Source organism: Lissotriton helveticus, chromosome 4_1 (assembly GCF_964261635.1).
Source record: "Lissotriton helveticus chromosome 4_1, aLisHel1.1, whole genome shotgun sequence".
NCBI lineage: Eukaryota > Metazoa > Chordata > Amphibia > Caudata > Salamandridae > Lissotriton > Lissotriton helveticus.
In genome coordinates this window covers 388,265,794-388,337,882 of record NC_136063.1, presented here as the reverse complement: position 1 = coordinate 388,337,882, position 72,089 = coordinate 388,265,794, and the positions used below count along the sequence as shown (strand labels likewise).

At 43.8% G+C, this 72,089-nt stretch overlaps 1 pseudogene; it reads right to left on the bottom strand.

The window, feature by feature from the left end:
- Positions 1 to 61,068: 61,068 nt before the first annotated feature.
- On the bottom strand, positions 61,069 to 63,074 carry LOC144828002 (uncharacterized; annotated as a pseudogene).
- Positions 63,075 to 72,089: the final 9,015 nt, after the last annotated feature.

Below are 72,089 nucleotides of genomic sequence, written 5' to 3'. Positions count from 1 at the left end.
ACGCCGCTGTTCCGTCACTTTTGTGTAAAAGATGCACCATGTTGCAAGATAGGCCTCAGTTCATTTCCAGCAAGATACCGTCAGTTTAAAATGTATATAATTAGGACTGTGTATGGGGCATGGAGAAGCTGAGGCTTCAGTAAGTGTCAAAGTTGTTGCATGCAGTGCATACTCTTTCATGTGCTGGACTACATCTACACAATGAGATACCTAACCAAAGGAAACACAAGTGATGTGATTGTGAAATGAGCAAATGAAATTGCACGTTTTTCAAATACATTACCTGTGTTTCCTAACATTACGAATCACATTGTGCAGATGAAGTTTAGGCCTGTTCAGGGAAACAGAGGAGGTCTGAACTTTATTGGTTGGCCTGGACATGTATTATCTCCTCTGTACTCTTCAACAAGCCTAAATTTCATCTGCAACCCTGAGTAGGCCTCACCTGAAACAAACGTCTGGATAGGACACACCTTATTGCCATCCTGAAACAATGATTTAAAATGTTAGGAACAGTTTTATGATGATTGTGCACCTCTTTTGCGCTGCCATTGCGTCACTTTTGTGAGACAACAGCAGTGCAAAAGATGCACCATGTTCCAAGATAGGCCTCACTTCATCTGCATCAAGATACTGTTAGTTTAAAATGTATATCTTTAGGACTGTGTAGGGGGCCTGGAGAAGCAGAAGCTTCTGTAAGTGTCAAAGTTGTTGAAAAACTGTTTGTCCTTCAATCTTTTCCCTTGTCTTTTCTAATTTTTAAATACATGTTTTAATATTTTTCAAATGTTTGTTCTCTCTTTCACAGATTGAAAGTATAAAAATAACAAGTGACTAAGTTAACGACAATTATAAGGTAAATGTTTTCTACTCTTTTCGTTACATTTCTATCACATTTAACTTCTATTAGTTTCACTACTTCATTTCTTTAACCCTCACTTTCCTGCCTTTGCTACTTCCCTCATTCCTTTCTCTATTACTTACTTACTCTACTACTTCCACTCCTTTTCTCAGTCTTTCTCTTCTCATAGTTCCTCACTCTTGTTCACTCACTCCGTCTTTATTACTCTTAGTGTCTCTGACTGATCACTCTTTCACTACTTGTTCATTATGCTTTCTCTGTGTAGTTGAAGCACACTAAGGGGCATATTATGAACACAGCCAATAAAATTATTGCTGTTTTTATCAGCAGAAAACTGCTGCAAAAGCGGTTTTAGCGGCAGTTTTCTGCAGCAAAAGCGGCTTTAGCGACACATTTCTGCCGATAAAAGCTGCAAAACTTTTATTGCCTATGTTGATAATATGCCCCTATGTTATTTACATTTCTTTGCTGTTTCAATTATTCTTTTTCTGTTACTTCTTCTTTTCTGCTTTCTGTTTTTTCTCTCTGTTATTCCACATGTTTTAATCTTATTTTGAACATTCACTCACATTCTCTAAGAAACTCTTCTTTGTTATTCTTCTACTCTCCTTTTTTTCTTTCACTTCCTTATCTATTTTGTTTTTCACAATTATATCCTCTTACATCTTTTCTTCGGTAAATAAATCTATTAAACAGTATCTCTGGTTTAGTCCCTATAGCTGTCTTTCTTTTAACATTACTCTCTGTTTACTTCCCTTATACTTACTCTTCTTTTTTTAAAAAAAAAAAAATTTTGGTTCGCTCCCGGTTCGCGTACCGGCGAGCGAACCGGGAAGCGAACCAAAAGAAATAGAGGTTGCCAGAGTGCTAAACATTCTAGCAATTTTTTTATAAAGGGGAGGTAGTTCTGAAAAGAACTTTTTTTTAAATGTTTTTGTTGTTTTATATATATTTTTTTTTTCTGAACATTTTTTGGTTTTTTTGTATTTTTTGAACAATTTTATGTTTTTTTGTTGTTTTTTTTGGGGGGAAACAACGAAAAACAGGCATTGGAAAGGGCTCAACAGGAGCAAAAAAATTTTTTATTTTTTGGGGCGTTTTGAGCACTTGTGGTTTTCAAATGCTCTGTTTATCAAATTAATACTCATATTGCCACATGAGAGTAAGGTACCGCAATATAAACACACTATCTTCATGTGGACAAAGTTGTCTTGAATGTTTGGCACTGTTTCCCATGCCTCTGGCCACAGGAGTTGGTGGGTTGTCCTGGAGGTCACGCATCTCTGCCCTGCTGTAATTTAGTGGATGCCACCTCTGCATGTGACGGTGTATAGTATAGTTGCCATAACTGTACTTCTTATTTGTGCCTCTAGATAAGTCCTCTTTGCATATGAGGCACGTCACATAGCGAGCATTAACTTTTTTTTGTCCTTCAGGAAAAGAAAAAAACTGCCAAATGAAACTATTTTTATGGTGAGATATCCGGGGCTCCTCACGTAAAAACTGTGTTGGCTGTATTTCCTCTTCCTCTTCTTCATCCTCTTCCTCCTCTGTGTTGGGAAGGAACTGTGGAGGTGGTCCTCTCTTCCTATGAGGAGGTGGTGGTGGTGGTGGGGGTGCACCAGCTGCAGCTACTAGTGAAGCCATTTTCCACTCAGCAAAATAGGTCTTCCTTTCACAAAGTTGAAAGTCAGAGTGAGAAAAAAGGTGGGGGCTTTCATCATTTTGGAAAAAAATAGTTCTAAACCAATGAAAAGTGTTATTTTTAGGTCACATGACCTAGCCTTACATCATTAGGAAATCAAAAGTGAAATGAACCAATGAAAAGTTTTATTAACAAGTCACATGACCTGTTACGCTTATGTTACGCGCTGCGGGACGCGCCCCGGATCGCTTCCGGGGAGCTGCGCTTCGCGCCTCGGTTCGCGCTCCGGAGCACTTCCGGGTGCGCTAACGCGGCGCGTAATAAGACGCATTACGCGGCAACGCGATACGTCGCGCTTTCGCAACGCGCCCCAGATCGCTTCCGGGGAGCTGCGCTTCGCGTCTCGGTTCGCGTACCGGAGCACTTCGGGTGCGCTAACGCGGCGCGTCATAAGACACATTACGCGACAACGTGATACGTCGCGCTTCCGCGACGCGTCACGATGTTGATTTCTAACGCGGCAGTTGCGCAAACGGAACGTTTACTGGTTCGCGGACCGGGGCGCGGCACCAAATTGAGCTAACGGGAAGCTTCCCGGTGAGCGAACCGGTAGCGAACAAAAAAAAAATAATAATAAAAAAAATTATTAATAAACATATAAAATATATTTTTTGATTTAAAGAAGAATACATTTTACAGCTATAGATATTAGCTTTTAAAAAACCAATGAAATTCACTGAAAAAACCATAGGTTATAGACCATATATAGTTAGGAATTAGCATTTACAAAACCTTGAAAATTCACTGAAAAAACCATAGGTTATAGACCATATATAGTTAGGAATTAGCATTTAAAAAACCTTTTTTTACTCACACAAAACCATTGAAATTCCATATATAGTTAGTTGCACTAACTATATATCGCGCACCCGGAATACACTGCTGATCATGTCACATATTACATCATTCATGACACGGTCAGTGACATCACTAATGACATCACTGATGACATCTCAAATGACATCACTGATGACATCACTGATGACATCTCAAATGACATCACTGATGACATCACTGATGACATCTCAAATGACATCACTGATGACATCACTGATGACATCTCATTTGACATTACTGATCACATCACTGATGACATCATTCATGTGATAATACGATGAACCTCTTCAGACTCTAATATAACCTTAGATACACTCAGTGTAAACAGACACTCACAGACTGTCACTCATCCATGGAGTTACTCACACACTTAGTCAGTCATGCAAAGAATCAATCACACCTCCATTTCCTCAACTATACAGTTATACACACCTTACTTATTCAAACATATACTAACACATATTTACTCTCTTTTACAATGCCTGATACAAGTTCACAATGATCAATACAGCCACTCACACATTCACTGGCTCTTATGCACAGTTATTTATATATGTCAACTGTCACATGTACTGTGTTTTACATATGTACTTACTTTGACATGTAGCACTGAGATATCCATTCACTCACCAATGCACTCAGTCAATCACCCATACAGGTGTTTCCACATGCACTTTTGAACCCATACATCTAGTGAATCAACTGCTCACACATCTATGCACAGAGTCATACACCTCCCAGCCACCCACACACACACACTCAGTCTCCCATACAAATACTTGGGCAACCAATCAATAACCCATATACTTACTCATATAGCTACTGATCAACACATGCAGCAGTGACACACATTTATTCACTCACTCATACAGTCAATCATGCACCTACTAAATCCTTCATCCAGACACTTATACATCCACTCATTCTTCAATATGTAAGACATATTTTAACTTTACAGAAACATACAGTCACTGGATGTTGTCATCAGTGATGTCATCAGTGATGTCATTTGAGATGTCATCAGTGATGTCATTAGTGATGTCACTGACCATGTCATGAATGATGTAATATGTGACATGATCAGCAGTGGATTGCGGGTGCGCGATATATAGTTAGTGCAACTAACTATATATGGAATTTCAATGGTTTTGTGTGAGTAAAAAAAGGTTTTTTAAATGCTAATTCCTAACTATATATGGTCTATAACTTATGGTTTTTCAGTGAATATATATATATATATACACACACACACACACACACATACATATACATATAATTTGTGGCAGTCACCACTAGGTAGTCATAGGTAGGTCTGTTTTTCCATAGAAAGAGCGCTTTTGGTTTGCTAATAACTTTGGCCCCACCCTGTTTGATGAACCTTCACAAAACTGGACAAGCAGAAGCAAGAAGAGATCGAACAAGCGTTAATGGAAAGCGTTAGTGGTTAACCTCACGAAGAGGCCTCTCACAAACACGGAAACTAAACGTTTGAGCTTTGGATTGACATTTTGCCCGAGCAGTCATCTTGAATGCACCCAAACTCGGATAGACCTTTTCAACTTCATACGCAAACTCAAATTGCATAAGTACTTTAAACTAAGACCTCATACCAAGGAACCTGAGGCTATGCCATTGAGGTTAACAGCAACTGACACATTAACTGTTAAGGATTTACCTGGTATGGAACTTCTATAAAATCTGAGACTAAAACGAGAAGAGCATACAGTTGCAAGTATGAACATGGCAGCGAGAGCAACAATGCAGGATATTGAGCAAGAAAGGGAGGAGAGTCCCTTTAAACCGACTTCTGTGTTCAACCCCCAAATGCCCTTGGATGCCATTGATGTTTTCTCTGAGGCACTGATTAATGATATTCTTAAATTCAGATTAAGGAAAAATAACCATGTGCAAAGGGAGAACATCACCCCTGTGGGGAGAATGGCATTACAGAATTTAATGAAGGACACCACAGTCATTATAAAACCTTCAGACAAAGGTGGAAATGTGGTCCTGCAAACAAGGGAACAGTACCGAAATGAGGCACTCCGCCAATTATCGGATGATAAGTACTATGAAAAATCTAGCAGTGATGTATATAAACACAGTGTCAAGCTGTGTGAGGGACTTATACAGAAGTGGTACGACAGATCCATGTTGGGGACGGAGGAGCATGTATTCCTTCAGAGCAACATTCCAATGGCCCCATTTTTTACCACCTCCCCAAACTACATAAGGGCTGCCAACTTCCACCAGGCAGACCTATTGTGTCTTCAGTTAATGATCTTACAGAACATTTGTCTATGTTTATTGACAACTATCTGTTTCCGTTTGTAGCTCAATTTGAATTGTACATTAAGGACACTAAAGATTTTCTGAATAAGATTGCCGAAACTACTTGGGATCCTACCTATTTGCTGATGGTGCTGGATATTACGAGTTTATATTCTTGTATCAAACATGAGCATGGTTTGAGGGCTATCCGGCACTATCTAGAGCAACGGCAGTTAAGCTATGAAGAACACAATCTCATGCTACTTGAATTTGTTGAATTCTGTCTCACAAATAATATTTTTTTGTTTGAGGACCAATTCTTCAGGCAAGTGTCTGGAATGGCCATGGGCACCTGCTTTGCCCCCAGTTATGCGAACTTGTTCTTTGGCTGGTGGGAGGAGCAGGTGCCCAGGCTGTATGAGGGACAGAGCAGCGGAAGAGTAGTGCAGTGGCATCGATATATCGATGACCTGTTCATTGTGTGGCAAGGGACAGTGGACACGGCTCATCGATATTTCGATGTACTCAATGAGAATGATTACAATTTACACTTCTCGGGTACCATTAGTCCAGTGGTCTATTTGGACCTGAGGGTGTTTGTGGATGATGCTAAACTACACACAGCACTCTTTCGTAAACCAACTGCTGGTAATTCCACTCTGTTTGCCAGCAGTAATCATCCACCCAAGCTGATCTAAAGCATACCATATGGCGAACTTCTTAGATTATGGAGAAATAGTTCTAGAGAGCAGGACTTCGAGGTGGCTGCCACGGAGTGCATTACCAGATTTAGTGTGAGAGGCTATGATCTGGGTTCTTTGGATAGGACTCTGTGTAAAGTCAGAAAGATCCCAAGGGATAAACTCCTTATGGATAAACCGAAGGAGAATGATACTAACAAGAAAGACAAATTCCGTATGATCACTCCTTACTCACAGAAGCGAATTACTTAAAAAAGATGCTTAAAAAGAACTGGCACATTCTCAAGACTATGTTCACAACAACAGTGAAGGGAAATATCCCTCAACGTGAAACATTGAGGGTCCTCGAGACGCTGCTATTTGAAAGAGACTGGTCTTTCCAAACCCCACATGCCTTCATCCTACATCTGGCAGAAATAGCCCTTACAAAAAATTTCTTCGAATTCGAAGGGGGGATCTACCTTCAAACCCATGGCACTTCCATGGGGAGTGTTTTTGCCCCTAGCCTTGCTGGACTTTATGTGGGGGCCTTTGAAGACACTACAGTGTTGGATATCAATGGACCCTGGTTTAACAACCTGAAGCTATGGAGACGTTACATTGATGACGTCCTAGTGATCTGGAGGGGTGATAGAACATCAGCGGACCTTTTTCTGGAGTGGCTCAATGCCCAGAATCCGTTCCTCCATTTCACCTCCACTGTCACCAAAACCAGCCTGCCCTTTCTGGACCTAACCATTGAACCTTGTGATGGCTTTCTGAAAACAAAAGTCCACCATAAGCCTACGGACAAGAATGCGCTTCTAGCCTTTGAGAGCTTCCACCCACGCTCCCTACGGGAGAATCTACCCGTGGGACAATTCTTCCGGATTAGACGGAATTGCTCTGATAGGGACGACTTCGTGGAGGAAGCAAAACATCTGTCCTCAAAATTACAACAGAGGGGGTACCCCACCAGAGTCATAAAGAAAGCTAAGAAGAGAGCACTTAACGCTAATCGGGAAACCCTTTTGTCGATTAACAAGAGGCCCGAGACAAAGAAACCTGTGTTTGTTTCTACATTCAATACGGCATCCCAACATATTAGAAAGTTGGTTTTAAAAAACTGGAAGATCCTGAACACAGGGGGATGAAGATCGAGACACCCCTTTTTTCCTTCAGACGGAGCCAAAACCTGCGGGACATCCTGATACACACTAGACCTAAGGACCCAGGAGGAGTGAGAGAGAACCTTACAGCAACAGGTCTACCTAGAGTGACTGGTCATACTCGCTGTGGCTCATGCAGTGTCTGTCATTTGACAAGCAATTCCACCACTATTGACCTAGGTCTTCCCACTCCCTGGGAACAGAGATCACACACTAATTGTAATTCCCAGGGAGTGATTTATCTCCTGACCGGCCCCTGCCAAAAATTGTATGTAGGGATGACCAGTAGAAAAGTGCGAGTAAGGATCACGGAACACCGCAGCACCATCAGATGCGGCAAAACTAACACTAAACAGACGTCACATTTCGTTGAACAAGGACACAGCATCGAAGACATCAGATGGACTGTGATTGAGAAGATAAAACCCTGTAGACACCATCTAGAAGACCAGAGAGTACTATTACAACGAGAACAACGTTGGGTCTACCGCTTGAAAAGCCATATAGTGGGGTTAAATGATGAGATCCCGTGGCAAACACTAGGGAGACAACTATGACAACCATCGTTTCCAGAATGATGTTTCTATTGTAGTTGGTCCATGAAGCTTCCCCACACTTGTATACACCCCCATATAATCACAATCATTTATTTATCCTTTATTGGGGGCACAGGACGACACAATATAAGACCATTTCTACAGTTGTATCATCCAGTATAATTAAGGGGTCCCGGTGTCCTCCTACCATGAAGGAGTCAGTGAGGTTTACTCCTGAGTACTCTGTGAGTTTGTATCCCCTGACGTATCGGGCTTGCTACACTCGACTACTCAAACACTCCAAGCTGTTATATCACAAAATACACAACATTAGCAAGCATGGATGGGCAGTGAGCACAATATGATCTCTTATTACTATTGTTTCTCAGGGTACTGCTAAGGTCCGATAAGATTGTGATGGTGGATAGATGTTATCTTCCTTTCCTTCTTTGAGTACGTCTTTTTCCTCTTTGTGCCAATTGCGGGACGTACACACGATATAATATTTGCCAATGCAGTTATGCTTTCTACTTCTGATTTGCTGACATACCTCTTACCTGTGGGTGATGTGTACGTGAGCCTCTTTGGGGCCGTATTTACGTTGAGTGTGCCCATTCACTCCTCATGGGGGTCTGCCAATGCCTGTGGGCGTGTGTTCTCTCGAAACCTATGGGGTTGGAGTGCTCTCCCCTTGCTTGTGCTGACTCTGCGTGTTTGCCGGGGATCGGCCGCCCTCAAGTTCTGTGTCAAGGGGCCAAGAAGGGAGACATACCGGAATTCATTCCCGAGAAGACGGGGCAGTTCCGCAAGTAATACGCACTTTACACACATATATGTTGCCTGGTCGAGACCGTCATTATGAACTGTGTGTATAGCGTGAGTGAAAACGGGCCATAGGGAACTACAACTCCCGGAGGCCGACACGGCCCAACATGCTGACGTCGCGACGTCGCATCGGTGACGACGTCATCTTGTAGCGACCTGGCGCATTAGATAAACGGAGCCAGGAACGTCGCGTCCTTCTACTACGCGGTGGTTCGGAGCCCGAGTATGTTTTGGCGGTAATTGCCGTACTGAACGGTAAGAGCAGCGGGTGGGATACTTTAAGCAACGGCACTTTACTATACTTCGTAAAACCGCCACAAATGAGCAATTAATTAATTATTGCGAGTTATCTGACTCTCACTGTCCTTTTACTTCATGTAGATTGTGTTCATGGGCAAAAAACTCCGCGGGCGGCCATCAGTTCGAGTTTCTGACTTGTTTAAACTCGGCGAGTTCACCTAGAGAATCGAACCATCGTATATGGGAACTCTAAACTCTTTGTTCAATTTACTTTTTTATTAAGTCTCATGACTTGCTCCAATTGTAGGGAGCATTTGGATAGGTTGGTTGTGGAAGTAGGGAGTATCGGTGCTGGGTGATGGTGGTGTGAATATGTCACGATGTCGTGCGAAGTATTATACCTCGTAAATTATTACCGACGTATATACTGTGAGTGGCTGATTATGACCACTTCCCTTGTATGAAAGATCCAATGAGTATGAGAGGAACCCTGCTTTGAATTGCTATACAGCAAAGACTAGCCTGAGCATATTACTAATACTCAGGACTAAAGAGAGATTTCTCTAGATTTAATCTTGTGTTGTGGGGGATTAGCACTCACTCTCACCTATTTTCTTCTCTCTCTATTCTTCCCTAGTGAATGTTTTCCCATGATTCATATGGGGACACTTGCTCCACTAATTTAGAAACAGACCCAGCAGAGTACGGATCCTAGTGACCTACACCTAGCTGGGCTACCCAAGGATCTTATTAAGACAAGGGTAACCGGTGGATCCTACTGCGACAGTCCTGAAGAAGACCAGGGTGACCTTTCGGGGCACAAATCTATGGTCGAAACATGTTGACTCGAGCAGTGGTAGGAGGGAAGCCTTGAGAAACCTCATTTTCTCAATAAGGCATTTTCCCATCCTTTCTTTTCTTTTAATCCTGATAAGGGTACCATAATTGGTTCTAATAAAGTAATTCTTTCTTTTGGCACACCTAATCAGTTTTAACACACGTCCTTACTGCACTTATTTGTGTTGCACTTTTGATCCACGAGGTGTTCCTCTATACACGGTATCACTTATGTATGTTACTCATTGTACGTATTTACGTATTGTTTTGTACGTCTTGTAACGTGGAAATTTATTATTTTTTCCCCTCCCTAATGCTCCGCCCTGGATGTGGCTACACCAGGGCGTTTGTAGCAGGCCCTATGATGAAGCATGTCAGATACTTCTGTATGTGAGTGAGGGCAGTTTTTTCCAAATTGGGAATTTCCCTTCACTTATTTTGAAGAACTCTGTATACCCACTGTTGTTGTGAACATAGTCCTTTTAGGGGGTCTGGGGTATTGGAGTATGAATAATTTGGCCCTCTCCCCTTTTGTGTGTTTAATACATTCTCAAGACTGACAGGGTTATTAGGGATGACATACCAACACATCACTTATAACCTTCAAGAAGGCCAGGTCCTTACAGGATATGCGGGTGAGGAGTCATTTTGAAAAACTCGCACCTAGAGTAAGTACCTTGAAAGAGATGAAAGGTTTCTTCCCTTGCAGCAGGTGCAAGGCGTGCGCCGGCAGCAAGAGAGTTCTTACGTACACTCTACCAGGCACAGGGAAATCCAAAGAAATCTCTAAATTCATCACATGCAGCACACCGTATGCAGTGTACTGTTTAGAGTGCCCCTGTGGGCTACGCTATACAGGCAGCACTATTCATCAGCAAAAAAACTGAGTCTTGGAACATCTTAGAGCAATAGACAAATTTGAGGCTGCCTATCCAGTTGCACACCATTTCGCTGAATGTCATCAAAGTGACAGGAGCAAATTGCAGTATTTTGGTTTGGATTACATTCCAACCACTATCAGAGGTGGTGACAGGCAAAGTAAGCTACACCGTTTAGAATCAAGGTACATCATTGATTTACTAACTAAATTTCCGAAGGGCCTGAACAGTGGAGAGGAGTTGATTGTACATTTGGGAAAATAGAGGAGCAGTCTTTCCTTTTCATTTCCATTTCAGGTGAGCTTTTGTCTTCTAGTGAAGTTAACATGAATTTAATGATTATGAATTGAATAACTGTCTTAAGATGAACATGATTAATTGCAAAAATGCTGTTGTAAATAATATACATATCTGGTTTTCGCAGACAATACATGTAAGAAGTCTCAAAGCAAGAGACACTAGCCGATCCACGGCGAGAGCGTGTTTCCCCTTTTTTACCCCTTGGTTATAAAAAGTTTTTGCCGATACACGGCTATATCACGTTATATGTAGCACCATGATATATACGCTATGATTTATTTGTGTGCTTCGTGAATATGCATTGATGAATTCCAATAAGGAGCTCATTTTAGCTATGGGGTATTGGTCCCTTCTTTATTTCTATGTATGTCAACAAATCTTTATCAACATGCCGTCTTCGAGGTGTCATGAACACCGAAGAAGGCTAGACGCCGAAACGCGTTTGTTCAGAGGCTGAAATAAATAAGTTCACAAACGCCCCCGTGACTGTGGTAATTCTTTTGTAAAGTATGGAGAATTGGAGCGACTACATATATATATATATACATATACATACATATATATATATATATATATATATACATATATATATATGTATATATATATATATATATATATAAAAATATATATTTATGATCTACTCCTGGACGTACCTGCAGTCACACGTTTGTATGGGATGTTTTCTCTAACCTACGGATCCCTTCACTGTAACTTTGCTTTCTGGGACGTGTAGTCCGGTGATATGGTGATGACTGCACGTTGGGCAACCCACTCCGGCTGGAGTGGGAGGAACTGGGAAACATCCAATCAAGACTGAGCCGGACATTCATAGCAGTCTAGGGGGAGGAGTCGTGCTCATTTCAGCATCTATGGGCATTGAGAAAGGCCTCGCGGCCAAAATGCATTTGCCTGATGAATCGAGAATAAAGGCTGCTCCCTGGTACCCCCCCATTGTGGTCTTCTATTCTTTTCAACAAAAGAAGTGTGCCGATACCAATTCACCGTGTTGTGCCAGTGACACGGTTTAGAAGTCCCTCGCAGCGCAAGTCACACCGGAATCATTGGCAGCGGCAGCTCCAGCTGGTGCGTGATTTCTTCTGTGGTAGCAGATTTTCCGGTGTGCACCCGGTGACCCCAGAAGGAAGAGAAGCGATGTAGAGGCAATTCCGCCTCTCTGTGGATCGATTGCACTGTCATTCGGACCCTCGCAGAAACTAAACCTGGGTGTTTAAGGTAGCTGCGGCTTGGGGACTCGAGGGAGCACAACCAACTCATTAAGACATTGGAATGGAGGCACGATCTACTCCTGGACTTACCTGCCAGTCACACGTTTGTATGGGATGTTTTCTCTAACCTACGGATCCCTTCACTGGAACTTTGCTTTCTGGGACGTGTAGTCCGGTGATATGGTGATGACTGCACGTTGGGCAACCCACTCCGGCTGGAGTGGGAGGAATTGGGAAACATCCAATCAAGACTGAGCCGGACATTCATAGCAGTCTAGGGGGAGGAGTCGTGCTCATTTCAGCATCTGTGGGCATTGAGAAAGGCCTCACGGCCGAAATGCATTTGCCTGATGAATCGAGAATAAAGGCTGCTCCCTGGTACCCCCCCATTGTGGTCTTCTATTCTTTTCAACAAAAGAAGTGTGCCGATATATATATATATATATATATATATATATATATATATATATATATATATATATATATATATATATATATATATATATATATCTCACATTTGCAGGTTATCCCTAGCGAAGAGACCACAAGAAGAGTATTATTAGCTTTCAGTAGATTTAATGCCATTTTGCAAGCAAGCCATCAAACAGCGTGTCACCATCAGCAAAGTTCAAACGCCAGACGCGTTTCGGGAACAAAAGTATCCCTTCCTCAGTGGCGTGTGGTTGGCTGAGGGCAGAGTGCACTTTTGAATTAAAAGTCCAGCCCATGTGGGCGTGTCCGTTTGCACGGTCTTGTGGATCTTGTAGTGCATAGTTCGTTTACCCTTGTGGGCGCGCTCCTCTTGTCCTCCAAAAATTAACACCCTTGTGCTCCCCAAGTGGGTTGAGGCGCACCCTGTCGATAGCCTGCCTCGCTTTGTAAATGACATCTTCAGGCGATCGGGCCTCGTCCTGCAAGACGCCCGATCATCTTCTTTCCTCTCACTGCCTGCACCGATGTTGTGCAGGCTCAGGATCCGCGAGTAGCGGAGGGTCACCTTCACGGCCGGGAAACGACCGTAAAACATCTCACATTTGCAGGTTATCCCAAGCGAAGAGACCACAAGAAGAGTATTATTAGCTTTCAGTAGATTTAATGCCATTTTGCAAGCAAGCCATCAAACAGCGTGTCACCATCAGCAAAGTTCAAACGCCAGACGCGTTTCGGGAACAAAAGTATCCCTTCCTCAGTGGCGTGTGGTTGGCTGAGGGCAGAGTGCACTTTTGAATTAAAAGTCCAGCCCATGTGGGCGTGTCCGTTTGCACGGTCTTGTGGATCTTGTAGTGCATAGTTCGTTTACCCTTGTGGGCGCGCTCCTCTTGTCCTCCAAAAATTAACACCCTTGTGCTCCCCAAGTGGGTTGAGGCGCACCCTGTCGATAGCCTGCCTCGCTTTGTAAATGACATCTTCAGGCGATCGGGCCTCGTCCTGCAAGACGCCCGATCATCTTCTTTCCTCTCACTGCCTGCACCGATGTTGTGCAGGCTCAGGATCCGCGAGTAGCGGAGGGTCACCTTCACGGCCGGGAAACGACCGTAAAACATCTCACATTTGCAGGTTATCCCAAGCGAAGAGACCACAAGAAGAGTATTATTAGCTTTCAGTAGATTTAATGCCATTTTGCAAGCAAGCCATCAAACAGCGTGTCACCATCAGCAAAGTTCAAACGCCAGACGCGTTTCGGGAACAAAAGTATCCCTTCCTCAGTGCCGTGTGGTTGGCTGAGGGCAGAGTGCACTTTTGAATTAAAAGTCCAGCCCATGTGGGCGTGTCCGTTTGCACGGTCTTGTGGATCTTGTAGTGCATAGTTCGTTTACCCTTGTGGGCGCGCTCCTCTTGTCCTCCAAAAATTAACACCCTTGTGCTCCCCAAGTGGGTTGAGGCGCACCCTGTCGATAGCCTGCCTCGCTTTGTAAATGACATCTTCAGGCGATCGGGCCTCGTCCTGCAAGACGCCCGATCATCTTCTTTCCTCTCACTGCCTGCACCGATGTTGTGCAGGCTCAGGATCCGCGAGTAGCGGAGGGTCACCTTCACGGCCGGGAAACGACCGTAAAACATCTCACATTTGCAGGTTATCCCAAGCGAAGAGACCACAAGAAGAGTATTATTAGCTTTCAGTAGATTTAATGCCATTTTGCAAGCAAGCCATCAAACAGCGTGTCACCATCAGCAAAGTTCAAACGCCAGACGCGTTTCGGGAACAAAAGTATCCCTTCCTCAGTGGCATGTGGTTGGCTGAGGGCAGAGTGCACTTTTGAATTAAAAGTCCAGCCCATGTGGGCGTGTCCGTTTGCACGGTCTTGTGGATCTTGTAGTGCATAGTTCGTTTACCCTTGTGGGCGCGCTCCTCTTGTCCTCCAAAAATTAACACCCTTGTGCTCCCCAAGTGGGTTGAGGCGCACCCTGTCGATAGCCTGCCTCGCTTTGTAAATGACATCTTCAGGCGATCGGGCCTCGTCCTGCAAGACGCCCGATCATCTTCTTTCCTCTCACTGCCTGCACCGATGTTGTGCAGGCTCAGGATCCGCGAGTAGCGGAGGGTCACCTTCACGGCCGGGAAACGACCGTAAAACATCTCACATTTGCAGGTTATCCCAAGCGAAGAGACCACAAGAAGAGTATTATTAGCTTTCAGTAGATTTAATGCCATTTTGCAAGCAAGCCATCAAACAGCGTGTCACCATCAGCAAAGTTCAAACGCCAGACGCGTTTCGGGAACAAAAGTATCCCTTCCTCAGTGGCGTGTGGTTGGCTGAGGGCAGAGTGCACTTTTGAATTAAAAGTCCAGCCCATGTGGGCGTGTCCGTTTGCACGGTCTTGTGGATCTTGTAGTGCATAGTTCGTTTACCCTTGTGGGCGCGCTCCTCTTGTCCTCCAAAAATTAACACCCTTGTGCTCCCCAAGTGGGTTGAGGCGCACCCTGTCGATAGCCTGCCTCGCTTTGTAAATGACATCTTCAGGCGATCGGGCCTCGTCCTGCAAGACGCCCGATCATCTTCTTTCCTCTCACTGCCTGCACCGATGTTGTGCAGGCTCAGGATCCGCGAGTAGCGGAGGGTCACCTTCACGGCCGGGAAACGACCGTAAAACATCTCACATTTGCAGGTTATCCCAAGCGAAGAGACCACAAGAAGAGTATTATTAGCTTTCAGTAGATTTAATGCCATTTTGCAAGCAAGCCATCAAACAGCGTGTCACCATCAGCAAAGTTCAAACGCCAGACGCGTTTCGGGAACAAAAGTATCCCTTCCTCAGTGGCGTGTGGTTGGCTGAGGGCAGAGTGCACTTTTGAATTAAAAGTCCAGCCCATGTGGGCGTGTCCGTTTGCACGGTCTTGTGGATCTTGTAGTGCATAGTTCGTTTACCCTTGTGGGCGCGCTCCTCTTGTCCTCCAAAAATTAACACCCTTGTGCTCCCCAAGTGGGTTGAGGCGCACCCTGTCGATAGCCTGCCTCGCTTTGTAAATGACATCTTCAGGCGATCGGGCCTCGTCCTGCAAGACTCCCGATCATCTTCTTTCCTCTCACTGCCTGCACCGATGTTGTGCAGGCTCAGGATCCGCGAGTAGCGGAGGGTCACCTTCACGGCCGGGAAACGACCGTAAAACATCTCACATTTGCAGGTTATCCCAAGCGAAGAGACCACAAGAAGAGTATTATTAGCTTTCAGTAGATTTAATGCCATTTTGCAAGCAAGCCATCAAACAGCGTGTCACCATCAGCAAAGTTCAAACGCCAGACGCGTTTCGGGAACAAAAGTATCCCTTCCTCAGTGGCGTGTGGTTGGCTGAGGGCAGAGTGCACTTTTGAATTAAAAGTCCAGCCCATGTGGGCGTGTCCGTTTGCACGGTCTTGTGGATCTTGTAGTGCATAGTTCGTTTACCCTTGTGGGCGCGCTCCTCTTGTCCTCCAAAAATTAACACCCTTGTGCTCCCCAAGTGGGTTGAGGCGCACCCTGTCGATAGCCTGCCTCGCTTTGTAAATGACATCTTCAGGCGATCGGGCCTCGTCCTGCAAGACGCCCGATCATCTTCTTTCCTCTCACTGCCTGCACCGATGTTGTGCAGGCTCAGGATCCGCGAGTAGCGGAGGGTCACCTTCACGGCCGGGAAACGACCGTAAAACATCTCACATTTGCAGGTTATCCCAAGCGAAGAGACCACAAGTAGAGTATTATTAGCTTTCAGTAGATTTAATGCCATTTTGCAAGCAAGCCATCAAACAGCGTGTCACCATCAGCAAAGTTCAAACGCCAGACGCGTTTCGGGAACAAAAGTATCCCTTCCTCAGTGGCGTGTGGTTGGCTGAGGGCAGAGTGCACTTTTGAATTAAAAGTCCAGCCCATGTGGGCGTGTCCGTTTGCACGGTCTTGTGGATCTTGTAGTGCATAGTTCGTTTACCCTTGTGGGCGCGCTCCTCTTGTCCTCCAAAAATTAACACCCTTGTGCTCCCCAAGTGGGTTGAGGCGCACCCTGTCGATAGCCTGCCTCGCTTTGTAAATGACATCTTCAGGCGATCGGGCCTCGTCCTGCAAGACGCCCGATCATCTTCTTTCCTCTCACTGCCTGCACCGATGTTGTGCAGGCTCAGGATCCGCGAGTAGCGGAGGGTCACCTTCACGGCCGGGAAACGACCGTAAAACATCTCACATTTGCAGGTTATCCCAAGCGAAGAGACCACAAGAAGAGTATTATTAGCTTTCAGTAGATTTAATGCCATTTTGCAAGCAAGCCATCAAACAGCGTGTCACCATCAGCAAAGTTCAAACGCCAGACGCGTTTCGGGAACAAAAGTATCCCTTCCTCAGTGGCGTGTGGTTGGCTGAGGGCAGAGTGCACTTTTGAATTAAAAGTCCAGCCCATGTGGGCGTGTCCGTTTGCACGGTCTTGTGGATCTTGTAGTGCATAGTTCGTTTACCCTTGTGGGCGCGCTCCTCTTGTCCTCCAAAAATTAACACCCTTGTGCTCCCCAAGTGGGTTGAGGCGCACCCTGTCGATAGCCTGCCTCGCTTTGTAAATGACATCTTCAGGCGATCGGGCCTCGTCCTGCAAGACGCCCGATCATCTTCTTTCCTCTCACTGCCTGCACCGATGTTGTGCAGGCTCAGGATCCGCGAGTAGCGGAGGGTCACCTTCACGGCCGGGAAACGACCGTAAAACATCTCACATTTGCAGGTTATCCCAAGCGAAGAGACCACAAGAAGAGTATTTTTAGCTTTCAGTAGATTTAATGCCATTTTGCAAGCAAGCCATCAAACAGCGTGTCACCATCAGCAAAGTTCAAACGCCAGACGCGTTTCGGGAACAAAAGTATCCCTTCCTCAGTGGCGTGTGGTTGGCTGAGGGCAGAGTGCACTTTTGAATTAAAAGTCCAGCCCATGTGGGCGTGTCCGTTTGCACGGTCTTGTGGATCTTGTAGTGCATAGTTCGTTTACCCTTGTGGGCGCGCTCCTCTTGTCCTCCAAAAATTAACACCCTTGTGCTCCCCAAGTGGGTTGAGGCGCACCCTGTCGATAGCCTGCCTCGCTTTGTAAATGACATCTTCAGGCGATCGGGCCTCGTCCTGCAAGACGCCCGATCATCTTCTTTCCTCTCACTGCCTGCACCGATGTTGTGCAGGCTCAGGATCCGCGAGTAGCGGAGGGTCACCTTCACGGCCGGGAAACGACCGTAAAACATCTCACATTTGCAGGTTATCCCAAGCGAAGAGACCACAAGAAGAGTATTATTAGCTTTCAGTAGATTTAATGCCATTTTGCAAGCAAGCCATCAAACAGCGTGTCACCATCAGCAAAGTTCAAACGCCAGACGCGTTTCGGGAACAAAAGTATCCCTTCCTCAGTGGCGTGCGGTCGCCAGTAGGTATATATAGTTAGGATTTTTTTCCTATGGGATTTTTGAAAATTCTATGTCGAATAACTTTGGCGTTTGAGGACGGAATTGGCTGAAATTTCAGGAAAATGGAACATTTCGTTTCTGAGCAGCCCCTGAAAATTTGGGGGGGTTTCATCAAGGGGGGGCCGAGAAAAAAGGGGGGTCCCAAAACGCGTTTTTCCCATGCAATTTTCCATAGGGCGGTTGGACTCACTTTTAGCTCGAACGGCTGAATGGATTTCCACGAAACTTGGCAAAATTGTAAATATTGTTTGCCCGATGTGCCTTTGCTAGGTCTCAATATATGTGCTCCAGTGGATTTTGATAAATTAACGTTCAAAAAAATATATATATCTGTAACAGCGCTCCGGTTAGCGACCCGGTTCGCGTACCTGACGCGTAACGGAACTTCGCGAAGCGAAGCTGATTGGCTCTCCGGTGTCTGTCAACATTCTAAACAGTCCGGAGCGGCCGCCATCTTGTCTCTCGGTAGGATCGAGAGACAAGAGGTGAAGAAAAACGAAGGGGGAAATTAATGAAAGGGGGCAAGGTAGACCCCTCCTGACCCCCTAGGATTGATGAGGGGGCTATTAAAGGGTCCCGTGGGGCAAAAAATAAAAAAAATAAAAAATTCTGTTTTTTCGCGGTAGAGGCGCTACCCGGTACGCGAACCGGGTAGCTAACCGGTACGCGAACCGGGTAGCTAACCGGTAGCGTAACGGGAGTCCGCCATCTTGTGTTTTGGTCGAATTTAATCACAAGATGGAGGAAAAACAATGTGGGAAATGGGTATAAGGGGGCACGGGAGACGTATCCTGACCCCCTAGGTTTTCTGAGGGTGGCTGAGGAGGCCCATATGTGTGGAAAAAAAAAACACATTTTTTTTCAAATTTTTGCGCGGTTAGCGTCCGGTGCGCGAACCGGGTAGCGCTCCGGAAAGCGTAAATCGTGAAAATTAGTAAAAAAAAAGTTACATTTAAAATTTGTTTAGAGTGATCCTAGTTAGGGTAGCTCTGAGAAGAGCTTTTGGGTCTGTGGTAGATTTAGGTACTTATAAGTAGGTACCAATACATAGTCTTAAATTCAGGATGAAAATTCTGTTCCCCTCATCTGAGAAGTGAACTCCATCTCCTCTGTAGATATCTTGCATGTAGTAACGCAAGTTATTGTTGTAGATGGAGCCCATTCCATGGTCTCTCATGTAAGCTGAAACAGACTTATTTACATGCTTCCTCGATTTCTCAATTTGTGAACAAAATTGGTTGGACCACCTCCATTTCTGTCTTTGTCATATATTTGAATATACCAAGGCAGTTTGAGGAAAAAGTGCCATCAATTCCTCAAAGGTGTCCTTTAAAAGCATTTCCAGACCTACCCCAGTCAAAGTGCCCAAATCATTTCCTCCACAGTGCACTATTAACAGGTCAGGGTTTGGCAAATGCAAAAAGGTTTTCACCAATGGTATCAAATGGTGACATCTCAATCCTCTGTGGCCAATCCAGTTGATTTCCACATTTTGTAAATTGAGGTTGTGTAAATTTCTGTTAACAGCATACCTTTGAGCCCAGTGGATGTAACTATGTCCAATAATCCAGACAGAAAACATGGTGAGAGAATGTTCTGCTGCAGTCAGATGAAGTGTGGGAATGAAATGGCAGTTGAAACAGTAGGAGTTTGTAATGAAAAAAACTGTGGAGTTTCAGTGCTAATGATTCAGTAGCAGTGATTGGTGGATTATGATTGTTGAAAACAGAAAGTTAGAGTGCATGGATGAGTTCTTTGAAAGATGAAATTTGAATGGTTAAGAAAAAGTCATTTTAAGAAACAATGCACTGGATACGCAGGTGTACTGAGAGTTCAGAGTTCAATTGAAACATTGTTGTGTGAACTTGTAAACATGAGAGGTCTTTCAGGAGGTAGTTGCTATGGAAAAAAGGCAGAAAGGGCAGAGGGGGGAAGGCTGTTGATTTGAAAAAAGTGAGGGAAGAGTTTTGATTGGGTGACATGAGAGATATGTGTGATGAATTACAGCATTTCTGTGCCTTTGTTGGTTGCAGCCTCAGGAGTGCATACCCTTTGCTCTGCTAAAGAAAAATTGGTGTGTGCCTGAGACTGTTTTGAAACTCAAAAAGTATTTGCTAAGGTGAGAAAAGATTCATTTAATTTAGATAGAGACTAGTATGCTTTAGGGAGAACATTAGGAAGAAAGTTGTGTATTTAAAATGTTGCTTTGTGTCAGGTGTTTTAGAAATAGATTTTGTTTCTTTGAGTTTCATAGCCATGTTAAAAGTGACACAAAAGTGGTGCAAGGGCCTTGGAAATACGCTCTCATGTGTGTTAGGGCATTTTAAGTCACTTCCCCATGAATCTGGGTGAATAATTTGCTTACTTGATGTGTTTAAAAACGTTTCTTGAAGTCAATTAGGTTTCTTGATATGTGCTGCTAGAGTTTCATAGCCAGCATGGGGCATATTTAGAAGGACTTTGAGCCACTTTCACGTTATTTTCCCCATGTTAAAGGTGACGCTAAAGTGATGAAAGGGCCTTGTAAATACACTCTCATGTTTGAGCCACTTTCATGTTATTTTCCCTATGTTAAAAGTGACGCAAAAGTGGTGCAAGGGCCTTGTAAAATATGCCCTCATGTGTGTTAGGGCATTTTAAGTCACTTCACCATGAATCTGGGTGAATAATTTGCTTACTTGATGTGTTTAAGAATGTTTCTTGAAATCATTTAGGTTTCTTGATATGTACTGCTAGAGTTTCATAGCCTGCTTGGGGCATATTTACAAGGCCTTTGAGTCACTTTCACGTCATTTTCCCCATGTTAATAGTGATGCAAAAGTGGTGCAAGGGCCTAGTAAATACGCCCCCATGTCTGTTAGGGCATTTTAAGTCACTTCACCATGAATCTGGGTGAATAATTTGCTTACTTGATGTGTTTAAGAAAGTTTCTTGAAATCATTTAGGTTACTTGATATGTACTGATAGAGTTTCATAGTCAGCATGGGCCATATTTACAAGGCCTTTGAGCCACGTTCACGTTATTTTCCCCACGTTAAAAGTGACTTTAAAGGTGGTGCAAGGTCCTTGTAAATACGCCCTCATGAGTGCTTTGCAAATTTAAGTCATTTCCCCGGGGTGCAAGGTCCTTGTAAATACGCCCCCATGGGTGCTTGGCAAATTTAAGTACTGACAGGGTGTGCTTGTACATAGGAGCTGTGTTGTGTTTTCAAATTATGACCAGAAAATCGTTTTTTTTTAAAAAGAATTGCTTTTTACATTTATGAGAAGGTCAAAATGGTGTCTGCTTCTTTAAATAAATATTTCACTTTCCACCATTAATATGGGAGAATAATTTCCTTGTTTGCCGGTTTAAAAACACGTTTCTTGAAGTCATTAAGGTTTCACAATATGTTCTGCAAGAGTTTCATAGTCAACATGGGGGCAAATTTACAAAGCTTATGAGCCACATTCACGTCATTTTCCCCACGTTAAAAGTGACTTTAAAGGTGGTGCAAGGTCCTTGTAAATACGCCCTCATGAGTGCTTTGCAAATTTAAGTCATTTCCCCGTGGTGCAAGGTCCTTGTAAATACGCCCCCATGTGTGCTTGGCAAATTTAAGTACTGACAGGGTGTGTTTGTACATAGGAGCTGTGGTGTGTTTTCAAATTATGATCAGAAAATCGTTTTTAAAAAAAAAGAAATCCTTTTTACATTTATGAGAAGGACAAAAAGGTGTCTGCTTCTTTAAATGAATATTTCACTTCCCACCATGAATATGGGAAAATATTTTGCTTGTTTGTCGGTTTAAAAACTCGTTTCTTGAAGTCATTTAGGTTTCACAATATGTTCTGCAAGAGTTTCATAGTCAACATGGGGGCAAATTTACAAAGCTTATGAGCTACATTCACGTCATTTTCCCCATGTTAAAAGTGACTTTAAAGGTGGTGCAAGGTCCTTGTAAATAAGCCCTCATGAGTGCTTGGTAAATTTAAGTCATTTCTCCGTGGTGCAAGGCTCTTGTAAATACGCCTGCATGTGTGCTTGGCAAATTTAAATACTGACAGGGTGTACTTGTACATAGGAGTTGTGCTGTGTTTTCAAAGTATGACATGAAAATGGTTCATAAAAAAAGGAATGCTTTTTACATTTATGACATCACGAGTCAGAACTTTATCGGGATTGTACTTGATTGAGTGTGATGTCACAAACATTTGTGCGGATCTAGATTGTGTTAAGGAATACAATAGGTTAAGAAGAGAGTATGCGCCACATTTGCCTCAATATCCTTTGTTTGAGAAACGTGTGGTAGGCCGGAAACGAAGAAAAGTGACCAATAGTAGGGAGGTTGTAGCAAAAAGATGAAAAGTCGATGAACCCGAAATTATAAGCAGAAAGAAAATGGATTCTGTTGAAGATGTTGTTGGTTTTCAATTTGAAAATAGTTCTGGTGTCAACTCCTATGCTAATGTAGTGGTTAATGTTGTCTTTTCTCTAGAAACTTTAAAAGAACAGATTGTGATCAATTCGGATCAAAGTTTTTGCTGTTTATAGAATTCTGTGTTAGAGAGATGTAGCACTGATAGAACAAAAATAGAAAGTGTGTCTGAAATTCGAAATCTGTTAGACAAATGTTAAGGTCAAACGCAATTCTCTCAAAATATTCAGCAAGATTGTGAGGAGTTTTTAATGTATATGCTTGATGTATTGCAAGATGAAGGTGTAGATGTAGATCATCTGTTTGGCCTTTCTTATCAATGGCAGCATGACTGCGAGAACTGTAGGGTATCAAGTACTACTAGTGTAGACTCAGAAAGATTTATATATTTAACTTTGCCAGACAGTAAATCAGTGTCCTTTAATAAGCTAGTAAAAGCAGCCGATCAAAACATGGAGTGTAGCCAATGTAAGTCTGCAATGCTGTCCACATTATTTATACGAAGTTATGGCCAGTATGTCATTTTAATGTTCCAACGATGTAGACCTGATGGAACGAAATTGACAACTTTAATTAAAAAGTTTGTGGCTTCGCAGTTGTCAATATCAGGAAGGACTTTTGTAACTGCAGCAATTATATATCATGACGGTCCTTTAACAACATCAGGACATTACACAGCTTATTTGAAGTCTAGAAACGGCTGGTTATTCTGCAATGATTCTGTTTTAACTTTTAAAAAAAATTGCCTTTTGACCGTAAAAATTCTTACCTGGTGTTTTTACAACCAAAATTTTAGGGAAAGAATCTCGGGATTTGCTCTGAGGAATTTCAAGAGGTTCTAATGGCTCCTACAATATTTGGCCTTGAGGATAAGTGTAGTACAGAGTGAAAAGTTATTTTTGAGTTTTAAGTAGTTCCTGAAAAAAAAGAAGGTTTTCTTACAGAAAGTGGTGGGCACGGATTAGTTAAAGGACAACAGAGTATTTCCCAAAGCAAACGGTGTTCTTACCATAACACTTGACGTCATGGAAAAATAACTGCACTTTGAATGAGTTCTGAAAAACTGTTTCTTTTAATAAGCTAATTCAAGCAGCCAATCAAAACATGGAGTAGAGGTAATGTAAGTCTGCAATGCTGTCCACATTATTTGTACAAACTTTTGGTTATAATGTCATTTTAAAATTCCAACTATATAAACCTGATGAAAGTAAGTTTTCAACTTTAATTACAAATGTTGTGGCTACACAGTCGTTGATTTTAGGAAGAACATTTGTGACTGCAGCTATTATATGACATGATGGTCCTTTGACAACATCCGCTTATTACACAGCTTATTTAAAATGTAAAAAAAGCTGGTGTTTCGGAAATGATTCCCATTTGACTATGAAACAATGTTGCCTTTTGACTTAAAATATTCTTACTTTGTGTTTTCAGAAGAGAGAATTTAGGGTAGGTAACTGGCCTATAATGATTCTAGGAGTTGATATAATTTTATGTACTGTTTTAAATTGCTTTGTGATTAACAGTGATCAACAGAATTAAATAATTGTAGTAGTCATAGAGGTAGTGTAAGTGTGCCTCATAGTAAGCAGTATCAGTGTCATAGGAAATGTGGAACATGAGTGAGCAAGAAGGGTGAGATATTACTAGTACAGGATTGTGAAAGTGATCTTGAACGTTTTCTTTCTGAAAGTTGTGGAAAAAGGAAATGACGGGATTTGCTTAGAAGAATTCCAAGAGTTATAAATGGCTCTTACACTATTTGGCCTTGAGGAGAAGTGCGGTAGAGAGCGAGAAGTCATTTATTGTATGTAACATATTTGTCAAAACGATGGAGCTTTTCTTTCAGAAAGTGGCGGGCAGAAAATAATAACAGCACAACAGAGTATAAGCTGTTCATAGGACATCCTTCGACGTCATGGAAAGTAAGTTACTTTTGAGGAGTTCTGAATTCTGATTGGTTATGTTATATGGGTTTTTTAAACACAATCATTTTGATTGTGGTTTTTTTCCCCGCTGTTATATGATGAATACCTTCAACTCACTGTTTTTAGTGAAATTTGATATATTCTGAGAACAGCAAAAATAAACCATTTAACATGTATAATTAATTCTGTACTTTGTATAGTGAATTTTAATTTGTACTCGTCTTGTCTCATGCTCACTCGTCTTTTACTACCTTCTATCAATCCTCTTTACATACACACATTGCCTTTTGTTTTATTCTCTTTCACCCTTGTTCTCTAACTCCACTTATCTTTCAACCTTTGTTTCCCTATTCCAACTCTGCTTTTTTCTTTTCTCCCTTGCACCATTTTCCAGCTTTTAGACCTTCTGCTTCGCTTGTCTTTTCCATCTTTCCTCCCTTTGTTTTCTAAATTAAATATTTTTGGGTTCTCCTTTTTTGGTGCAATCAGTTAGTATAACTCACCCTCACTCATTTATCTTTCTTTGTTGCCTCACTCAGTCTGTATCTGACACTCTTTCCTTCACTTCCTCTGTCTCCTCTCTCCCTCACTCTCTTTTCCTTATTCACCCTTTCCTTATATAGTTTACCTTACTCACTTTCTTTTAGTAGCTTACACAACTTCAATTTAGTTTTCTCTTCTATCCTTCTTTTCTGTCACTGAAAGTATCTTCCTTTTTTTCTCTTAGTAATTTACACAATTACAATTTCTTTTTGTCTCTGACTGTCTATCACCGTTTCTTTCTCTTTTTTTTCTGCATGTTTATCTCTAACTTTATTTCTTTGTAAAATTGGATGATTTTCAATCTTTTCCCTTGTCTTTTCTAATTTTTAAATACATGTTTTAATATTTTTCAAATTTTTGTTCTTTCTTTCACAGATTGAAAGTATAAAAATAACAAGTGACTAAGTTAACGACAATTATAAGGTAAGTGTTTTGTACTCTTTTCGTTACATTTCTATCCCATTTAACTTATATTAGTTCCACTGCTTCATTTCTTTAACCCTCAGTTTCCTGCCTTTGCTACTTCCCTCATTCCTTTTTCTATTACTTACTTACTCTACTCCTTCCACTCCTTTTCTCAGTCCCTCTGTTCTCATAGTTCCTCACTCCTGTTCACTCACTCCGTCTCTATTACTCTCACTGTCTCTGACTCATCACTCTTTCACTACTTGTTCATTATGCTTTCTCCCTGTAGTTCAAGCACACTATGTTATTTACATTTCTTTGCTGTTTCAATTATTCCTTTTCTGTCACTTCTTCTTTTCTGCTTTCTGTTTTTTCTCTCTGTTATTCCACATGTTTTAACCTTAGTCACTGTCATACATCTTGTTTCATTCCTATTTACTTTCGCTCACTGTTTTCTTAACACTCTCCCTCAGGGTTGTTCTTTTAGTTCGGTTCTACCCCTACCTCTCATTCCACATCCTTTACTGTTTTTCTTCTTAATTTGAACATTCACTCACATTCTCTAAGAAACTCTTGTTTATTATTCTTCTACTCTCCTTTTTTTCTTTCACTTCCTTATCTATTTTGTTTTTCTCAATTATACCCTCTTACATCTTTTCTTTGGTAAATAGATCTATTAAACAGTATCTCTGTGTTACTCCCTCTAGCTGTCTTTCTTTTAACATTACTCTCTGTTTCCTTCCCTTATACTCACTCTTCCTTTTTTAAAAAAAAAATAATTCTGTTTCGCTTCCGGTTCGCGTACCGGCGCGCGAACCGGGAAGCGAATCAAAAGAAATAGAGGTTGCCAGAGTGCTAAACATTCTAGCAATTTTTTATAAATGGGAGGTAGTTCTGAAAATAACTTTTTTTTAATTGTTTTTGTAGTTTTATATATTTTTTTTATTTTTCTGAACATTTTTTTACTTTTTTTGTATTTTTTGAACGGTTTTATATTTTTTTTGTTTTTTTTGGGGGGGGAAACGAAAATCATTCATTATAAAGGGCTCAAAAAGAGCAACAAAAAAAAGATAATTTACTTTCTGGGGCGTGTTGGACATTTATGATTTTCAATAGCTCTGTTGATTAAATTTATGCTACTCTCCCTATAGCAAATTAATTTGCCGCAAAAAATGCAGACTTGCTTCACGACCCCGAAGTTCATCTGAATGTTTGGGACCGTCTCCCTCGCCTCTGGTCCCGTCACTGCCTGTTCGGTTGATGTACTGGCCACAGGAGGGGGGTTTTCCTGCAGGTCACGTACCTGCGCAGCACTATAATTTATAGGGTGCCACCTCTCCATGTGCCGATGCATGGTGTAATTCCCGAAGCTGTACTTTTTATCAGTACCTCTGGACAGAGCTTTGTCACAGATCAGACATGTGACGTAGCGGGCATTTACTTTTTTTTGGCCCCGGGGAAATGTATAGAATTGCCAGATATAACTATCCTTCACATGGGACCTCCTTGGCTCTTCAGGCAAAAACTGTCTCCTCCCTTGCTCCTCTTCCTCTTCTTCCTCTTCTTCCTCCTCTTGATTAAGGATGACCTGAGGAGGTGGTCCTTCCTTCCTAGGAGGTGGTGGTGGTGGTGGGGGTGCACCAGCTGCAGCTACTAATGAAGCCATTTCTTATTAATCAAAATAGGTCTTCCTCTCACAAAGTTGAAAGTCAGAGTGAGAAAAAAGGTGGGGGCTTTCATCATTTGGGAAAAAAAATGTTCTAAACCAATGAAAAGTGTTATTTTTAGGTCATATCTCCAACCCTTGGTAGCACTGATAAAGTCATTCGGCATATCAGTCATCAATTATGCCGATGACACTCAGTTGATTTTTTCACTTGAGGGATCGGAGAACATTTCGAGGGATGCCTTTCACCGTTGTATGGCAGCAACAGCAGCATGGTTGCGAGCCAATGCGCTGCAATTCAATGGGTCAAAAACAGAGGTACTATACTGCTCCTTGGACCGAACTCCCCGTACACTTCCGGCCGATTTCTGGCCAGCGTCCATTCCGGGCTCGGTGGAGGCGGCAGTTTCAGCTCGCAATTTGGGAGTTCTATTCGAGCCCAATTTGCAGCTTGATGCTTCCGTAAATAGGACGGCAGCAACGTGTATGGGTCTGCTCCGCGCTCTCCATGGACAATTCTGCCACTTCTTCCTCGGGGCTCCAGAGCTGAGGTAGTGCGTAGTTCCATTCTCAGTAGGATAGACTACTGTAACGCACTACTTCTGGGTGCCCCGAAGACTCTGGTCCTAAAGCTTCAAAGGATCCAGAATATGGCCGCCAAATTGGCCTTGTCTCGACCGCGGTCTGCCTCTTCATCGGCAGCCCTGGCCGATTTGCATTGGCTCCCAGTCCAGCAGAGAATCGCATTTAAAGCTCTATGCCTTGTTTTTAGGGCCCTGTATGGACTGGGACCAATACCTCTTCAGAACCTCTTTTTCTGGTATCAGGCAGCCAGACCTTTGAGATCGTCTTCGGCGTTCTTGGTAAAAGTCCCTAAAATAAACAGAGTGAGAATGGGTGGTCGTGCCTTTAGTTTTGCGGCCGCCAAGCTGTGGAATACCCTTCCTCTAGCACTGAGGAGTTGCCCTGATTTGCCTATTTTTAAAAAGAACCTTAAGACTTACTTGTTCCCCAGAGTAATGTAGCCTAGGTAACAGATGTATGGATAGGTCTCAGCGCCAGGATACCCTTTGGGTGACAGCCGCGCTCAATAAGAAATAAATAAATAAAAAAAAAAATAGCCTTACATCATTAGGAAACCAAAAGTGAAATGAACCAATGAAAAGTTTTATTAACAAGTCACATGACCTGTTACGCTTACGTTACGCGCTCCCCGCCGCGCCCCGGATCGCTTCCGGGGTGCGGCGCTTCACGCCTCGGTTCGCGCTCCGGAGCACTTCCGGGTGCGCTAACGCGGCGCGTCATAAAACGCATTACGCGACAACGCGATACGTCGCGCTTACGCGACGCGTCACGATGTTGTTTTCTAACGCGGCAGTTGCGCAAACGGAACGTTTACCGGTTCGCGGACCGGGTCGCGGCACCAAATTGAGCTAACGGGAAGCTACCCGGTGCGCGGACCGGTAGCGAAACAAAAAAAAAAAATATATATATATATATACATAAAAATATTGTATTAAAAACATATAAAATATATTTTTCGATTTAAAGAAGAATACATTTTAAAGCTTTTGATATTTGCTATTAAAAAAACATTGAAATTCACTGAAAAAACCATAGGTTATAGACCATATATAGTTAGGAATTAGCATTTACAAAACCTTGAAAATTCACTGAAAAAACCATAGGTTATACACCATATATAGTTAGGAATTAGCATTTACAAAACCTTATTTTAATCACACAAAACCATTGAAATTCGCATATATAGTTAGTTGCACTAACTATATATCGCGCACCCGCAATCCACTGCTGTCACATATTACATCATTCATGACATGGTCAGTGACATCACTGATGACATCACTGATGACATCTCAAATGACATCACTGATGACATCACTGATGACATCTCAAATGACATCACTGATGACATCACTGATGACATCTCATTTGACATTACTGATCACATCACTGATGACATCATTCATGTGATAATACGATGAACCTCTTCAGACTCTAATATAACCTTAGATACACTCAGTGTAAACAGACACTCACAGACTGTCACTCATCCATGAAGTTACACACACACCTAGTCAGTCATGAAAAGAATCAATCACACCTCCATTTTCTCAACTATACAGTTATACACACCTTACTTATTCAAACATATACTAACACATATTTACTCTCTTATACAATCCCGGATACAAGTTCACAATGATCCATACAGCCACTCACACATTCACTGGCTCTTATGCACAGTTATTTATATATGTCAACTCTCAAATGTACTGTGTTTTACATATGTACTTACTTTGACATGTAGCACTGAGATATCCATTCACTCACCAATACACTCATGCACACAGTCAACCGCCCATACAGCTGTTTCCACATGCACTTTTGAACCCATACATCTAGTGAATCAACTGCTCACACATCTATGCACAGAGTCATACACCTCCCAGCCACCCACACACACACTCAGTCTCCCATACAAATACATGGGCAACCAATCAATAACCCATATAGTTACTCATATAGCTACTGATCAACACATGCAGCAGTTTACAGAACAACAGATATAATGATGCACAAATTAAGACAGTTTAGTCACTAACCCATGTACTCAGTGAGACACATTTAATCACTCACTCATACAGTCAGTCATGCACCTACTAAATCCTTCATCCAGACACTTATAAATCCACTCACTCACTCAAAACTTTCCGATGTCGCCGTTGACCGTGGCGTTCCTGTTTGACCGTGCACTTTGTGCACATTTGCGAGAATCCTCCTCTGTGGGCATTCAGGTCGGAAACGGAAAGACACGCTCTTGTCTTATAAACTAAGGAATTTCCTGGCACAATATGTAAGCAATTATGCTTATTAACTATAGTCCATCTCAATAAATCCACGGATCAAGCCCTATAATTGTGCGACATCGGGTTCTTATCAATTGGGTATTCTTGGAGAGACACCCATTTTTGGATAATGAGGAATGAATAGAAAGAGAATCCTCATACCTGTGATACAGCCACTTACTTGAATACACACCAAGACTTGAATACACACCAAGACCTCACGGTGTCCCCTTTGGTCTCACTGGGTTGCAGTTCATCTGGGAAATGGTCCTGAGGAAGGTGGCCTAGAGCCGCCGAAACGCGCGTCGACTACCAGAGTGCGGGTCTCAATATTCTGGTTGAGACCGTCCTAGTGACTGGGGTCTCCCTGTCTACTAGTACCCAGCTACCTTTTTACAATTGTAGTATTTGTGAATGTGTATGCATGAGTGTGTTAGTTGTTTGTGTGGGTGAGAACCTTTTGGGACACATGATTTGTTTCTTCTTTCTTTTTGTAAATGAAAATAATTTTTTGCGTTTTTTGTACAATGTTTTTGTAAATAGTGATTCCTTTTTCTTGTTGTATATATTGTGTTAATAATGTACTTTTGCTATATGGATTCTGTGATTTAACTTTCTTTGGTGTTTCCGAATAATGAATTTTGTATCATATTTGTGAGAGCAATGCTAATACCTCAAAGTATAAACTATGAAAATAATAAATGATATATATTTTTGAAAAAAATGAGAAAAAAATGTGGTTGGTGCAATTCTGTCACTTTTTATATAAAGAATACGATAAATACAGATCTGGAATAACTGAGGCCTAGGAGGGAACTTTTTCTCTTACTGATCAGTGATGTCACTGACCATGTCATGAATGATGTAATATGTGACATGATCACCAGTGGATTGCGGGTGCGCGATATATAGTTAGTGCAACTAACTATATATGCGAATTTCAATGGTTTTGTGTGAGTAAAATAAGGTTTTGTAAATGCTAATTCCTAACTATATATGGTGTATAACCTATGGTTTTTTCAGTGAATTGTCAAGGTTTTGTAAATGCTAATTCCTAACTATATATGGTCTATAACCTATGGTTTTTTCAGTGAATATATATATATATATATACACACACACACATACATATACATATACTTTGTGGCAGTCACCACTATGTAGTTATAGTTAGGTCTATTTTTCCATAGAAGGAGCGCTTTTGGTTTGCTAATAACTTTGGCCCCACCCTGTTTGATGAACCTTCACAAAACTTTCCAAAAAATGGTTAATCCACATCAGCTTTTTCCTGGAAAGTTTTGGGGTGATCCGTGAAGGGAGGGGCTGCTAAAAAGGGGGTCCCAAAACACAAAATCCCTAGCTCATGTTGTCCTTGGTGAATTGGAGGAAAAGAAAGACTATTTGAGTTGTGCTCAGCAGAAGTTAATGTATCTGGAGTTAAAAGAGTCTGGTATGGTCATTTGCAAGTTCAGGTATTTACCAAGATATTTCAAAACCTTTGTTGTGAAATGTTAGTAAGTGAACTAATGTTGGTAAACTTATTCTACAATATGTTTACCGAGTGAACAGAAGGTGCAGATGTATTATTATAAATTTTGAGAGGTACAGATTAGAATGTAGAGAGGGATGTGAGTACATTTTCATATTGTGTTATAAAAATGAAATGAACACATTGTGTGTACTCATAAGTAAAGGGAGCAGGATTTCTCAAATTATAAAACAAAGAATGTAATAATCCAGCTGTACTGTTGTTATGAGCCTCATGTACATATATTTTATCCGTATGAAATGTTTGAGTGGTGATATTGCTATTTCTAGAGCGAAAAGCTGTGATGAGTGTTCTCAAAGGTGTCTCAAGAAGAATGTGTTACTTTATAAACTTTTATGAACTATAGATTTATAGCATGTTAGAATTTATTTGGGAAAAAGTGCACTGGGTGAGGATGTGGAATTTTTAAGGAGAATGGAATAACAAGTTACTGGTCCATTAGATATAAATATTTGATTGTGGGTGAAAATTGTTGAAATATTTTTATAAAATATACTGATGTATCATTGTTATTAATGATTGACCTGTATGTAACTTTTTTGTTGCCTATTTTGTTATTTTTTTTAGGAGGACAATGGAAACTTGTCTCTGTGGAAATAATGATCTGCCTCCATAAGCAGCAAAGAAGAGCTTTGTTAGGAGTAGAAGGGTTATTGTGTTGTTCAGCAATAACTATATCTTTAAGCAAAGTGTATTCATGTTGAAAGGATGTGTAGTCACCTTAACAGTTGAGGACAGCAGCATGACCTAACTCTGGAGGAGCTAAGGTTTGTGAGCTGTATATATAGAAATGCTGCTTTGCTGAGAATTTATTGCCACCTACCCTGCCATAACATATCACAAATCTACAGAATCTTTGGGAGGCGAAGGTGGCCAAAAGACTGAAAAAGAAGGGCTAACTACAGGCAAAATCAGCTGGGAAATAATGCGAAGGGGGGTGTTTTTAGGAGGTGCTTATGAGTGTCAAACAAAATATTATGTATTTTAAAGTTGTTTTTATCATGTTTTTGTTGTTTAGGTTGTTTTTGTTTGAAATGGGTGTCTCTAGTTGGCAATGGTATACACCTTTGTCCAAATAGGGACCCTTGCTTCTAGTCAGGGAAAGGAGGATACACTCCTGAATAAACCCTGCTCCCCCCTTGGTAGCTTGGCACAAGCAGACAGGCTTATCTCAGAGGCAGTGTGTAAAGCATTTGTGAACACATACAGTAACACAGTGGAAACACTACAAATGGACACCACACCAGTTTAGAAAAATAAGTCATCTTTACTAGACTTAAAACAAGACCAACTGACAAAAATCCACACTACTGTAATACTCTTCTTCATTCTTTATTTCGGTAAAATTTTATCACCATAAAAGACATTACAATAATCAATTAAAACAGTTAAACATAATTATACTTTACAGGTTCGTTCAGTTCATTCAGAGAAGTTCATCACGTTATTACATATTATGGTCACTGGGCGGCCTTAATACATTTTGTCCTCAGAAACCACAGAGCTCCTAAGTACTTAGCTACTGTAAATACAATATGTTTCGACAAGTCTGTTTTGAGGACTCTAAAAGCGACTATACAGTCTCCAAATCCCAGGTTTCTGCACAAAGGAACAATCCATTTCTTGCGTGCCTCACGATAAACTGGACAAAAGAAGATTATGTGGAGCTCAGACTCCTCGGCCAATTTGCAAGCTGGACAAAGGCTATTCACATGTTTGCTCCACTTACTTGTAAATAATCGGAGTGGGAGGGACCCATGTCTCCATTGTAGATATAGTTTCCTAAGCAAGGAGGGATACAAGTTATCTAACATTGGCTCAAAACTGTAGATGTCCTTAGTGCCTAAAAATGTCTCTGTCAATGTCCCTTGAATTTGACAACGGTACAGTGCCATTAGTTTGCTATCATAGTATACCTTTGCCAGTGTCTTTTTGGGGAATAGTTGGCAAGTGGAAAAGGGATCAGACCACAGTTTCAAAAGACCCAAACCCTCCAACTCAGGTTTAATAAATTTCAACCATTTAATTTCCCCCGCATTGGGCATTGCAAGCACCTCCTGAAGTCCTTGTCTGTAGCTAATCAGTTCCGGAACTGACCATAACCTACGCCAGTATGCCAGCGGTCTGAAAGCCAGTTCTTCGTCAAGGGGTCGCAATCCAAGATCCAATCTTAAGGGGACAAGAGGGGTACTAGGGGGGAGGGCTACAATCCTCCGGATAAACCTATTCTCCTCTTTCATCGATCCTGAGAGGATACATGGCCCCAAAGCTCAGATCCATACATGGCAGCCCCCCTTGCCTGTGCCCTGTAAATCTGTAAAGGTGGACCAACAGGACGAATAGATGACTTATTATTGCACATGAGCTTTATGGTACCACCCGAAAACTGAGTCAATTTGAGGAGCGCTTTCTCTTGATGGGTACACCAGGACATTCTCTCGTTTAAGGTAATTCCCAGGTACTCAAATGTTGTCACCCTTTCCAATCTACTTTGTCCAATACTAGGGGTAAAACGGATCTTTGGGGGAGGATTGAATACCATGAATTTGGTCTTTAGGATGTTAATTTCTAGGCCGTATTCCCCACAAAATCCCACAAAGCCATCAAGCACTCGCTGGATTCCCATTGTAGACTTTGATAACAGTAGAGTGTCATCGGCGTACATAATCGCCGGCACTCTAACTCCAGCTAACTTGGGGGCATCAGAATCGACCACCCCGTTCAGGTGGGCGATAACTCCGTTGACATAGAGGCAGAACAGGGTTGGTGCAAGCACACAACCCTGCCTTACCCCCCTGTCAACGGGGAAACTATTCGATAGAACACCCTCTTTGCCACACCTTACCTGTGCGTAGTTAGCGGTGTGGAGATGGATAAACATCTCCAACAAGCCCTTGGGGACCCCCAGTTTAGCCAGCACCTCCCAGAGTTTTTTGCGAGGGACCAGGTCGAAGGCCGCCCTCAGGTCCACAAATACAGTATAGAGGCTGCCACCCCCCAACTGTACCGTTTTCCAATGGATGAGGGCAAGCCGGAACACCTGATCTATCGTTGAGACCTTCTCTCTGAAGCCTGCTTGGAACGGACTCAGTATATCATGTTCCATCGTCCATTCCAACAGGCGATCCAGCAATAGCCTGGCGAATAGCTTTTGCGAGACGTCTATCAGGCTTATTGGCCTGTAATTGACCTGGAGCAGAGGCAGACCCTTTTTAAAAATCGGGAATATCTCTGCCCCCAGCCAAGTGGGAGGGATCTCCATGCCATTCAGGATTGCATTATACAGCACCCTAAGATATGGGGCCCAGATTTTGACTTCTTGCTTGTATAGGTCGCCGGGGAGCCTATCGAGTCCTGGCGCCTTTTCAGGAGCCAGCCCCGAGATGGCCTTGGTGACTTCCTCCACAGTGAATCTGTCAATGGGAGCTACACTTTCAATAACTTGATCCATTGTGAGATCGAGTGGAGTTGCCAAATGATCCGGGTTATGTGATCTATACAAGATTTTAAAGTGATCCTCCCAAACAGTGGGTGCTATATTTGCTTCAAATGCAGCTAGAGGTTCGGCTGATCCGTGCTTAACAATTTGCCAGAATTTTCGGCTGTCTCGGGTTACGAGGGCAGCAGACATTTCTGACCAGTTTTCCTCATCCCACTCTATTTTAGCAGTACGTAAAATGGCCTTATAAGCTAGACGTTTTTCCCTGATCTTTGTTGGACTATCCCTTGTTTTAAGTGATTCTAATAAGGCAGCCTTTGCTCTCCTGCAAGAAGCATTGAACCACGAGGCTCTTTTCTTCCTGGATTTCTTTGTCCTGGCCACTGGGTTCAGTACTTCTGCTAGGTTAGAGCATAACTCAGAATGGATAGCCCCCAGCCCAGAGAACTCAGCTTGAGTAATTTGGGTGGTGTCGGATACCTCGGCTTCTCCTAAAGCTAAATGCGCTGTAAGAGCCTCAACCTTTTCTAGCACGGGGACCACTGCTGCATACAACCTTTGGGTGTTAGTTGGGTTCTCCATGAGTTTCGACCATTTAATTCTACGTCTATTGCTGTTTAAGACCAGGGGAGCTGGGGGTGGTAGATTTTCTTCCTTCATACTAGAGGAGTATCCCTGGAACGCAAATCTCAATGTGAGAGCATTGTGGTCGCTATCATTCCTGGCGACTATCCTAAAGTCCTCTACTTTATCCCAATCCTTGGCCGAGACCATAATGTAGTCTATTCGTGACTCGTATCCTGGTCTATTGAAGGTATATTTTGATGGAATATCTCCTTCAGTTCGACCATTACAAGCCCTAAGCGAGTGGCAAAGCGTCAAAGAGGTTATTTGGGTGGCGATAGGTGACCATGCTTTTACGGATGGGGCCACCAAAGTGGGGATCTCCCAAAGATCGTCCTCTTCGCTTGTGATACCCACTAGATGGTCCGGAAGGGGCTCGTATTGGGTGTTAAAGTCTCCCCCTACTATAAGTGTAGAGCATAGGCTGGCGGAATCGAGGAAAAATGCTAGATCCTCGATTGTCCTCGAGGTGCCTACTACCCCTACTGATCTTGAATATACGTTGATCAGTGCTATACTTTCACCATGAGCCCATTCCAAAACAACACACTGAAAGTCCGCTGAGTTGGTTTCATGTAGCGATGCCCTGCAACCAAGGTGAGACGCCACCCAAATCAGGAGACCCCCAGATGGGCGCCCCTTCCCTCCCCAGTTGGCCAAAATTTCAAAGGAAGCATATCCTATGCGAAGCTGTTTTTCCCTGGCCCATGTTTCTTGGAACAAGCATATGTCATAGCCTTCTACTAAATCCTCCCACTCAGGGGAGTGTATTTTGTTGGCCAGCCCTGCAATGTTCCAAGAAAGTATGGAAAGTGAACGTGAGGTCACCATCTTATCATTATCATAGATAACTAAAGTCGGCCTGCTTACCCTAGTCTGACCTTGGTAATAGGGAGTCATGCCTCCCTTTGTCGTGGGGGTTGGTTCTATCATCACCTCGGCAAGGGAATTACCCTTAGTGCTTTTGTCTAATTTAGATTTGTCTATATTAGTATTTCCGGCATCAGATCGCTCACTAATTGGAGTTACTAAAATATTTGTAATAGCTCCATGATGTTCAGGGATAAAACCACCTTTGTGCCTATTCTCATCTGAAGTTTCATTACAATCTCCAGTTTGGGGATGTTGGGGAGAGGAAGCAGGTCGGCCCAGGTGATAAATGAGGCAGCTAGGTATATTTGCTACTGGCAGTGTGTTAGTAGACCTGCAAAGGAGTCAATAGACTTCCTCGAGGCACCCAAATCTATTATAGACAGGGACTCCTGCCCACCCTCCATGTGCACTTGTCCAATTATTGTTGTGGAACCCACCCTGCCGGCCCTGCCCACCCTTTCTCTCCGTAATCCAACTCCAATTCCCTCCTGTGTTATATTGTGGGCGTGGGGGATAAAAATAGGTTAAAGGTCTGCATGCAATGGGCGAGTTTGGACTATTGCTATTCCGAGAGTGAATATAGTTTGCAGTGTTGGGATCCCCAAATGAAACAATTACGCAGTCGCCATTAATAGACTTATGCGTGGTCCCTATCCAGGGTACCCGTCGCACCATGAGGATATTGCTTCTGAGGTGGTTGGGTAATGGCCTATTGACGTTAAGCCAGTGCATCACTTTATTTTTTAAGGACCCATAGTCTTCCTGCTGGTGGTATAACAGTTCTGGCACCCCTGTTAACACTGCTACATAAGGCCTTACATCAGGGGGAAGTTCAACATAACCCCTACAGTGATTTGTGTTAGACTTTACTCTTTGTGTTGTGAAATGGGTGTTTTTATACTTAGCAACCCTCTCAGTACCCGCCGCTATCGGTGCCATAGCATGAGAAATCACCTGCTGATTTACATCCACCGCTACCCTTTTATCAGTAATGCCTGTAACACCCTTTTGCCGAGGTTTTGGGATAGGTATAGGTTTCAGGGCTTCTGGCTGGGTAACAACCGGGAGTGGTACGGTGATAGTTGGTGATGGTGGTGCGGTGATAGATGTTGATGGAGGTGGGATATTAGTAATGGGCGATCGACAAGTTAATTTGTTATCTGGTATGCTAAGGGTGGCTACGTTTAAAATACTTTTTTCAATCTCAAGCAACTGTGTTTCTATTCTTATTAGTCTAACTTCAAGGGGATTTAAAAGTTTTTTTAATGTTCCCCACACAATTGTCAGGAATTCCACATCCTTCCCATTTATAGTGCAGAGTGGGACCCCACCATTATCGCTATCCGCTGGTTTACCCACCAATTTTCCAGAGCTAGGTTCTATTTCTAGATTATAGGGACACATATTTCTCATTAAAGGGGGTTCAGGGGGTGTCTGGAAAGATGACTGCGTGGGTAATTGGGCCATAGCTACCTTAGCCTTTTTCCTCGAATAGGCAGAAGTGTGGTTACGTTTTCTTTTGTGGTTTAGGCCCTTTTGCGGGGTATGAGAAAGCTCCCCAGTCAGTCCCATGGAATTGGTGTTTGGTACCTCCACCGGGAGGGCACCCTCGCATGTTAGATCAGACTCAAACTCCCCGCCAACTAATCGGTTTGGACTGGCGGGGGTTTCTTGTGCGGGGTCCACCTCGGGTGTGCATAGAGTAGTTGTTGATGGCTGGTGGATATCAGCCTGTATTCTGATCACTGTGGGATTTGGGCCGGTAGAACGGTCCGGTGTTTTAGCAAAAGCAATATGCCCTAGTGAGGATTTTTTGGCCATAATTAGTTCCTGCGATATCCTTCTTGCAGCTTCTAATTCGTTAGAAACCCTGCGCTGCATTTTGTTGATTTCTGTGTCTATGGCAATGTTGGTCCTAGTTATAAAATCATCTAGTGTTCCATTTTTCAGCTTGCCCTTAGCTGCCCTGCTCCTATACTCACGAGTTGACATACTGGTTGCTCTGGGATTGGGCTCGGTTCCGATGGAGTTGAAGGACACAGTCAGGGCCAGAGGGTGTAGCCCAGTCCGGTCTCGAACGGCCTCAAACGGCCCGCTCTTTGCCCGGTCTTCGCGCACGTCCCGCGAACGCGTCCCACAGCCCGATGATATTACTGGTCTGGTGGGCGTGTCAACCTGGGGGCGGTGGGCGGGGTGGAGTGGGAAGAGTCCCAGGCGCGGCTCCAGGAACGCCGCTTGCACTCCTGGGACTCGCAGTCCCACCCCGTAGCAGCGCCGATGATTATTTCCCCCAGCAGCCGGGCAGAGTCCAGTGAGCAAAACAAAGGTGAGCCGCTTGCGAAAGACTTCGAGCGGCACCCGCGGTGCGGGGGCCGCGAGTCGTGCTTTTAACACCTGGGGGCGGTGGGCGGGATGGAGTGGGAAGAGTCCCAGGCGCGGCTCCAGGAACGCCGCTTGCAGTCCTGGGACTCGCAGTCCCACCCCGTAGCAGCGCCGATGATTATTTCCCCCAGCAGCCGGGCAGAGTCCAGTGAGCAAAACAAAGGTGAGCCGCTTGCGAAAGACTTCGAGCGGCACCCGCGGTGCGGGGGCCGCGAGTCGTGCTTTTAACACCTGGGGGCGGTGGGCGGGGTGGAGTGGGAAGAGTCCCAGGCGCGGCTCCAGGAACGCCGCTTGCACTCCTGGGACTCGCAGTCCCACCCCGTAGCAGCGCCGATGATTATTTCCCCCAGCAGCCGGGCAGAGTCCAGTGAGCAAAACAAAGGTGAGCCGCTTGCGAAAGACTTCGAGCGGCACCCGTACTGTAATACAAATATGACTTTAAAATGGTAGAAATTGCTTTGTTCAATGTAGATGGTAAAAACAACACTTTACTCTCAAACTACCTTGGATGCGTCACGTAAAACAAACAAAAGGGTCGCAGGGAAGGTGATGCGTCGGTTCCTTCCTTCGGGGGAGGTGATGCGGTGGTTCCTTACTGCAGCGCAGGGGAAGTGGTGCATCGGTGTCTTACTGTGATACGGTGCTCTGCGACAACATGGTGCCTCGATGCGATGCAACAATCTGGTGCGATGCGACAAAATGGCGCCTTTGATGCGATGCAACAACATGGATGAGATGCGTGCACGCCTGATGGCCGTGTGGCAAAATTGATGAACTTTGGTGCCGCGACAAGCCCTGCGTCACGATTAGCAAATTATAAAATAAGGAAGTTCAAGGGGAGCTGGTGGTGAAGTCTCTGTGTCGCTGATGATTCAGACAGGAGGCAAGCTCAGTTCAAGCCCTTGCAGATCTTCCTCAAGATGACAAAGCTAACAGCAAAGTTCTTTTCTCCTTTCCCTGGCAACAAGTAACAACTGCAGGCTAACCCCAGACAGCAAATGAATAGAAGGGGGTTCCCCGGGGGGGGGGGGGTTGGATACTGGCAGGAAAAATCGGGGAAGAAAACAACTGAATAGAAACAGGAACTACCCTGCCAGGGCTTGATTTCGAGGTCCCACATGGGGATCCTTACAATTAACAAAGGGGTGACAGGCAATGCAAATCAGAGCTGACAATGCTTCACACAAAAGCAAAAGCAAAAATGAATATTTTTATGAAAGTTTATTGATCATTGGTAGAGTTTCAGTTTATATAGGAAATCCATATGGGTACTTTAAGGAGATATATGTACATTGGTTTAAACTCTTACATAGTATACATCCTACTCGAAGTTAGGCAAAGTGCATTCATTCGGGTCCCACACACTACCTCAGTCATCCACTAAAAATACATTCACTCTCAGTCTCACTCACTACAATAATAATACAATCACACATATAAAATTATAAGGTTACATTGGGGCCTGCAAAGAACATATCTAGTAGCTGCTAGAGCTGAAATTACAACATGGAGGCAAAAAATTGTGAACAGGGTAGTTAAACAGAGACTACACTGGGGCCATCCATGTAGGTCACGCCAACGCGCATTTCGATGCAGGGCCTATTTAGGCTGCACCATCATCAGGGCGAGGAGGACCAAGGGGCGGGAACAAATGCGCTGTGAAGAAGAAAGGGATTATTGTTATGTTAAAAAGATACATAATAATACATGTTCATAACAGTCATTACGCTATTCTAATCATACTTCACATAATTGGTATTACTTCTAAATCAGACAATAAATACATGATCAAGGATTTCAGATTTATTTAGGCAAAAACCTAACTCATACAATGTGTCATGGCTCTGATAGCATCAAGTCACTCAATGTGTATAACGTTTTTCCTCAATGGGAAAAACACATAGGTCGAACAAGGATTGACCAAAGGGACAATATACCAAGCAGAAAACCAGTGTATTCGCCAACATTCATTCAGAGGAATAGGCCGGTATCTAATCTTTGAATACAGAGAGTGAATTCAGAGCAGTTCTCAGTTAAAAAGGGGGAAAAGGCCTTCTAGGGGGTTCCTTCAAAAGGGGAAAGTGCGTAAAACCTGGGTATGGATCAAACAAAATTATGGTGTGAGAAGGCTTACCACTTTTCACTCAAAGAATAGGGAGCTTGGTGGAGGATTAATCAGCATAGAAGTGGGTTTTCTGCATCAAATAAGTAAAGGATTCCCTGAAACGAAAAAAGCGTAAAGCAGTGATCCAGGGGTATGTATGCACTAAAAGAGCGATAAGGCAGGGAGCCGAGGGGGGGGGGAGGGTAACAGGAATGGTGCATAACACAGGATTCTGATAGAGGATGGGGAATTACCTCAGAAGAAAGACGAAGATTTTCACGGTTCCGGTTTCAAGATTTCTGAGCGTTCAAGTTTGAGCAGTCAATAGTACGCTGGGAAGTCCTATATATAACATGGAAAGACGGCCGGTCAATGATCAGAATGATTTTTGGAGATCACAAGAAAAGTATAACGGGTGTCTAATCCTCCAGTTAGGTTATGGATATCGGCTCATGGCGTTCAGAGTTCCAGATCGATAATAAAGATTAACAAAGGGAGGATTACCTGCCGTGACATGGTGAGCGTTGTCTCACTAATTAGGCTATATATATGTCCTTCTTCTGAATAAGGTGCTCTACCAGTCTGTTACAAAGCGGGTTCTGCAAAAAAGATTAAGGGGCAGATTAAACCAGAGTTGGGGGGCAGAACAGATAGGTGTCACTTTTTCGGCATGCTAAGGGCATGACACGCTCCTGGTTCACTATTCCAACTAGTGGGGTGTATCTAAGAGATTAAGGGACAGATTACACCAGTGTTGAGGGTCAGCACAGATGTTAGTGTCACTTTCATCATGCTGAGGTTTGCTATTTCAACTAATGGTAGGCGTAGAAGTGGGTCCACTCGGGAGATTACCTAAGGTCAGCAGGTCTGTAATCATAGGGCTTCCAGGGTCACAATAGGTAAAATCTTCAGTCTTAACGATTCAATAGTAAGGGAGCCTCGATGGGGGTCGAGGCTTCAGGGATTCAGGATCGGATTACTTCTCCGTCGGGTGCACAGGTACAGGCGGGGTCACGAAGGAAAACACAGCGAATCGTCCTGCAGACAATGGATGTTTTTTTTTAAAAATTACAACAAGCAAAAAATAAAGGCAAGCGTAAAACGCACTAATATGCGGCTGGGTGCAGGGTGGACAGGGAGATGGAGCGGTTCGTATTTACCTGGCTGATCGGGTTTCGGCACGGACCGCACGGCGGCGTCCTCTCTCCACGGGGGGAATGCAACCCCAGACAGCAAACAGCACAGGGGCAGTACTCCTCCTTCAGCTTCTCCGGTTTCTTCTCCTTGGCAAATTTCCTCTTGATTTCCCAGAAGTGATCTAAAGTTCTGGGGTCTGGGTCCCCTTTTTATACACTCAAACCCTTTGTCTCAGAAGGCAGAGAGTGTCTGTACCTAGTACAAACCAGTTCTGGGTGCATTCTGCCAGTGCATAACTTATTCCTTTTTCAGTGTGGGCCAGGGTCATCAGATTCACCACAGGAGGTGGGGTCGGCATTGTGGAAGGCAGGCACAGCCCTATTTAGGCCCAGGTGCTACTCCTCCCACCATTCCCAATGCAGATAGGTCTGTTTAGCCTAGTGCTGACTCACCCTGCCTCCTGGAGCCACCCCAGCCCCTGTCACTCACAAACCAGACATGCAATACCCTACCTAGCAAAGGCAGGCTGGATGGTTAGGCAAGAAAATACCTACTTTCTAAAAGTGGTATTTTCAAACACAGAATGTTCAAACCAACTTCACAAAATGATGTATTTTAGCACCTGAGTTCAGGCATAATAAACTTGAATTCCTACCTAGTACCCTGAGTCAGATAGGATTATAAGATGTTATAATCAAACTGCCCATTCTGGCCTATGATAACAGGTAGCCTTGCAATGGTAAAAAATGAAATTGGCCATAATTCACTATCAGGACATGCCACACACATCAGGGCATGTCCTACCTTTTACATACAATGCACCCTGCCCATGGGGGTACCTTGGGCCTACCTTAGGGGTGACTAACATGTAGAAAAGGCAAGGTTTAGGGAGTAGTAAGTGGGTGCACTTACCAAGTCAACATGGCAGTACTAGAATGCACACAGGCTCTGTAATGGCAGGCCTGAGACACAGTTTACAAGCTGCTTCTTTGGGTGGCACAACCAGTACTGCAAGCCCCCTAGCAACATTTGATTTATATGCCCTGGGCACACACGGTACACTGTACCAGGGTCTGACAAGTAAATCAAACAACCAATCATGGAATCACAAATCCATGATATCATTTTACAATAGGGAGCACTTGCGGTTTGGCACTGAACAGCAGTCGCAAAGTGCCCAAAGCATCTAGACCAACAAAAACAGATGAGGCTACAGCAAAAAGTTTAAGGGAGACTCATGCCAATGGTGCCAAGTCTAACATGCGTCCCCTCCAGCTGAAATGTGGGAGAACTGTCCACCCCTTGGGAGTTCTCTTCCCTAAGGCGTAAAAATCTGGACAGACCATCAACATTGGCGTGTTGTGTACCAGGGTGGTGTCCCACCGTGAAATCCATCCGCAGTAGGGAAATGGACCACCTCAACAACTTTGGATTCTCAACCGCTCATCTGCATCAACCATCTGAGGGGCCTGTGGTCTGTCTGAACCGGACGTAAGTCCCAAACAAGTATGGTCTCAACTTCTTCACTGCCCAGACCACAGCAAAGGGCTCACACTCAATTGCACTCCACCTCTGTTCCTCTGGAAGAAACCTCCTTCTAATGAAGGCTACAGGTTGGTCTAGGCCCTCCTCATTCATCGGTGAAAGCAAAGCCCCCACGCCATGCTCTGAAGCATCTGTCTGCACAATGAATACCCTTGAGAAATTGGGCGCCTGAAGCACAGGTGCCGTGCACATGGCAGATTTCAGACCATCAAAAGCTTTATGGCAGGCATCAGTCCAGTTCACTTTCTTGGGGTGCTTCCTGGAAAACAGCTCTGTCAAGGGTGCAACAATGTTGCCATACCCCTTGACAAACCTCCTGTAACAACCTGTGAGTCCTAAAAAGGCTCTCACCTCTGTCTCAGTCTTGGGGGGTTCCCAAGCCAGGATGGTAGCAATCTTGGGCTGTAGGGGCGCCCCCTGGCCTCTCTCAACATTGTGTCCCAAGTACACCACGGAACCCTGCCCGATCTGGCCCTTACTGGCCTTGATCATGAGGCCTGCTCTCCGCAGCACCATCAACACTTCCAAGAGGTGGCACAGATGTTCTTCCCAACTGGCACCTAACACTGCGATGTCATCCAGGTAGGCAACACTGAAATCCTCCAGCCCAGCCAACACCTGGTTGACCAACTTCTGAAAGGTGGCAGGGCATTCTTCATCCTAAAGGGCATAACCCGGAATTGGTAGTGCCCATCTGGTGTGGAGAATGCTAACCTGTCTTTTGCCCCATCAGTTATGGCAATCTGCCAGTACCCAGACGTTAAATCAAATGTACTGCGGTACCGTGCAGCCCCCAATCGATCAATAATCTCATCAGCTCATGGGATGGGATGCACGTCAGTCCTAGTGACTGAATTGAGTCCTCGGTAGTCCACACAGAACAGAGTTTTGGCGTGGCACCCGGTGCAGCAGCCTTTGGGACCAAGACCACTGGCCTGGCCCAAGGACTGTTTGAGGACTCAATCACCCCTAAGGCAAACATCTTGGAAACCTCCTCCTTGATGCAAGCCCTCACCCCGCCAGTCACTCTGTAAGTTTTGTGCTTCACAGGAGGACTGTGCCCAGTGTCCACATCATGGGCACACCACTTAGTGACACCAGGGGTCGGGGAGAACAAATCAGAAAACTGCCCCAACAGCTGGTGGCCGTCATTCTGTTGCTCAGGGGTCAGGGCTGTAGAGAGGCTTATTCTGTCCACTGACCCATCTTGCTCCTGAGCAGACAGGAGGTCAGGAAGAGGCTCAGTCTGCTCTTCCATCCAGGCATCTGTTTCCAGGAGCATGCCCACTTCGGACCTCTCCAAGTGAGGCTTCAGGCGGTTAACGTGCAGGACCAGCAAAGGGTTCCTAGGAGACCGCAAGTCCACCAGGTAGGTGACATTACTCTTGTGCCCCACCACCTCAAATGGTCCAGTCCACTTATCCTGGAGCGCGCAAGGCTACACTGGGGCCATGACCCAAACCTTGTATACAGGCTGAAACTCAGTCAGAGTGGAAATCTGATCATACCACCGTTTCATCTCCTCCTGGCTGGCTTCCAGATTCCCATGAGCGAGTTGTCAGAAACGCTTATTCTGGTTTCTGAAGGCCAGCATGTAGCTATATACATTCTGGGGAGGTTAACTGGGAGTTTTTTCCCAGCCTTCTTTCACCAAAATTCAGTGATACTCTTACAGGGTGACCATACAGCAGTTCAAAGGGGCTGAACCGTAAGGACTTCTGTGGCACCTCTCTGTAAGCAAAGAGAAGGCATGGCAAAAGGATTTCCCACATACGCCTCATAGGTTCCTCAAGAGCCATAATCATGCCTTTTAGGTTCCAATTGAATCTCTCAACCAACCCATTACCTTGTGGGTGGTAAGGAGTGGTAAACTTATAGGTTATGCCACACTCCTGCCACAGGGACTTCATATATTTAGATATGAAGTTGGTATCAGGGTCTGACACCAATGCCCTGGGGGACCCCGCACGGGAGAAAATCCCCATCAACGCATGACCCACCACAGTCCGGAGAGCGATGGCTTTCGGGTACCGGGTGGCATGATCCACCAAGACTAGGATGAACCTGCTGCCTATGGCTGTCTTGGGATCCAGAGGCCTCAGAATGTCAATACCCACCGTCTCAAAGGGGGTGCTGACCATGGGGAAAGGTTGGAGAGGAGCCTTTTTCTTCCTCCCACTCTTACCACTTGCCTGACAAGTCTGACAGGTCTTACAATGAGTGTCTGAACTCATTTGGGGCCAGTGAAAGTGCGTGACAAGCCTTTCAAATTTCTTATCTTGCCCCAAACGTCCTGCTAAAGGCACATCATGAGCCAGACCCAGTACGAAGGCTCTGAAGCGCTCGGGTACCACCAGCACATCGTCTGACCCAGGCTCAGCAACCTTAGGCTCACTATACAGGAGACCATTCTCCCAGTATATCCATTGTGATCCAGACTGATCACCAGCTGCCTGGTTTGTGGCCTGTTGCCGCACACCCACAAGAGAAAGGCACGTCCTCTGTTCCTTGCAGAACTCCTCCCTGGAGGGTCCTCCTTCTTGCTGCCAATGGGTCAGCTCAGGCAGGTCCCCCCTTTCGCTACCTGTTCCCCTGTAGGTTCCAGAGCATCCCTCTCAAGGTCTGCCTCCTTCTGGACCGTGGAACTTCGGGCCGGTTTCCCACGCCCCCTGCCTTTTCTCTTTGAGGCAGGCACCTGGGCTGTTATTTCAGGCTCCAGGTCCTCTTGAACACCCTTACTGGCTGTCATTGACCGAGTGGTCACACATGCCCACTCAGGCAGACCCAACATCTCCAAATGAGACCTCCACTCCACCATCGCCCAAGGGGAGCTCTCCAAATCATTGACTGGCAGACAGTCAACAGACTTGCCTGCCTCACCGCTACTTGAAAGGTACCTGAGACCCCCCACTCAAAGGGAACCTGAGCCACCTTGCAGTGACTCTCTGTGTTGTCAGTGGCAACAACTGGGTAAAATACATTGGGGACCACCTGCTCCTAAGACACCAGCCGACAACTGACAGCTGTCACACTGGCTCCAGTGTCTCTCAGAGCCTCCACCCTATGACCACAGTGATGATCCCCCACTGTCTGTATTTTTATTGTTAGCAGGCAGTTGAGTCCTAGGGACCATCTCACTATATCTAAAGAGACTAGGGACATCTCTGTGGGACCCCACCCACCTTGGGCACCCAAGTCCTCCCCCAGGGCTACACTAGCCACCTACCTGGGTGGCGCAGTGGTAACTGTTTTGGTGCACTTAGGATCTCCCATGAAGTGACACTCCTGACCACAGCTATAACAGACTTTGGGACCTTTCTACACAGTCTCACCTGGCAGGACCCATGGCCTTTACTCAGTGGGAGGCTGGGAACCTTTCCCATGAGGATTACTTTGGGGCCCTTTCTGGTATTCCTTCTGTTTACCCTTGTCCCCCCCACTCTTTTGCTGGGGACCATGCCCACCCTGGGAGGAGTCTCCCACATGAACCTTGTGGACCCTGGTACTGACCCAGCGGTCCGTCTCCTCAGCAAAGTACCTGGGCTCAGTCAGCTTGCTGTCAATCAAGTATTGCCATAGCTCTGGAAAACAATAACTGTGCTCCCATGCATTCAAAGCATAGAGTGTCTTAAACTCATTGATTTTGCTACCCTTCACCCAGCCATCCAGGGCTCTGCAAAAGAAAGTCACATACTCCACCCAGGTACAAGACTTCAGTTTCCTGCAGTTTCTAAATCTCTGCCTATAAAGCTCTGGGGGCAACCCATACACTGTCATTAAGGCTTCCTTCATGGGGGCAATAGACTTCTGATCCCCCTTGGGCAGGTCTAACAAGGTGTCCCTCCCTTCACTGACAAAGCAGCTTCACAACCCCGCTCCCCATTCTTTCTCAGGGACTCTATGGGCCATCATGGCCACCTCATAAGACTTAAACCACTGCCCAATGTCCTTATGCTTTATTACATTCTTGATTACATCCTTGGAAATATATACTCTACTTTCTACAGGCACTGACAGTGTGCTGACACCAGAGGGACTGATCTCTAAACATTTTGCTTTCAGATCAAACTCCCTCAACCCTCTTTCATGTGCTAAAACATCTTCTTCTCCTCTAGGGCTAATTCCTCTCTCTGAAATGCCAACTACTTATCTTCCTTCCCCAGCTTGAACTTTGAGAGCTCCAATTCATGCATCCTGGTTCTCTACCTGTCCTCCAGCTCTTCTGGAGACAGGCCCTTTGAAGAAACACTGCTGCCTGCCTTCGAAGGTGCTTTCTCCTCAGCCAGACCCAATGCCCCCCCCAGCTGCCCATCCAGACTCTCTCCCTCCATTATAGGCTCATCAGGATCCTCACTGAGATTTTCTAGATTCCAGCCAGGCCCTCAGCACCTTTTGGTATTCTCTTTCTTGGCGAGGCCTCTCCTGAGGATTTTGAATTGCTTATAAACAGCTTTAAGGTGTGGCACAGTGTAGGTATCAATCCTCTCTTCTTCAAAGTCTAAATCTATAGATGCTGGCTTATTCATTGTAAATATTGGCAGTTCTTAAAAAATAGTCCCAGAAAAATTCTACCAAGTATATGTGGTCGCATTATTCCTCGAAACTGTTCCAAAATCAATGATTTTATTGCAGAAGCCAGTCTTCTATCTACCAAACTGCGTGAGAGGGGCTACCCAAGAAAAGTAGTGAAGAGAGCTAACAAGAGAGCATATAACGCAGATCGGAATGCACTACTATCAAAGACTAACAGACCATCAGTGAAAAAAACGGCATTTGTATCAACTTTTAACACTGCATCTCAACAAATCAGGCGAACAATACTCAAAAACTGGAAGATCCTGAACTCTGGCCACCTACAAATGGACAAACCCCTCTTCTCGTTTAAACGCAGCCAGAATCTTAAAGATCTACTAATTCACACCAGGCCAAGGACAGTGATTAGACGAGGGGGAGGTAACACTGCTACAGGCCTGCCACCAGTAACTGGCCACTTTCGCTGGAGTTCATGTAGCGTGTGCCATCTCACGACAAATACTAGACAGATTGACCTAGGTTTACCCACTCCCTGGGAACAAAGATCACACACGAATTGTAATTCACAAGGAGTAATATATTTGATTACTTGTCCTTATGGTAAACAATACGTGGGCATGACATGCAGGATGATCCATACCCGCATCACGGAACATCGTAGTACTATCAGATGTGGCAGATCTAATACGAAGTTAACAACACACTTTGTGGAAGCAGGACACACTGTGGAGGATCTGAGAAGGACGATTATAGAGAAACCTAGGATATTTTCCCGTGGACAGGATGATAACAGAGCACATTTTGTCAGGGAGCAGAAATGGGTCTTCCATCTCCGCAGTGACTTACACGGTCTTAATGACGACATACCGTGGCATGCCCTGAGTAGATAAACCTTTAGGTTCAAGACTCTGATCTATTACAGGACTAGGAATGGGTTTGTCAATCTAGCACATACTATTAATATGCAACTAGCCCTGTTACTAAAATGCACGTTTCGATATGCAGATTTTTATGAGGTTGCTATGTCACTAGCTCTCTGTATCTAGGTGAACCCATGGAGTTCTATACACTATATTAACACTAATTGCAGGATTTGAGCACATGATGACCATTTGTTACAGGGTGATCACTCAGACATCCTAGTGGAACCTTTCATTACTGCCATCGGGCAACATCTGTCCCCTCCCTCCTCCATTTGCCAGAGAGGTAGCTATCGCTTGAATGGTACAGGCTTTAGGTTTAGAATATGCACTCCCTCGCTCTTTAGGTGATTAAAAATACATCATGAATCTCTATTATGAGTGAAATTCTTGTGCACTTCTACCGCTGCCTTGAGTGACAGGGACTCACATTTAGGCTTAAACTACATTTCCCTACAGCGCGACGCACGTAGTGGCCTCTTTGACTTTTTAGGGCGGAAGCACTCGCTCGCTGGAATCCTCCACGGCGTTCTGGACGGCGGGCGCCACTGCTGCTGGAGAATCCCATCAGAACAGTAAGCGGGTGTCGGCTCAGGGGGCCTCTCATGCTTTTCAGTTGATACCGGGTTTTGTATGACAGCCCACGTGACTCTGCTGGGAGACTAAGCCTCAATCCCAGGGTCGGAGGAGAGTCGCGGTGGTGACTGAAATCTTGTGATATTCGTACCGCTTCAATGGTTGAAGATAGGGTATGCAGGCAGATTGTTTTAACCTTTTTAAGCTGTATATACATGCAATTGTTTCTCTTTGAACACAGGTTGTGTTCTTTGGGACTCCACCTGCCTGACGCCATTTCGAGCCTTAAGAAACGATAGACTCGGTAAGACATCGATGTGATAGTATCTCTAAGGGTGTATGAAGGTTCACGCAACCATATGTAAATGTGCAGTAGGAGTCTGCTAATCACTAATCATGTACAGGGTGGCACTTTTGCCTTGCCTGCAGAACTACATTGCTTTCGACACATGTGTGTTTTTAACTTGATACAGCGATAGGCTGCCGGGAGGCCATTGAAATATTAACACTGGAATACCTCCTGTTGTAAATGGATATCAAAGAAGAAATCTTGGTTTCGAGGAACCATTTATATGTATGCTTACTGGTTTGGGGGACACAACTCTCATCACCTGTTATTACATAACCATTATACATCACACTTAGTATAAATGTTACTGTCTTCTTTTATTTTTGTAGTAGCAATAATCCACGGGTGTGGAAGTACCCTCCACGTGGTATCCCTCTGACAATTACCAAATTAAGGTAACAGGTGAAGAAGGACTGGGACAGATAGACTGTCCTGAAGAAGACCGACGTGACCCACGTAATTGAGGGCACTTTAATACGGTCGAAACATGTTGACCATCGCAGTACAAGGGGGAGTGTTTTATGATCTTGACTTCCTGCCTAAACACCTAACCATCCTTTTTTAATCCTGACCCTATTCAGGCCAGGTGCTACTCCTCCCACCACTCCCAATGCAGATAGGTCTTTTCAGACTAGTGCTGACTCACCCTGCCTCCTGGAGCCACCCCAGCCCCTGTCACTCACAAAACAGACATGCAATACACAACCTAGCAGAGGCAGGCTGGATGGTTAGGCAAGAAAATACCTACTTTCTAAAAGAGGTGTTTTCAAACACAGAATGTTAATACCATCTTCACTAAAAGATGCTTTTTAGCATTCTGAGTTCAGGCAGGCATACTAAACTCTAATTTCTACCTAGTTCCTTGAGTCAGTTAGGATTATAAGATGTTATAATCAAACTGCCCATTCTGGCCTATGGGAACATGTAGTCTTGCAATAATTAAAAACAAAATTGGCTGTAATTCACTTTCAGGACATGCCACACACATCAAGACATGTCCTAGCTTTTACATACAATGCACCCTGCCCATGGGGGTACCTTGGGCCTACCTTAGGGGTGACTAATATGGAGAAAAGGGAAGATTTAGGGACTGGTAAGTGGGTGCACTTACAAAGTCGACATGGCAGTACTGGACTGCACACAGGCTCTGCAATGGCAAGCCTGAGACACACTTTACAAGCTGATTCTGTGGGTGGCACAACCAGTGCTGCAAGCCCACCGGTAGCATTTGATTTACAGGGCCCTGGGCACACATGGTGCACTGTACTAGGGCCTGACAAGTAGATCAAACAACCAGTCATGGAATCACTACCCATCAAATCATTTTACAAGAGGGAGCACTTGCACTTTGGCACTGAACAGCAGTGGCAAAGTGCCCAATGCATCTAGACCAACAAAAACAGATGAGGTAACAGCAAAAAGTGGAAGGGAGATTCACGCCAATGGTGCCAAGTCTAACAGTGTTTAAATATAGTTGCTTTAGTTTTGTATTGTTGTTAAATTGTTTTGTTTTAATAAATACGTTTTAAGTAACTTTGTATTTGTGTTTTCTTAATAATAAATGTCAAGTTTATTATAGTATTGAAAAATTCAGTAATACTGGCAGTACCATGTTGAGGGGACTGTGAATATGCTATTACATGTATATGTATGTGAAAGGTAATATGCTCATCTTTTATCCTATAGAGTTAGTAGTAGAGGAGACAAATATTTTGCAATGCAGGTATGGTTAGTTGTCATGCAACAGTGAGGTGTTGCATGCTTTATTATCGATAACTGTAAGGCAAGGGAGGGATCCTCAGACAGAGGCATGTGCTTGTTTCTACTCTAATACACACTGCTATCAGCTGCTGTGCACACCCTATTATGTACGAGTGTTGCCATTGGGAGGTGTTTGAAATACAGGTAAGTATATCTGCGTAATGAAATATGCACACCAGTTATCCAAGACACAGTTCTGAACAGACAGGATCCTGTATTTTATACTCTACTAAAGATGTTCATCAGTATGAAGAGAGGTATGTGCAGAGAGAACAGTTTCTACCCACAGCATACCTTGCACATGTTTTTCTGGGGATATGGCTCACCTGAGAAGACAGTGTGTTTTCATATCATAGTCTCTATCTATGTTATGTAAGTTATACTTTTGAGCATAAAGGTAATTTCAACTCCATACTTTACTTGTTCTTTTGAGCATAAAGGTAATTTCAACTTCATGCTTTACTTGTATTTCTGTCATATTGGGGAGAGGTGTGACCACAAAAGATAAGCCAGTTTTCACACCCTAATTTGCACAAGCATTATCCAAGAGACACATCACAGGAGAGAGGCCAGTCTCTCCAAACACTATACAATACAGAGTTATTATGCAAGAGACTGGTGTCAGGAGAAAGGGTAGTTTCTCCTCATAGTCTACTATGCATGCCTGTCAGCATGAGAAGAGGTATGAGTAGAGATTAGATAGCCTGTGAGAGTCATCCATGCTATGTATGAGTGCAAAAAAGAACAATTGATTGACGGAATGCTGAACAATGTCAAACACTCAACCCCAGTCAGACATCTGGGCCTAAATCAATTTTTTTTGCTCACAAGTCCCTTCCAGTTTTGACCCAACCATATGCAAATCAGTCTTTACCCAGCTCCGCATGGGAACAGTCCAGCCTGAACTTCAAGACCAGAACCTCTCAAGACCGGAAACAAGCATCCTAGGACCATTGTTGGGGTATTACCCTTCATCAGCCAAGATAGCTTGAATCCAGGTGCATGGTGAGCACAGGTTCCACGTCTGAGCATACCCATCACACTTGGGATGAAAAATGCAAAAAGAACAATTGATGGATGGAAGGCTGAACAATGTCAGGAGAAATATACCACAGAGGATTTAGAAGAATCTACTAAGAATAGTGTACATGTTATGCAACAGTTGTAAAAAAAAGAACAAAAAACATTATTTGCTAAACATGACCAAGATCTGAATGTGGTAAAGATCATACTACCTGCACCCTTCATACTGCGTTGAAAACATTACAGAAAACCCTTCTTCAGAAGCCAAAGAAGCTTGTGTATATAGGTCAGTACCTGGTGCACATACTCTTTTGTGTTAAATATAATTTATCATGCTGACACAATTCTCTCTCATAACTTAAGGCTGCTTACAAGAGTTAGTATCTACTTCATAGAATCTTTCTCCTGTGGGAAACTTTTTCTGCAGAACCAAAAATATGTGTTGTGCATAATGAATACAAGTAATCTGCCACTTGCACTCGGAGTTACTCTTGAGTGCAAACATTTATAACATGTTCAATACTTCTACAGAGCAGGTGCGGCTTGCACAGGTAAGAGCGGTGTGGCAGTGGGGTGGGGGAAGTTAACAGATGACGTGTTAGGTCAAATTAAATAAAAAATAATAAAACCACTTACCTTGCGCTTGCTAATTCGCTAAATAATAGGGAAAATAATTATATGTTTCTATATATTTTTAAAACAAATGTAGAGCAGTGCGGTACTCAGGAGTACCGAAATACAAAAAAATGCAATTCTTTTTATTATTTCACTATATTTTATGAATATCATGTGTTAAAGTGCATTTTCAATTTTTAACATATCTAAATAAGCCTATAAAGTCTACTGAGCAGCACTGTAAAACCTACAAACTACTGTGCTACTTTAAAGAAATGCACAGCTCTCCCTAGACTGCACCAAATATAGAGAAAATTATAAATACATTTCTCTACCTTTTACCACTTTGATAAAGTGGTAATAAAGTAGTAAACAACAAAAAAGCCTACTATATATATATATATATATATATATATATATATAGCTAGTCCCAATGTGCTCTAAAGCACCACGCGCACTCAGAAGTAGAGATGCCCAAAGTTCTTTATTAACTCAAAACAACGTTACGCGTTTCGACACCAAAGTGTGTCTTGCTCACACGTTACCCAACTCCACATTTTTTTGCTCTTTAAAGGTAAACACATGGGTCATAAACAGAGAAGATGTACAAAAGTGTGACTTCCAAGAAGTGTTCATCATCAATCATTTTGCAAACATAGGTGTTCACAGATTGTGGTCTAATCAGAGTATGATCTATTTCCAACTATAATGTGTGTTTACCACTGTATGTACAAAATACCGTAATAGGTTGTGTCATTAACCTTATAGGCACTAGTCCGAAGGTATATGTATTTATAATACAGTAACACAGAGAACCACGGTTCAAGATAGGCACTAGACCTTGAAATAATGGCTTGTTACCGGGTATATACTATTGAAATGTATTGGTACCACAAGGTATCTCGCGTTTAAAAATCATAGTATATTAATTCTTTTTTTTAGGTGTCAAATTTCATCTAATTACCATGAGTTGGGTTTTAATTTCGTTTGGTTGTTTTCTGTTACTAATACAACCTTAAAAATGAAGCAAGTCCTGCTTTAAACTAGACAATGTATTATGGAATACACTAGCTTAAAATGGCGGAAGTTTTGTATAACAAACACTTCTTGGAAGTCACACTTTTGTACATCTTCTCTGTTTATGACCCATGTGTTTACCTTTACAGAGCAAAAAAATGTGGACTTGGGTAACGTGTGAGCAAGACACACTTTGGTGTCGAAACGCGTAACGTTGTTTTGAGTTAATAAAGAACTTTGGGCATCTCTACTTCTGAGTGCGCGTGGTGCTTTACAGTACATTGGGACTAGCTATTGAAATTACCGGCTCGGGTTCGCCGGATTACGCGCCACCCGACTATGGAAGCGGGACCCAGGAAGGACCCTTCCTGGCTGCAGCTTTGATATATATATATATATATATATATATATATATATATATATGTATATATATATATATATATATATATATAGATATATAGATATATAGATATATATCTATTACCTACTGGCGATAGCCAGTAGGTATATATAGTTAGGATTGTTTTCCATAGGGAAATCGCAACATTCTATTGGGAATAACTTTGGCGCCGGTTGAGGAATCTTCTTGAAAGTTTCCTTAACTTTGCCTCGCGGCGCTCCGGTCCTTCCCTGAAAGTTTGGGGGGGATTCGTCAAGCGGGGGCCGAGATAAAAGGGGGGTCCCAAAACATGTTTTCCCCATGTTAATTTCCATAGGGCGGTTGGACTCACTTTTAGCCCGAACGGCTGAATGGTTTTCCACCAAACTTGGCAACATTGTAGGGACTGGTAGCCCGATGTGCCTTTGCTATGTCTCAAGATATGTGCTCCAGTGGTTTTTACGAAAATTAACTTTGAAAAAATATATATTGGGCTACATTGGGCTATATATATGTTAGAGCCCAAATGTAGCCCAATGTAGCCCAATGTAGCCCAATGTAGCCCAAAGATGGCCACCAGAGACACAAAAAAACAAATGTAGCCCAAATATCAGCCAGATGTAGCCCAACTATAGCCCAATGACAGAATGTCCCAGAGTGTTCTAAAGAACAACTAGAGCGCTAACAGTCTTACTTATGACAAAAGTATGGCACACCTGAAGTCATCTTGATTGGAATAAAGTGTTAACACTTAAAACATTTAATTTGCAAAGGAAGAAAATGAGGGGGTTCATTTTGCCATAGAAATTATGATTAGTGCTGAAGAAAGAAAAATTAGGGCACATTTTGAGTGACTTCTCAAATCCTCTTATATTTCATTAAAAAAATTCTGATATGCAGTCTCCCAAGATGGCCACCAGACACAAAAGAGCCTGTGCTTAAAAACTCTGTTAGCAAAGCAGGCATTTGAGATTTAAAAAATGTTTTAATATATAAAAACGTTATCCGCTAATAGAATTAGCATTTAAAAAACCTTGCGAATTCAATGAAAAAACATAGGTTTCAGGCCTTATATAGTTAGGAATTAGCATTTAAAAAACCTTGCGAATTCACTGAAAAAAACATAGGTTTCAGGCCTTATATAGTTAGGAATTAGCATTTAAAAAACCTTTAAAATTCACTGAAAAAATCATAGGTTTCAGGCCTTATTATGGGGGTAATTATGATTGCGGACTTCCCGCATCCTCCGGGCCGGCGGAAGCCACCGCCGGCCCGGAGGATGCGGGAAAACCGCAGCGGAGCCTCCACAGACCCACCGCCAAATTAGGATGGCTGGTGGGTCTGATAATCTGTCCGCAGCTTTTCCGCCGCGGTCGGAAGGCGACCGCGGCGGAGAAGCACTAACATGTCTGGCGGTGTCTATCAGACACCGCCAGGCATATTAGGATGTCTGCAATTCTATGCTTTTCCACGGCGGCTTTTCCGCTGTGAAAAAGCATACGGACCTTCACTTCGGGGGCCCGTTGCGGGCCCCCTGGGTGAAGCGGTGGTGGGGGCTGCACATGGGGGGTACCTATGGTACCCCCCTGCATTTGCGTGCATAATGCAGCAGGCACCGCGCGGTGCCTGCCGCTTTGTGCACGCAAATGCTGTGCATGCATTTTTTACATTGGGGCGGGTGCAGCTTGAAGCTGCACCCGCCGCAATGTTAGAGATAGAGGATGTGACCGCCACCCTGGCGGTCACATCCTAATCAGATCGGAGGGAACGCCGCAGCCCATGCGGACGTTCCCTCCTCCTCAGGGGTCGCGGACGGACTCAAGTCCGTCCGCGATCCTAATCGACCCCATAGTTAGGAATTAGCATTTAAAAAAAACTTGCGAATTCACTGAAAAAACCATAGGTTTCAGGCCTTATATAGTTAGGAATTAGCATTTAAAAAACCTTTGAAATTCACTGAAAAAACCATAGGTTTCAGGCCTTATATAGTTAGGAATTAGCATTTAAAAAACCTTGCAAATTCACTGAAAAAACCATAGGTTTCAGGCCTTATATAGTTAGGAATTAGCATTTAAAAAACCTTTGAAATTCACTGAAAAAACCATAGGTTTCAGGAGTTATATAGTTAGGAATTAGCTTTTAAAAAACCTTTGAAATTCATTCAAAAAACTATAAGTTTTAGTGGTGTTATAGTTAGCTGGACATTTTACTCATACAAAACCATTGAAATTGCTCCTATATAGTTAGTTGTACTAACTATATTTCGCGCACCCGCAATCCACTGCTGATGATGTCACATATTAGATCATTCATGACATGGTCAGTGACATCACTGATGACATCTCAAATGACATCACTGAAGGCACGTCAGGTCACGGACCATGATTAAAGCAGTAGTTTAAAGAACAAAAAAAGAAATGATGCTTTTCCTCCTTCTGTTCTGTTTTTATAGCTGTACAATGACATGCAGAAAGGAGATATTTATGGAAGATGTTTATATTTTGCACGCCTTGGGTAATTATAGAAAAGTTAGAATCATTCTGTATGTTTTCACTGTGCCTTTAAACAAAAAACTGATTATTATTTAGCTGCTTAAAGTGCTTCTAATATCTTTTTTTATTATTATCTAACAGCTTTTTTGATGTGTGAAATGTTGCACTAGAGATTCTAAGTTTATCCTTCATGTTAGCAAATATGCTCTCTTTTACATATTGAAGTGCAAGACATCTAGGATTTAAATGGTTTGTGGAAAAGGTAATGGAGTTACCATATATTATAAGGAATAAAGTACACCTGCCGTACATAATAAGGTTATTGCAAGTCTCCTCAGAGATTCAAAACCACATACAAGAACTCGACTTTTCGCCTCGTTATCTATGTGGTCATGGAACTCCTCGGTGACTTGCATTGATCTTATAATGTATGGCAGGGGATAGTTTATCCCACATATAACCCTTGTGTTATACTCAGATTTGTCAGTGTGAGTCCATTTGAGATTTTGGAGAAATAGTTAAATGATTACACCAGTGGGTTGCTGGTGCTGTCAGTTGTGCCTCCTTATATCAAGCTGAATGGCTATCCTACCATGTTTGTGATATAACTATATATATATATATATATATATATATATATATAAGATCACTTGCTAATATCTCAGAAAAGCATCATGTCTACGCCTTGTCTCTCATAATCAGCGAGATGCTCATTCTGTTTCGTTTATATTGAACTGTTTATCTTTTCACAAATAATTTTGAATCTTCTCAGCCTATCGAGAATAAAAAAGACAGTCCAATGCATACAATGTGAGAAGTGTTTTATTTCAGGGCAAAAAGGGAAAGAGGCTCATACTCTAGACTTTACTCAATAATTGCAAAATAAATGAACAGACGAGAACCTCTTTCTCATGCAGATGATTATCTCATGTACACTATTCAGCAAAGCAAACAGAGCGTTTATTTCTTCATACAGCAAATCATTTGTGAAATGCCCATTTATTATATCTGTTTCCACTATTACAGAGGGTGTGCAAAATGAAATATTTGGTTACCGTGTCTAGATTTTTCAGATAGCAAGCACTAATGTGTCCTACAGTCTTGGCCTTTCAACCGATTTATAAATATGTAAGAATAATATGTCAACATTCATTTGTCATCTCACTGCCAGCTGTCAGCATTCATTTCTGAACGGAAAGCGAATGTATCTTAAAAGATTTACATTAGGCTTCGTAATAAAGATAAATACACGCTGATGAAACTCTGCGTGAAATCGTGAAGGATTTATGCACACCGTTAACACCTCCAGGAGCATTTTATGTCGAGTCTCGTGACCACCTGGTACATTCTGTGCGCCATCTTTTGTAGAGCGACGGAGCCAATATCTTAGCCTTGCGTATCAGCATGCCCAGGGCTTTAAGTGGGATGAAAAAACTGGGGAGGTCTCTCAAAGAGTCGTGGCCGATGTAATTAAGGGCGTGCCTACGAATCTGTGCTTAGCATAATGTGACCCCAGACTGTTTTTGCTGGTTCTATCATTGCATCCAGAGATATATGATACAACAATTTAACATTACACATGCAACAAGCCAGACCGATTGGCTTTGTCAATGGTTGTTATTTTCATAAGAAAAATTAGCAACAGCTATGGATTTGTTGTAGATAGAATTGAAAATGCTTGGGTAAAAAGAACTAAAACGAGTCTCTTTGAAGTTACATCAAAGGCTTGGAGCAATAGTACTGCTGCAGAGTTAAAACTATTTTTTTCACCCTGAGTGTGGAGGCAAAAGGGAGAGCCCGATAGGGACCCGTCTCGGCACCTGCTTTTTAAAATTGCGGATACTGAGCACAGGAAGGACCCGGCTCACTTAAAGCCTGGAGCATGCCACACATTAGTCGATAAAAGCGAGGGCATACAGAATGAAGGAGCTAAGTAGTGGGCATTGGTGGACTGTGGCAAGAGAACTTAAAGAGACAGCTGTTTAAGAATGCTGGCAGCGAAAGACATTACCGTAAGTAGACCTGCTCTGTTTACTAACATTAAAAAAAGTTAAAACATATAATTCTGGATTGTACTGGCCACTGTTTCCTGCTGCCTACTAGATGAGCCACAGCAGAAACACATTTCTTTGACCTAGATTCCATCCCATGACGTCAATGTATACAATTTGGCAAAGTTGCTTTCGCCTGTGAGTGATTAAGCAAATAGTTCTGTTTTGCACATTGTAAACTCCTATAGTCCATAGCAAGCTAAATTGAGTTTATTAAAGGAAAGGGGAGCGACGAATAGGAAGGTTATTATTCGAGAATGAACACATAGTGGAACTTGCTTCCAGTTCAAGAAGTCTCAGGAACAGCAAAGACTTCAAGATCCTCTCATTACCAAATTCTAGAACTGGGTGTCTCAGTTGCCACAGAGGAAAACACAGCACAACTCTGTCCTGGACGCTTCTCCCGGCTCCGTGACCTGAAGAGATTTTAGGCAGGAAGCAGATAATTGTGAGATTACCACACAACAATTGCAATTTCCAACGGTTGTATAGATAGGTTGCCTAGATAGACAGATAGATATATAGAGTTACAACTATAGATAGGCATGGCTGCATAGATAGATATCTAGACAGACAGAAAAACAGACAGAACGAATGATAGACAGATAGATAGATAGATAGATAGATAGATAGATAGATAGATAGATAGATAGATAGATAGATAGATAGATAGATAGATAAATAGATAGATAGATAGATAAATAGATAGATAGATAGATGAATGACAGAAAATGAAAGTAAACAGCACTTCTTCAATTAGTAATGTAATAGACAGATGTCTATATAAGTACAGCATACTAGAACCCTGACATTAAACCAGAAAGATATACAATCAGGACATTCAGATAAAATTAGTTTGCAAGTATAACTGTTCTCCTCAACTAAAAACACATGCCAGCATGACATATAGGAGTGCAGTGATAAATGCATTTCATTGTGTGCATACGAAAAAAGAGGATAACCTTATAAAGAACACTTTCAAATGGTCACACTCTGGCATGTTGAGAGATAGCATCAATCAGATAAACAAAGACCACTTTAAAAGGAATTTACAACCGCATTAGTAGGAGGTAGTAACCAATAAAAACAGAATGTGCCTTGTGCTCACATCGAGAACACGGAAATGTAGTAGAAAGAGTCTTGTTATCGTATCAGATTCTAAACACAACATACTTACTTACTTATGCCTACTACCTCTCCTGGGGTATAGGTCATCAAAATGGACTCTCCAGCCACCTCTGTCCTGGGCTTTTCTTTCAGTCTGACTCCAGGTGTAAGCCATCTCCTTGCAGTCCGCCTCGAGGCCTTGGAGCTAGGTGTTTCTTGGCCTTCCTCTTTTTATTTCCTTTGAGTGTTCCAGGTCTGGGATGGCCTGGTAGTGTTTGATGCAGGCTTGTGGAGGGTGTGACCTATCCAACCCCAGTGTCTTTTCATTATTACTTCATGAGCAGGAAGTTGTAAAGTTTGCTGCCATAGGTCATTGTTTCTGATGGTGTTTGGCCAGTGGATTTAGAGGATTTTCCTCAGGCAGCTGTTGATGAAGGTCTGTACTTTGTTTGTGGTGGTCACTGCTGGCCTTCAAGTTTCTGCTCCATACAAAAGGGCTAATTTTTGTTGATGTTAACAGACCTTATCTTGGTTTGCAGCATTGGGTCCTTGGTGCTCCATTTCTTCTTTCGCTTAATGAAGATAGCTCTTGCTGTGCCAATTCTTGCCTTGATGTCGATGTTTGTGGCTCTCGGCTTACCTATGATACTGTCCAGCTAGGTGAAGGCTTCAACCTCTTTAAGTCAATCGCCTGCAAGAGTGACTGCTGTTGTGCTGGCTGTGTTAGCCTTCAGGATCTTGGTTTTTCCCCTGTGAATGTTAAGGCCAAGTTGTGCTGATGAGGCTGCCACCTTGTCAGTCTTCTCTTGTGCGTGCAGATTTGTATGGGAGAGTATGGCCAGGTTGCCTACAAAGCCAAGGTGGTCAAGCTACATCAAGGTGTCCACTGGATCTAATTCCTTCTCCTTGCTGTGGATGCCTTCATGATCCAATCTATAGCCAGCAGGAGGAGAAAAGGTGAGAGCAAATGTCGCTAGTGGATTCTGGACCTCACTTGGTCTTCTTAAGTGAGTTGCCCTTCATGGACTTTCTTGCAGGACATGCCATGTGGTTACATTAGGCCCAAGCAGGAACACCACCTTTTTACATGCTCATGTGATTAATTTGCCTTCTTTCTTAAACACAATGCCTCTTGACACATTACATTTTGTCCCTGTACAGGATAATATTCTCTGAGACAGCATTGCTTACATTTGCACTTTTTAGACGCATTATCACAATACCTTGAACATTCTTAACAAGGGCTAAGTTCACCATACAAAATGTTGTTGTGTTATTGTCCATTCAGTGACAAAACTATCACAATAGAATCAACAACAATAGCCTAACTGAGACTTTGCCATGGCAACAGGGGTGATATTTATTGTATAATGGTATCACTTCCTTGTTTAGTTAGAGGAGCATTTCACTGGCGCTGAGAGGTCACCGAAGCCAGAATTCCATCCAAGCTGATTCCTGGTTACCTTATGAGAGGGATGCTGCCCACTCTCCACCAAGAAGGACACCCTGATGATACTTACCCACAGTTAACAGGGAGGTAGATCACCCTACAGGGATTTGGTAGGTTCACTCACCCTAGACACATTGGGTTAGGTAGTGCTAGGTAGGAGTATAATAAATTACAGTATTTATATGCAAGCATATATTCTCTGTAATCTGCAAAATGGTTGAACGGTTCATCTTTTTCACCATTCTCGTAATGCTAATCACAGTATTCCGTTTCCTTCTATTGATTATCGCAGCACTCTTATTTTACTCAAGAATCGCAATGCTTTATTAAATATAGCACTGCATGTTTTGTATTACTGGTGTATCTCTTTGGGTATGTATAAGTGTCCAAACAAACATTTTCTAGATCTGTTACTATGATTTCCTTGGAGAGTCAAGGTTGTCTTATTCTGAGGCTGCCCAATCCAATTGTTACCTTGTCAAATGAGGGTTACACATAGTGCACTGTGAGCTAGCAGGACTATGGCCAACATATCCGGATGATGTACATGGAGTCAGTCTCGCACAGTTCTGATGTTTATGTTGTCCAACAAATGCACAGTTTCTGCTGAAAAAGTACTATGCGTACAACAGTCATTCCCTTGGCAGAGTTCCTGATGATTCTTATGAGTTTATCTGGCACACTGTAGTGGCAGAGGAGTTTACAAAATGTCTCTCTGTCCACACTATTGAATGCCTGATAATCGATGAAGTAGATATAGCGGGAAGGAGTTCCATTCATTTGAGAGCTCAATGATGATGTGCAGTGTTCTGTACAGGATCTATCTTTGCGAAAATCAGATTGCTGATCTCGCAACTGAGCGTCCACTTGTTCCTTCAGTCTGTTCAGCATGACTCTGTTGAATACTTTGTCTGGGGTTGATAGAAGAGTTATACTGTAGTTTGTGCAGTTTCTACGGTCACTTTTCCTGGGGTTCTTGATGACATATGCCTCCTTCCAGTCCGATGCTACCTTTTCCTCTTCCCAGAACCTTTCAAATATGGGGTAGAGCATATCTAATGATGTTACATTGTCTACTTTCAGTGCCTCTGCAGGAATGTTATTGAGTTTTACTGTCTTCCCATTTCTCAGATGTTTTATGGCTTGCCATATTTCTTCCTTGGTTGGTCTGCTTAGTCAACTGGCAAGGCCTTGTATGTCTGATGGAGACTACGACATGTGCTAGTTCAGCAGTTCTCCACCCATCTTTATCGTTGGCCTCCGTTACCCATGATTGTCTTCCCAGCTTTGTTTTTAATAGGTCTTTCTGACTTGCTGTATCTACCCGGAGAGTTTCCTTGTTATGTTGTAGAGTTATTTAAAGATTCCATGGCTTGCTGCTACCTGGGCTTCTGCGAGAAGAGCATCAATTAATCTTTGCTTGTCCGCTCTTTCCTTTCTTGTTGGTTTTGTTGTATTAACCTTGAGCTTTTGTTTTTTCTGCTCTTGTTTGGCTGGTCTTGAATACAGCTTTCTTTTTATTTCTCTCTTGGATTTTGCTGAGAGTCTCAGTGGGCATCCATTATTCATGCTGGTGTTGCTTGGGAAGCAGTACCTCATGGCAGGTTGATGTCACTATTTCTTTGATCTTCTCCCACTAACATTCTCCTGGGTGTCTGTCATTGTCTCGGTCTTGCAGGACTCGTTACTCAGGGTGACTGAGTATTCAATCAGTTTCTGTGCACCTTTGAGGAGGGTAGTAATATATTGTTGTTGTTGGTTTGTCAGTTCCATCTATGCTTTCTTCAGCCTTAGCCAGGCCATGACAAGATGAGGGAGCAATGTCACATCTGCTCCTCTCAGCATTGTCACATACTGCAGGGACTTCCAGAACTTCTTGGCAAAGCAGATCCCAAGTGATGAAAATGGATAACAGGCCACCGTTTTAAGGAGCTGACTTCAAAGGCCTGGCCCAACGCTCCGCATTAAGCACTGCTGTATCCCCCCCCCCAGTGGCCGAAAGCCAATGGTGGAACACTTTTTTCATACATTGAACAAAGTCCTCCAGATTGCAGTGGATGATGTTACTAACCCTGAACTCAGTTTGCATCACTTCCTGTAAGAGTACCGGGTAACACCCTACTGCATCATGCAACAATCTCCCTGGTCCCTGATGCTGAAAAGACAATGGTGGGACACTATCCTTGTTTCTAGCCAGTGGACTCCTATCCCGTATGAGCCAGCTGATGCCCTAGCCAGGTGCTCCTGAACCAATGAACGTGCCAGTCTAAAGAGGCATGCCAAGCCTCGAGAGCTCCTACCAAGGAACCTTGTGTTAGTGAAAGATTGACGGCCAGGATGGAATTTCTGGACGCCCTTTGAACCAGGTACCTGGACAGTCTCCCACTCGAGTGACACCATGGTCACCGCCAAGAGTGGGTGTGATATTGTCATGAAGAATGTATCATGGTTCTGAAGGGAGGATCGACCCAGCCAAGAAGCCGCCTAGTCAAGAGATGAAGAAGCCACCTGGGATGACCTAGGGCCACAGCTTGACATTGGGGAAAGCCCCTCAACCTGCTCTGCAACTGAGCTGCTGAGTACCAAGAAAAATACAGAAACAGACCCTAAGCATAAGCCAAGGACTGGAGGTGGAATATTAATCCTTGGAGACAGAGTCCCGACCCTCAAAAGTTGCACCTGAGTCTGGTAGACCCGGGAGGATCATTGGAGTGCAGTTTGGTCACCAAATAAGAACATGATCACCAGTTAAAGTTAAAGGGAACCACTGGTTTTGCTGTACCCGTAGACTAGTAGGCCAGTGCCAACTGATTTTTGACAGGAGTTTAACTAGACTTCCTGGGACATCGACTCCTTTGTCATTAAGGTGTAAATTTTGAAGAAAAAAATACATCTTGTTTTTTGTAAATGAAAATCTGATTTTTATCATGTTCTTTTTCTTTCTTATTCTACTGTTTTGATACTTCTTAATGATTTGCATGTGTTCCTTTGATAAAGCCTGAGTGCTTCAAACTTCAGCGTTCAGCATGCAGCGTTCAGTGTTGTTGAGCTAAGGTTTTTGAAACAAATATGACTGGACCCATTACCAGTAGTGAGCTTATTGCATGGTGAGGTCCTAGGACAAGGAGCATAGTTGTCTGGTAGGTTGGTGGAAGCTCAGGCTGTGGTTGCTGTATACTGGTCCTCGGTTGTTCATTGTTTTGTAGGCATGCATCATCAGCTTGAACTGGAACCTCTTAAAGAAAGACAGTGGAGTTTCCAGAGGGGAGCAATGATGTGGGTCCCAGGCGGCGGTCAGAGCGGAAGGGCGAGCAGGGGGAGGGAAGTCGACAGACAACAGGATTGGTAAAATTAAATAATAAAATAAGGTGCAAGGTAAGTCGTTTTATTAATTTGTTTATTTAATTTAACCTATCCCGTCGTCTGTTGACTCCCCACACCACCCGCCCCACCCCATCGCTCTTACCTGTGCCCACCCTGCCTGGTGGGTCTTTCTGAGGAGGTGGAGTATGTGTTTGGTAGCGGAGCTCTGAATGGTCTGGAGTCTCTGCAGAAGGTGTGTGATGATCCCTGCATAGAGTGCGTTGCCATAGTCTAGTCAATTGGTAACTGGGGCCTGAGCGATGGTACCTCTGGTGTTTAGACGGGAGCCATTTGCAGATTTCTTTTGTAACATGCGAAGTGCGAAAAAGCACTCGGAGGAGACTGCGCTGATCTGGGACTTCATGGTCATCAATTTGCTGTCCAGAATTATGCTGAGGTTTCTGGCATGGCCAGTTGGTTTAGATAATGGTCCTAGTTCCAAGGGCCACCACAAGTCGCTCCAAAGAGGATGTTGTTGTTGAAGATCAGCACTTCGGTTTTGTTTGTGCTGAGCTTTAGGCAGTTGTCGTTCATCCAGTTGGCGATGCTCGTCATTCAACTGTGGAAGCTGGATCTTGTGGTGGCAGGTTTTCTGAGAGGGAGAGGATGGGCTGGGTGTCATCTGCGTAGGATATTATCTTTTTTCCGTGTGATATAATGATGTTTGCTAAGGGAGACATGTAGGTGTTATAGGTTTTTTAAAAACATCACATTGCAACAAGGTACATAGCCCATTCCCTTCTCAGAATCCATCATGCCTGGAAGAATCTGTCTAGTTTTATATATCTCTATTGTAGCCCTTAAATCGCTCTACATTTTTTCTTTTACCTAGGTTCGGGCTATATCAACTCCCCATAAATACATACAGAAGGAGAAACAATGAGTTGCATTTCAATATACCTGCATGCTGCCACTATCAATTATGCTATCTGCCATTTGTCAGTGTATCTGGTGAGTACAGCCCACACCTGTTCAACACCTCCCACACACCTGCAAAACACTCAAAAATGCTCCTGCCAAAAATATTCCTTTTTTAGTAAAGTCCAGGAAAACCTTTTTAAACTTTGACAAACAATACCACAGTTAAAATCGGCTCTGTAGTTTCTATTTTAATATGGATATATATATATAATACACATTTCTAAATAGCACAGAATATCTACTCTTAAACATGTTTCAAATCATTCCTACTTTTTAGGGCTTTATAGTGTATTACACATCACTTCAAAACATTACCCTCAATGAAATTCAGGAGTGCCCATTTAGAAAGTAGAGTAGCAGTATTTGTAGCATGACATGGTTCACCTACTCTACATCATGCTTAAGTTTTGCTGATCTACTAAAAGTGCATTGTTATTAGTGGTTCAATCATCTAATGTCCTGGGAATAAGAACCTTACTTGCAGCTAGCCAACAAGCCATAAATAATCAAGAAAAAAGAGAACTTCCACTGTACAAGTGTGGAAAACGTACTCAAGGAGTATGGAAATTAGCAGCATAGGGCAATAGGGCTACAGGTCCTAACATTAACTCTTTAATTGTAAGGGAGACTTGGCTGTCTACCTTTCTGGCATTGTAGAAGCCTAACTCTGATCTGGAATGGTTAGAACTGTTTAGTTTCACAGAAGATAAGCGAGCCTTTGTATTTTGAACCAGGCATGGATTAAGTTCTAGAGGCTTCAATAATTATGATTTTTTGGTCTGGCTTTTTATTCAAAACTGCATGGTAGCACTTAAATCTGGCAATCTTCCATAGCCATGAATGATGGTGGAAAAAATCCCTATATATGAGGAAGATAGGATGGTGCAGACCGTTCGGAATACCACAAACGGCAATCATGGAGGAACAAGGTTCTGGTTTCTGGACTTACCTGCGCCGAAGAATTCCAGGAGAAGATTTCCGCTCCCCGACGCCATCCATCTTGACCGACGCGCGAGGCGACACCACAGCGCCCTGTTGGAAAGTGGGTCCTCGATTTGCCTTGCCTGGGGGTCATCCAGTAAATCCGTAATCGGGCGCGTGGTGCACAGGTGAGGAGCCGACCCTGCATGTTTACGGCACCCCCTCCCGGAGTCGATGCCGAGGCTGAGCCCACTTTTTCCACCGATGCGGAGCCCGCCTTTCCACCCGCAGCTGATACCGGAGTTGAGACCGATGCTGCTGTTGACATCCACTACTGTGCTCATCTCTCTGTCCGCATGTGATATGAGTCCGCATGGGTTTGAGCCTGCCCGCAGCCCGCCTCTGAAGCCGGCGATGAGCCGCATTTCCGCCTGCTTGCAATGCTGGCGCTGAGCTGGCCCTCCACCCACTGGTGACCTGAATCTGAAGTCCACTATCTGTGGCCGGTGGTGAGCCCGCCAATGATGCCGTCTAACATCCGGCGCTGAATGCGGCAGTTGAGCCCACCCACCGCTGATATCATGTGTTGATATCATGAGCCCGCATGTGTCTAAGCCTGACCTCAGCCCGCCTCTGATGCCGGTGCTTAGCCGCTTTTCCGCCTGCTCTCAATGTCGGCGCTGAGCCGGCCTGCCACCCACCGGTGTTGCCTAATTGAAGTCTACTATCTGCTGCCGATGGCGAGCCCGCCTGCAGATGACGCCGTCCATCACCGGAGTTAAATGCGGTGTTGAGCCCGCCCCAATGAAAAGCCGGCTTGACTGCTTGTGTGTCTTATAAGCTGACTGCCTGCCTCTCCTAACTAACGGTGAGTGCAGCTGATGCCGGATACCATCAAGCGGTGAGCGCCTTGCCATCTGCTTTATTTTTACTCGGGTAGACTTAACCACTTAACCATCTGTGAAACGCTACTTTATATTCACCCTTGACTGAAATTGTTTGCGACTGCCATTTTAATCCATTTTTGTACTAATGCAATTATTGTGAGGTTTAATTGATGATGTCTTCACTTGCCTAAATCATAGCGAGTAAAAGGGGACTGATCCTCAACTGCCCCATATATAGTAAATGAAAGAGGACTGTGCTGATGATTCCACAGCAAAAGACAGGGGACTAAGCAGAACCCACCTATAACAACAGAGAGAGGACTAAGCCAGAAGTCTTCTACAACAACTGAGAGAGGACTTCTGCAGTGGTCATCTGGGCATGGGCTTTATTCTACAGCTTCTTCAACCAACTGCTCTGGAAACCCACTCGGACCACTCTTAGCTAGTATAAATGGACTGACCTCACCTGCCCTGCATTTTGCTTTTCGCTATCATCTAAGGCAGTCCATCTTGACGCGGTAGCACTTTCCGTAAGCAAACCTTGATTGTAGGGCAGACCTGTGGACTCATATCACCTCGCAAACCGACCACTGGTGCTGCAACTTTTTTACCTTTCCCAGCATGGCCGAGCCTGGCCTGACCCCCACAGGAGCCAACTATTACACCGTTACCTACCCTCTTAATCTCTCCAAATCTGCCTCCGAAACCCTTAAACACTCCACCCTGAAAAGCCATCCTGAAACGCTGATATCTGACCATCGTCTCTGCATAAACCAGGTCACTGGTCAACGACCTCATCTTCCATTCCAGGAAAACGTCCCCCTGGCGCAATGCCTTCTCGAGCCTCCTCAAAGTCCAAGAAACAAGGGACATCCCTCGCGGAAAAAAACTCACAATCACTCCTTCTGAAAATCTACGTGCAGACCTTACCATCACCTTATACAACAGCGGCACTATCCTGATTCAAGGGCCTCCCAAAAACCTCATCAAATTTGTGGACCTCTTCACCCTCCGCAAAAAACTTGTTCACAACCCATCTCAGTCCACTCTCCTGCTGTTCCAACTCACGCCCACTCTGCCAAGTATACCTGGCCGCTCACCAACCACTCCTGCCAGTGACCTCGCCTTTGGGCGACCCAGCCCTGTCACCCTGTCACCCATACATGCCATTCACTACGCCCCCCTACCACCGCACCTAGACCTCCCAGAACTCCCCCCTCCATCGAACCCTGAAACTCCCTCTAGGATCCACCTCTCATGTCAACCCAGCCCCGCCATCACGCTTCCAGCACACACCAGTAGCGTCCCTAAACCCTTAACCACCTGCTACCGGCCTACTGTAACCCCCGCTGGGGTTCACAAATTTGATATGGAAACTTCTAATAAGGCGCAGAACTTCGGTCGAGTTAGCCCCTCCACTAGGTTGCAATTTCTATCAGACGAAATGGCTCCCACCCTCTTGGCCCACTGCCCACAATACCTCCACTTCCATAGGGATGCTGATCGACCTAGCCCCCCTCACTCTATCCCAATAGCTTGCCTGCTACCAGCCCTCAGCCTGCCTCTCCTCCACACCTACAAACCCTCCCCTGGCACAATTAATCCCTCAGAACTCACGGAGGAAGAAGTGGCTGACCTCCTCAGTAGCTACGACTCTGCCTTGACAACCCCATGCCCCTTAGATCTGAAGGGAGAACACCCTATCTGCACGGTTGCAACCAACTCTTACAGATCTGCTACCCACCGCATCAGAGGGGTGGTCAATAGCAACCTAGCTAAAGTCCCACCTCTGCTTCTACTTTCGACACCCACTCCTATCCCTCCCTAGCCGGCCTCCTAATAAACTGCCGGTCAGCTGTAAAGCATGCATCTGATGTCACTGACCTCATCCTTCGTCATAAATCAGACCTTGCGATCTTGACTGAATCTTGGCTCAAGGATTCCTCATCTCTCTAACTTGACCTCTTAGTCCCACCCAACTATAACATCGTAAGGATGGACAGGCACTCAAAGAAAAAAGGGGGTGGCATTTCCTGTATCTACCACTTCAACCTCCTTGTTACAGAACTGCTGGTGGACCCCACGGACTACTGCGAATACCTTGCACTCGCCATCTCCAACAACACCTCACAACTGTGCAAACTTCACATCTTTTACCACCCCTCTGGCGAGAACGACACCTTTACGGACCTCCTCATGAAAATCATCACAGCCAAGGTGTCCCCTAACTCTAACGACATTTTCCTTGGCGACTTTAACTTGCACTGGAACGATCCCAAGGACCCTCAGGTCAATGCCATCAGAGACCTCTTAGCCAATCAAGCCCTTACCCAAGCCTGCTCTTTCCCTTCTCATTTGAAAGGTGCCTGGATCATTACTAAGGAATCAGCAGTCAAACTTATAACCATTGATCCTTGTGATTGGTCTGATCACCACACCATCACTTTCCTCTTGCCTAGCACCCACAAATCATGGACACCCCAACCTGTGATTCCCAAACAATAGATTAGGGACACCAAGAACCTCGACCACGAGAAACTGGCAGCGCGCTGTGAATCTAACCTCCCGCAAGCCCACAGTGCACATCGGTCATCAACCTAGCGGACCATTATGACCTGGCACCGCCAAAAATGAAAAGAACCCAGATCAAAGACATAAATCCCTGGTTCAGCATAGCCCTCAACAAAGAGAGGAGATCCATGCGTCAGTCTGAACGAATCTGGAAACGACACCCATCAGCAGCACATCTAAAATCCTATGACAGGCCAGAAATGCCTCCAATAAGCAAATACTCAACACTAAAAAAGAATACTTCAGAACTGAACTGGAGAATGCCAAAAATCGACCTCGCAAGCTGTTTGACTTGGTCAAACACCAATCCAACAAACTAGCAAAAACTGCCAAAGAAAAACCTAAGCCCTTAATTTCAAGCGTGGAATTCTCTTCCTTCTTCTGTGACAAAATCTCTGCCCTAGGAAATGAACTTAAATTTGCAACCCACCACCAAAATCAAAATCAGCCAGCTCCACCTCTTCTCTCTGCGTTGTCCTCCCAAACCTCACCCAAAAACCTAGCACACTGGTCCAAATTTAAAATCTATGACAATCACTCTATCTCGAGAATTCGTGCCTCCTTAAAACTGAAAATCACTTTAATGATCCTCTCCCCTCTAAATGCCTTGCTGCCTCCTCCAAGGCTATCATCCCTTCCTGGACTTTAATAATCAACGCCTCCCTCCTACAGGGCTCAATTCCTGATTCGTTCAAGGCTGGCCAAGTTGTCCCCATCCTAAAAAAAAACACGCTGGACCCTGCCTTCGCTGAGAACTATAGACCCATATCCAACATCCCACTCCTTGCAAAAGTTCTGGAACAATGTGTTCAACAGCAGTTAAGCCTACACATCAACAACTGTCACCTGCTAGATGACTTCCAATCAGGTTTCAGACCCTGACACAGCACGGAAACCACCCTCCTCCACATTGTGGATGACACCCTTCAAGCCCTAGACCTTGGCAAAACCTGTCTCCTAATCCTTCTAGACCTTTCCTCCGCCTTTGATACGGTTAACCATGACATTTTCCTAGAATGCCTCAAACTCAGGATGGGGTTGGATGGCACTGTCCTTGAATGGTTTAGATCCTTCCTCCAAAAACGCTCTCAGAGAGTCCTCATCAACAGTGATCTATCCACCCCCTCTCTGGTTTCTGTCCCCAAGGATCAACCCTCTCTCCCCTACCCTCATCAACCTTTACCTTGAACCTCTCACCGAGGTGCTTCGTGCCGCCAACATCTCCTACCTTATTTGCGCTGCTGATACACAGGGCTACATAAAAATATCCTCCCCCGAGGACATTTTCTCCCTAAAGAAGGCCCTGAAGCTGACAGTCCATTGGCTCACTACCATCCAGCTTAAACTTAACGCAAACAAATCAGAATCCCTTTTGATCTCCCCACTCAAACCCAATCCAGACATC